The sequence below is a fragment of the Manis pentadactyla genome, chromosome X (assembly GCF_030020395.1).
Source record: "Manis pentadactyla isolate mManPen7 chromosome X, mManPen7.hap1, whole genome shotgun sequence".
Lineage (NCBI taxonomy): Eukaryota > Metazoa > Chordata > Mammalia > Pholidota > Manidae > Manis > Manis pentadactyla.
Genome location: NC_080038.1, coordinates 99,077,692 through 99,149,780, shown reverse-complemented (window position 1 = coordinate 99,149,780; position 72,089 = coordinate 99,077,692). Strand labels below are relative to the sequence as shown.

General features: G+C 39.1%; 1 protein-coding gene across 1 annotated transcript; it reads right to left on the bottom strand.

Annotated features, from left to right (window-relative positions):
- Window positions 1–40,394: 40,394 nt before the first annotated feature.
- On the bottom strand, window positions 40,395–43,393 carry LOC118909153 (melanoma antigen preferentially expressed in tumors-like). The gene is made up of 3 exons (XM_036879359.2): window positions 43,104–43,393; window positions 42,045–42,647; window positions 40,395–41,137 (listed from the first exon to the last, which is right to left on the bottom strand). The coding sequence occupies exons 1-3, from the start codon at window positions 43,391–43,393 to the stop codon at window positions 40,624–40,626; spliced, it is 1,407 nt and encodes a 468-aa protein (XP_036735254.1). The 3' UTR covers window positions 40,395–40,623.
- Between the last annotated feature and the right edge of the window lie 28,696 nt (window positions 43,394–72,089).

Here is a 72,089-nt window from a genome sequence, read left to right as displayed (position 1 = left end):
ATTCATGAAGAAGTCACTAATGTTCACATCCAAGAAATTTTTGCCTATGTTTTTTTCTAAGAGTTTTATGGTTTCATGACTTACATTCAGGTCTTTGATCCATTTCAAATTTACTTTTGTGTATGGGGTTAGACAGTGATCCAGTTTAATTCTCTTACATGTAGCTGTCCAGTTCTCCCAGTACCATCTGTTGAAGAGACTGTCATTTCGCCATTGTATGTCCATGGCTCCTTTATCAAATATTAATTGACCATATATGTTTGGGTTAATGTCTGGAGTCTCTAATCTATTCCACTGGTCTGTGGTTCTGTTCTTGTGCCAGTACCAAATTGTCTTGATTACTGTGGCTTTGTAGTAGAGCTTGAAGTTGGGGAGTGAAATCCCCGCCACTTTATTCTTCTTTCTCAGGATTGCTTTGGCTATTCAGGGTCTTTGGTGTTTCCATATGAATTTTTGAACTATTTGTTCCAGTTCATTGAAGAATGTTGCTGGTAATTTGATAGGGATTGCATCAAATCTGTATATTGCTTTGGGCAGGATGGCCATTATGACAATATTAATTCTTCCTAGCCAGGAGCATGGGATGAGTTTCCATTTGTTAGTGACCTCTTTAATTTCTCTTAAGAGTGTCTTATAGTTTTCAGGGTATAGGTCTTTAACTTCCTTGGTTAGGTTTATTCCCAGGTATTTTATTCTTTTGGATGCAATTGTGAATGGAATTGTTTTCCTGATTTCTCTTTCTATTAGTTCATTGTTAGTGTATAGGAAAGCCACAGATTTCTGTGTGTTAATTTTGTATCCTGCAACTTTGCTGAATTCTGATATTAGTTCTAGTAATTTTGGAGTGGAGTCTTTAGGGTTTTTTATATACAATATCATGTCATCAGCAAATAGTGACAGTTTAACTTCTTGTCTACCAATCTGGATTCCTTGTATTTCTTTGTTTTGTCTGATTGCCATGGCTAGGACCTCCATTACTATGTTATATAACAGTTGGGAGAGTGGGCATTCCTGTCTTGTTCCCGATCTCAGAGGAAAAGCTTCCAGCTTCTCGCTGTTCAGTATGATGTTATCTTTGTGGTTATCATATATGGCCTTTATTATGTTGAGGTACTTGCCCTCTATTCCCATTTTGCTGAGAGTTTTTAACATGAATGGATGTTGAACTTTGTCAAATGCTTTTTCAGCATCTATGGAGATGATCATGTGGTTTTTGTCTTTCTTTTTGTTGATGTGGTGGATGATGTTGATGGACTTTCGAATGTTGTACCATTATTGCATCCCTGGGATGAATCCCACTTGGTCGTGGTATATGATCCTTTTGATATATTTTTGAATTCGGTTTGCTAATATTTTGTTGAGTATTTTTGCATCTACGTTCATCAGGGATATTGGTCTGTAATTTTCTTTTTTGGTGGGGTCTTTGCCTGGTTTTGGTATTAGGGTGATGTTGTCTTCATAGAATGAGTTTGGGAGTATTCCCTCCTCTTCTATTTTTTGGAAAACTTTAAGGAGAATGGGTATTTGATATTCTCTGTATGTCTGATAAAATTCCGAGGTAAATTTTTCTGGCCCGGGGTTTTTTTTTCTTGCATAGTTTTTTTATTACTGCGTCAATTTCTTTGCTGGTAATTGGTTTGTTTAGATTCTGTGTTTCTTCCTTAGTGAGTCTGGGAAGGTTGTGTTTTTCTAGGAAGTTGTCCATTTCTTCTAGGTTTTTTAGCTTCTTAGCATATAGGTTTTCATAGTAGTCTCTAATAATTCTTTGTAGTTCTGTTGGGTCTGTCGTGATGTTTCCTTTCTCGTTTCTGATTCTGTTGATGTGTGTTGATTCTCTTTTTCTCTTAATAAGTCTAGCTGGAGGCTTATCTATTTTGTTTATTCTCTCAAAGAACCAGCTCTTGGTTTCATTGATTTTTTCTATTGTTTTATTCTTCTCAATTTTGTTTATTTCTTCTCTGATCTTTATTATGTCCCTCCTTCTGCTGACTTTAGGCCTCATTTGTTCTTCTTTTTCCAATTTTGATAATTGTGATGTTAGACTATTCATTTGGGTTTGTTCTTCCTTCTTTAAATATGCCTGGATTGCTATATACTTTCCTCTTATGACTGCTTTCACTGCCTCCCACAGAAGTTGGGGCTTTGTGTTGTTGTTGTCATTTGTTTCCATATATTGCTGGATCTCCATTTTAATTTGGTCATTGATCCATTGATTATTTAGCAGCCTGTTGTTAAGCCTCCATGTGTTTGTGAGCCTTTTTGCTTTCTTTGCACAATTTATTTCTAGTTTTATCCCTTTGTGGTCTGAAAAGTTGGTTGGTAGGATTTCAATCTTTTTGAATTTACTGAGGCTCTTTTTGTGGCCTAGTATGTGGTCTATTCTGGAGATTGTTCCATGTGCACTTGAGAAGAATGTGTATCCTGTTGCTTTTGGGTGTAGAGTTCTATAGATATCTATTAGGTCCATCTGTTCTAATGTGTTGTTCAGTGCCTCTGTGTCCTTACTTATTTTCTGTCTGGTGTATCTCTCCTTTGTAGTGAATGGTGTGTTGAAGTCTCCTAAAATGAATGCATTGCATTCTATTTCCTCCTTTAGTTCTGTTAGTATTAGTTTCACATATGCTGGTGCTACTGTGTTGGGTGCATATATATTTATAGTGGTTATATCCTCTTGTTGGACTGAGCCCTTTATAATTATGTAATGTCCTTCTTTATCTCTTGTTACTTTCTTTGTTTTGAAGTCTATTTTGTCTGATACTAGTATTGCAACACCTGCTTTTTTCTCCCTATAGTTTGCATGAAATATCTTTTTCCATCCCTTGACTTTTAGTCTGTGCATGTCTTTGGGTTTGAGGTGAGTCTCTTGTAGGCAGCATATAGATGGGTCTTACTTTTTTATCCATTCTATTACTCTGTGTCTTGATTGGTGTATTCAGTCCATTTACATTTAGGGTGATTATTGAAAGATATGTACTTATTGCCATTGCAGGCTTTAAGTTTGTGGTTACCAAAGGATCAAGATTAGCTTCTTTACTATCTTACTGTCTAATTTAACTCACTTATTGAGCTATTATAAACACGGTCTGATGATTCTTTATTTCTCTCCCTTCTTATTCCTCCTCCTCCAATCTTCATATGTTGGGTGTTTTTTTCTGTGCTCTTTTTAGGAGTGTTCCCATCTAGAGCAGTCCCTCTAAGATACCCTGTAGAGGTGGTTTGTGGGAGGCAAATTCCCTCAACTTTTGCTTGTCTGGGAATTGTTTAATCTCTCCTTCATATTTAAATGATAATCGTGCTGGATACAGTATTCTTGGTCCAAGGCCCTTCTCTTTCATTGCATTAAATATATCATGCCATTCTCTTCTGGCCTGTAAGGTTTCTGTTGAGAAATCTGATGATAGCTTGATGGGTTTTCCTTTGTAGGTGACCTTTTTTTTTTTCTCTCTGGCTGCCTTTAATACTCCGTCCTTGTCTTTGATCTTTGCCATTTTAATTATTATGTGTCTTGTTGTTGCCCTGCTTGCATCCCTTTTCATGGGAGTTCTGTGTGTTTCTGTGGTCTGAGAGGCCATTTCCTCCCCTAGTTTGGGGAAGTTTTCAGCAATCATTTCTTCAAAGACACTTTCTATCCCTTTTTCTCTCTCTTCTTCTGGTACTCCTATGATGTGAATATTGTTCCTTTTGGATTGGTCACACAGTTCTCTTAATATTCTTTCATCCCGGAGACCCTTTTTTTTTTCTTTCCTTCCTGGTTTCTTTTTTTTAAAATTTATTTATCTTTACTTTTTTTAAGAACATTATGTTTCCTAGGCTCTCCCCTACACCAAGTTCCCCCCAACAAACCCCATTACAGTCACTGTCCATCAGCATAGCAAGACACTGTAGAATCACTACTTGTCTTCTCTGTGTTGCAAAGCCCTCCCCTTTCTCCCACCCCCAACTTTATACATGCTAATGATAATACCGCCTTTTTTCTTCCCCACCCTTGTCCCTCCCTACCCTCCTATTCTCCCCAGTCTCTTTCCCTTTGGTAACTGTTAGTCCCTTCTTGGGTTCTGTGATTCTGCTGCTGTTTTGTTCCTTCAGTTTTCCTTTTGTTTTTATACTCCACAGATGAGTGAAATCATTTGGTATTCCTCTTTCTCTGCTTGGCTTATTTCACTGAGTATAATACCCTCTAGATCCATCCATGTTGTTGCAAATGGTAGGATTTGTTTTCTTCTTATGGCTGAATAATATTCCATTGTGTATATGTACCACATCTTCTGTATCCATTCATCTACTGATGGACACTTAGGTTGTTTCCATTTCTTGGCTATTGAAAATAGTGCTGCGATAAACATAGGTGTGCATCTGTCTTTTTCAAACTGGAGTGCTGCATCCTTAGGGTAAATTCCTAAAAGTGGAGTTCCTGGGTCAAATGGTATTTCTATTTTGAGCATTTTGAGGAACCTCCATATTGCTTTCCACAATGGTTAAACTAAATTACATTCCCACCAGCATCGTAGGAGGGTTCCCCTTTCTCGGCAACCTCGCCAACATTTGTTGTTGTTTGTCATTTGGATGGTGGCCATCCTTACTGGTGTGAGGTGATATCTCATTGTGGTTTTAATTTGCATTTCTCTGATAACTAGAGATGCGGATCATGTGTCTATTGGCCATCTGAATTTCTTCTTTCGAGAACTGTCTGTTCAGCTCCTCTGCCCATTTTTTAATTTTATTATTTGCTTTTTGTTTGTTGAGGTGTGTGAGCTCTTTATATATTTTGGATGTCAACCCTTTAGCAGATCTTTCATTTACGAATATATTCTCCCATACTGTAGGGTACCTTTTTGTTCTATTGATGGCATCCTTTACTGTACAGAAGCTTTTCAGCTTGATATAGTCCCACTTGTTCATTTTTGCTTTTGTTTTCCTTGCCCGGGGAGATATATTCATGAAGAAGTCACTAATGTTCACATCCAAGAAATTTTTGCCTATGTTTTTTTCTAAGAGTTTTATGGTTTCATGACTTACATTCAGGTCTTTGATCCATTTCAAATTTACTTTTGTGTATGGGGTTAGACAGTGATCCAGTTTAATTCTCTTACATGTAGCTGTCCAGTTCTCCCAGTACCATCTGTTGAAGAGACTGTCATTTCGCCATTGTATGTCCATGGCTCCTTTATCAAATATTAATTGACCATATATGTTTGGGTTAATGTCTGGAGTCTCTAATCTATTCCACTGGTCTGTGGTTCTGTTCTTGTGCCAGTACCAAATTGTCTTGATTACTGTGGCTTTGTAGTAGAGCTTGAAGTTGGGGAGTGAAATCCCCGCCACTTTATTCTTCTTTCTCAGGATTGCTTTGGCTATTCAGGGTCTTTGGTGTTTCCATATGAATTTTTGAACTATTTGTTCCAGTTCATTGAAGAATGTTGCTGGTAATTTGATAGGGATTGCATCAAATCTGTATATTGCTTTGGGCAGGATGGCCATTATGACAATATTAATTCTTCCTAGCCAGGAGCATGGGATGAGTTTCCATTTGTTAGTGACCTCTTTAATTTCTCTTAAGAGTGTCTTATAGTTTTCAGGGTATAGGTCTTTAACTTCCTTGGTTAGGTTTATTCCCAGGTATTTTATTCTTTTGGATGCAATTGTGAATGGAATTGTTTTCCTGATTTCTCTTTCTATTAGTTCATTGTTAGTGTATAGGAAAGCCACAGATTTCTGTGTGTTAATTTTGTATCCTGCAACTTTGCTGAATTCTGATATTAGTTCTAGTAATTTTGGAGTGGAGTCTTTAGGGTTTTTTATATACAATATCATGTCATCAGCAAATAGTGACAGTTTAACTTCTTGTCTACCAATCTGGATTCCTTGTATTTCTTTGTTTTGTCTGATTGCCATGGCTAGGACCTCCATTACTATGTTATATAACAGTTGGGAGAGTGGGCATTCCTGTCTTGTTCCCGATCTCAGAGGAAAAGCTTCCAGCTTCTCGCTGTTCAGTATGATGTTATCTTTGTGGTTATCATATATGGCCTTTATTATGTTGAGGTACTTGCCCTCTATTCCCATTTTGCTGAGAGTTTTTAACATGAATGGATGTTGAACTTTGTCAAATGCTTTTTCAGCATCTATGGAGATGATCATGTGGTTTTTGTCTTTCTTTTTGTTGATGTGGTGGATGATGTTGATGGACTTTCGAATGTTGTACCATTATTGCATCCCTGGGATGAATCCCACTTGGTCGTGGTATATGATCCTTTTGATATATTTTTGAATTCGGTTTGCTAATATTTTGTTGAGTATTTTTGCATCTACGTTCATCAGGGATATTGGTCTGTAATTTTCTTTTTTGGTGGGGTCTTTGCCTGGTTTTGGTATTAGGGTGATGTTGTCTTCATAGAATGAGTTTGGGAGTATTCCCTCCTCTTCTATTTTTTGGAAAACTTTAAGGAGAATGGGTATTTGATATTCTCTGTATGTCTGATAAAATTCCGAGGTAAATTTTTCTGGCCCGGGGTTTTTTTTCTTGCATAGTTTTTTTATTACTGCGTCAATTTCTTTGCTGGTAATTGGTTTGTTTAGATTCTGTGTTTCTTCCTTAGTGAGTCTGGGAAGGTTGTGTTTTTCTAGGAAGTTGTCCATTTCTTCTAGGTTTTTTAGCTTCTTAGCATATAGGTTTTCATAGTAGTCTCTAATAATTCTTTGTAGTTCTGTTGGGTCTGTCGTGATGTTTCCTTTCTCGTTTCTGATTCTGTTGATGTGTGTTGATTCTCTTTTTCTCTTAATAAGTCTAGCTGGAGGCTTATCTATTTTGTTTATTCTCTCAAAGAACCAGCTCTTGGTTTCATTGATTTTTTCTATTGTTTTATTCTTCTCAATTTTGTTTATTTCTTCTCTGATCTTTATTATGTCCCTCCTTCTGCTGACTTTAGGCCTCATTTGTTCTTCTTTTTCCAATTTTGATAATTGTGATGTTAGACTATTCATTTGGGTTTGTTCTTCCTTCTTTAAATATGCCTGGATTGCTATATACTTTCCTCTTATGACTGCTTTCACTGCCTCCCACAGAAGTTGGGGCTTTGTGTTGTTGTTGTCATTTGTTTCCATATATTGCTGGATCTCCATTTTAATTTGGTCATTGATCCATTGATTATTTAGCAGCCTGTTGTTAAGCCTCCATGTGTTTGTGAGCCTTTTTGCTTTCTTTGCACAATTTATTTCTAGTTTTATCCCTTTGTGGTCTGAAAAGTTGGTTGGTAGGATTTCAATCTTTTTGAATTTACTGAGGCTCTTTTTGTGGCCTAGTATGTGGTCTATTCTGGAGATTGTTCCATGTGCACTTGAGAAGAATGTGTATCCTGTTGCTTTTGGGTGTAGAGTTCTATAGATATCTATTAGGTCCATCTGTTCTAATGTGTTGTTCAGTGCCTCTGTGTCCTTACTTATTTTCTGTCTGGTGTATCTCTCCTTTGTAGTGAATGGTGTGTTGAAGTCTCCTAAAATGAATGCATTGCATTCTATTTCCTCCTTTAGTTCTGTTAGTATTAGTTTCACATATGCTGGTGCTACTGTGTTGGGTGCATATATATTTATAGTGGTTATATCCTCTTGTTGGACTGAGCCCTTTATAATTATGTAATGTCCTTCTTTATCTCTTGTTACTTTCTTTGTTTTGAAGTCTATTTTGTCTGATACTAGTATTGCAACACCTGCTTTTTTCTCCCTATAGTTTGCATGAAATATCTTTTTCCATCCCTTGACTTTTAGTCTGTGCATGTCTTTGGGTTTGAGGTGAGTCTCTTGTAGGCAGCATATAGATGGGTCTTACTTTTTTATCCATTCTATTACTCTGTGTCTTGATTGGTGTATTCAGTCCATTTACATTTAGGGTGATTATTGAAAGATATGTACTTATTGCCATTGCAGGCTTTAAGTTTGTGGTTACCAAAGGATCAAGATTAGCTTCTTTACTATCTTACTGTCTAATTTAACTCACTTATTGAGCTATTATAAACACGGTCTGATGATTCTTTATTTCTCTCCCTTCTTATTCCTCCTCCTCCAATCTTCATATGTTGGGTGTTTTTTTCTGTGCTCTTTTTAGGAGTGTTCCCATCTAGAGCAGTCCCTCTAAGATACCCTGTAGAGGTGGTTTGTGGGAGGCAAATTCCCTCAACTTTTGCTTGTCTGGGAATTGTTTAATCTCTCCTTCATATTTAAATGATAATCGTGCTGGATACAGTATTCTTGGTCCAAGGCCCTTCTCTTTCATTGCATTAAATATATCATGCCATTCTCTTCTGGCCTGTAAGGTTTCTGTTGAGAAATCTGATGATAGCTTGATGGGTTTTCCTTTGTAGGTGACCTTTTTTTTTTTCTCTCTGGCTGCCTTTAATACTCCGTCCTTGTCTTTGATCTTTGCCATTTTAATTATTATGTGTCTTGTTGTTGCCCTGCTTGCATCCCTTTTCATGGGAGTTCTGTGTGTTTCTGTGGTCTGAGAGGCCATTTCCTCCCCTAGTTTGGGGAAGTTTTCAGCAATCATTTCTTCAAAGACACTTTCTATCCCTTTTTCTCTCTCTTCTTCTGGTACTCCTATGATGTGAATATTGTTCCTTTTGGATTGGTCACACAGTTCTCTTAATATTCTTTCATCCCGGAGACCCTTTTTTTTTTCTTTCCTTCCTGGTTTCTTTTTTTTAAAATTTATTTATCTTTACTTTTTTTAAGAACATTATGTTTCCTAGGCTCTCCCCTACACCAAGTTCCCCCCAACAAACCCCATTACAGTCACTGTCCATCAGCATAGCAAGACACTGTAGAATCACTACTTGTCTTCTCTGTGTTGCAAAGCCCTCCCCTTTCTCCCACCCCCAACTTTATACATGCTAATGATAATACCGCCTTTTTTCTTCCCCACCCTTGTCCCTCCCTACCCTCCCATTCTCCCCAGTCTCTTTCCCTTTGGTAACTGTTAGTCCCTTCTTGGGTTCTGTGATTCTGCTGCTGTTTTGTTCCTTCAGTTTTCCTTTTGTTTTTATACTCCACAGATGAGTGAAATCATTTGGTATTCCTCTTTCTCTGCTTGGCTTATTTCACTGAGTATAATACCCTCTAGATCCATCCATGTTGTTGCAAATGGTAGGATTTGTTTTCTTCTTATGGCTGAATAATATTCCATTGTGTATATGTACCACATCTTCTGTATCCATTCATCTACTGATGGACACTTAGGTTGTTTCCATTTCTTGGCTATTGAAAATAGTGCTGCGATAAACATAGGTGTGCATCTGTCTTTTTCAAACTGGAGTGCTGCATCCTTAGGGTAAATTCCTAAAAGTGGAGTTCCTGGGTCAAATGGTATTTCTATTTTGAGCATTTTGAGGAACCTCCATATTGCTTTCCACAATGGTTAAACTAAATTACATTCCCACCAGCATCGTAGGAGGGTTCCCCTTTCTCGGCAACCTCGCCAACATTTGTTGTTGTTTGTCATTTGGATGGTGGCCATCCTTACTGGTGTGAGGTGATATCTCATTGTGGTTTTAATTTGCATTTCTCTGATAACTAGAGATGCGGATCATGTGTCTATTGGCCATCTGAATTTCTTCTTTCGAGAACTGTCTGTTCAGCTCCTCTGCCCATTTTTTAATTTTATTATTTGCTTTTTGTTTGTTGAGGTGTGTGAGCTCTTTATATATTTTGGATGTCAACCCTTTAGCAGATCTTTCATTTACGAATATATTCTCCCATACTGTAGGGTACCTTTTTGTTCTATTGATGGCATCCTTTACTGTACAGAAGCTTTTCAGCTTGATATAGTCCCACTTGTTCATTTTTGCTTTTGTTTTCCTTGCCCGGGGAGATATATTCATGAAGAAGTCACTAATGTTCACATCCAAGAAATTTTTGCCTATGTTTTTTTCTAAGAGTTTTATGGTTTCATGACTTACATTCAGGTCTTTGATCCATTTCAAATTTACTTTTGTGTATGGGGTTAGACAGTGATCCAGTTTAATTCTCTTACATGTAGCTGTCCAGTTCTCCCAGTACCATCTGTTGAAGAGACTGTCATTTCGCCATTGTATGTCCATGGCTCCTTTATCAAATATTAATTGACCATATATGTTTGGGTTAATGTCTGGAGTCTCTAATCTATTCCACTGGTCTGTGGTTCTGTTCTTGTGCCAGTACCAAATTGTCTTGATTACTGTGGCTTTGTAGTAGAGCTTGAAGTTGGGGAGTGAAATCCCCGCCACTTTATTCTTCTTTCTCAGGATTGCTTTGGCTATTCAGGGTCTTTGGTGTTTCCATATGAATTTTTGAACTATTTGTTCCAGTTCATTGAAGAATGTTGCTGGTAATTTGATAGGGATTGCATCAAATCTGTATATTGCTTTGGGCAGGATGGCCATTATGACAATATTAATTCTTCCTAGCCAGGAGCATGGGATGAGTTTCCATTTGTTAGTGACCTCTTTAATTTCTCTTAAGAGTGTCTTATAGTTTTCAGGGTATAGGTCTTTAACTTCCTTGGTTAGGTTTATTCCCAGGTATTTTATTCTTTTGGATGCAATTGTGAATGGAATTGTTTTCCTGATTTCTCTTTCTATTAGTTCATTGTTAGTGTATAGGAAAGCCACAGATTTCTGTGTGTTAATTTTGTATCCTGCAACTTTGCTGAATTCTGATATTAGTTCTAGTAATTTTGGAGTGGAGTCTTTAGGGTTTTTTATATACAATATCATGTCATCAGCAAATAGTGACAGTTTAACTTCTTGTCTACCAATCTGGATTCCTTGTATTTCTTTGTTTTGTCTGATTGCCATGGCTAGGACCTCCATTACTATGTTATATAACAGTTGGGAGAGTGGGCATTCCTGTCTTGTTCCCGATCTCAGAGGAAAAGCTTCCAGCTTCTCGCTGTTCAGTATGATGTTATCTTTGTGGTTATCATATATGGCCTTTATTATGTTGAGGTACTTGCCCTCTATTCCCATTTTGCTGAGAGTTTTTAACATGAATGGATGTTGAACTTTGTCAAATGCTTTTTCAGCATCTATGGAGATGATCATGTGGTTTTTGTCTTTCTTTTTGTTGATGTGGTGGATGATGTTGATGGACTTTTGAATGTTGTACCATTATTGCATCCCTGGGATGAATCCCACTTGGTCGTGGTATATGATCCTTTTGATATATTTTTGAATTCGGTTTGCTAATATTTTGTTGAGTATTTTTGCATCTACGTTCATCAGGGATATTGGTCTGTAATTTTCTTTTTTGGTGGGGTCTTTGCCTGGTTTTGGTATTAGGGTGATGTTGTCTTCATAGAATGAGTTTGGGAGTATTCCCTCCTCTTCTATTTTTTGGAAAACTTTAAGGAGAATGGGTATTTGATATTCTCTGTATGTCTGATAAAATTCCGAGGTAAATTTTTCTGGCCCGGGGTTTTTTTTCTTGCATAGTTTTTTTATTACTGCGTCAATTTCTTTGCTGGTAATTGGTTTGTTTAGATTCTGTGTTTCTTCCTTAGTGAGTCTGGGAAGGTTGTGTTTTTCTAGGAAGTTGTCCATTTCTTCTAGGTTTTTTAGCTTCTTAGCATATAGGTTTTCATAGTAGTCTCTAATAATTCTTTGTAGTTCTGTTGGGTCTGTCGTGATGTTTCCTTTCTCGTTTCTGATTCTGTTGATGTGTGTTGATTCTCTTTTTCTCTTAATAAGTCTAGCTGGAGGCTTATCTATTTTGTTTATTCTCTCAAAGAACCAGCTCTTGGTTTCATTGATTTTTTCTATTGTTTTATTCTTCTCAATTTTGTTTATTTCTTCTCTGATCTTTATTATGTCCCTCCTTCTGCTGACTTTAGGCCTCATTTGTTCTTCTTTTTCCAATTTTGATAATTGTGATGTTAGACTATTCATTTGGGTTTGTTCTTCCTTCTTTAAATATGCCTGGATTGCTATATACTTTCCTCTTATGACTGCTTTCACTGCCTCCCACAGAAGTTGGGGCTTTGTGTTGTTGTTGTCATTTGTTTCCATATATTGCTGGATCTCCATTTTAATTTGGTCATTGATCCATTGATTATTTAGCAGCCTGTTGTTAAGCCTCCATGTGTTTGTGAGCCTTTTTGCTTTCTTTGCACAATTTATTTCTAGTTTTATCCCTTTGTGGTCTGAAAAGTTGGTTGGTAGGATTTCAATCTTTTTGAATTTACTGAGGCTCTTTTTGTGGCCTAGTATGTGGTCTATTCTGGAGATTGTTCCATGTGCACTTGAGAAGAATGTGTATCCTGTTGCTTTTGGGTGTAGAGTTCTATAGATATCTATTAGGTCCATCTGTTCTAATGTGTTGTTCAGTGCCTCTGTGTCCTTACTTATTTTCTGTCTGGTGTATCTCTCCTTTGTAGTGAATGGTGTGTTGAAGTCTCCTAAAATGAATGCATTGCATTCTATTTCCTCCTTTAGTTCTGTTAGTATTAGTTTCACATATGCTGGTGCTACTGTGTTGGGTGCATATATATTTATAGTGGTTATATCCTCTTGTTGGACTGAGCCCTTTATAATTATGTAATGTCCTTCTTTATCTCTTGTTACTTTCTTTGTTTTGAAGTCTATTTTGTCTGATACTAGTATTGCAACACCTGCTTTTTTCTCCCTATAGTTTGCATGAAATATCTTTTTCCATCCCTTGACTTTTAGTCTGTGCATGTCTTTGGGTTTGAGGTGAGTCTCTTGTAGGCAGCATATAGATGGGTCTTACTTTTTTATCCATTCTATTACTCTGTGTCTTGATTGGTGTATTCAGTCCATTTACATTTAGGGTGATTATTGAAAGATATGTACTTATTGCCATTGCAGGCTTTAAGTTTGTGGTTACCAAAGGATCAAGATTAGCTTCTTTACTATCTTACTGTCTAATTTAACTCACTTATTGAGCTATTATAAACACGGTCTGATGATTCTTTATTTCTCTCCCTTCTTATTCCTCCTCCTCCAATCTTCATATGTTGGGTGTTTTTTTCTGTGCTCTTTTTAGGAGTGTTCCCATCTAGAGCAGTCCCTCTAAGATACCCTGTAGAGGTGGTTTGTGGGAGGCAAATTCCCTCAACTTTTGCTTGTCTGGGAATTGTTTAATCTCTCCTTCATATTTAAATGATAATCGTGCTGGATACAGTATTCTTGGTCCAAGGCCCTTCTCTTTCATTGCATTAAATATATCATGCCATTCTCTTCTGGCCTGTAAGGTTTCTGTTGAGAAATCTGATGATAGCTTGATGGGTTTTCCTTTGTAGGTGACCTTTTTTTTTTTCTCTCTGGCTGCCTTTAATACTCCGTCCTTGTCTTTGATCTTTGCCATTTTAATTATTATGTGTCTTGTTGTTGCCCTGCTTGCGTCCCTTTTCATGGGAGTTCTGTGTGTTTCTGTGGTCTGAGAGGCCATTTCCTCCCCTAGTTTGGGGAAGTTTTCAGCAATCATTTCTTCAAAGACACTTTCTATCCCTTTTTCTCTCTCTTCTTCTGGTACTCCTATGATGTGAATATTGTTCCTTTTGGATTGGTCACACAGTTCTCTTAATATTCTTTCATCCCGGAGACCCTTTTTTTTTTCTTTCCTTCCTGGTTTCTTTTTTTTAAAATTTATTTATCTTTACTTTTTTTAAGAACATTATGTTTCCTAGGCTCTCCCCTACACCAAGTTCCCCCCAACAAACCCCATTACAGTCACTGTCCATCAGCATAGCAAGACACTGTAGAATCACTACTTGTCTTCTCTGTGTTGCAAAGCCCTCCCCTTTCTCCCACCCCCAACTTTATACATGCTAATGATAATACCGCCTTTTTTCTTCCCCACCCTTGTCCCTCCCTACCCTCCCATTCTCCCCAGTCTCTTTCCCTTTGGTAACTGTTAGTCCCTTCTTGGGTTCTGTGATTCTGCTGCTGTTTTGTTCCTTCAGTTTTCCTTTTGTTTTTATACTCCACAGATGAGTGAAATCATTTGGTATTCCTCTTTCTCTGCTTGGCTTATTTCACTGAGTATAATACCCTCTAGATCCATCCATGTTGTTGCAAATGGTAGGATTTGTTTTCTTCTTATGGCTGAATAATATTCCATTGTGTATATGTACCACATCTTCTGTATCCATTCATCTACTGATGGACACTTAGGTTGTTTCCATTTCTTGGCTATTGAAAATAGTGCTGCGATAAACATAGGTGTGCATCTGTCTTTTTCAAACTGGAGTGCTGCATCCTTAGGGTAAATTCCTAAAAGTGGAGTTCCTGGGTCAAATGGTATTTCTATTTTGAGCATTTTGAGGAACCTCCATATTGCTTTCCACAATGGTTAAACTAAATTACATTCCCACCAGCATCGTAGGAGGGTTCCCCTTTCTCGGCAACCTCGCCAACATTTGTTGTTGTTTGTCATTTGGATGGTGGCCATCCTTACTGGTGTGAGGTGATATCTCATTGTGGTTTTAATTTGCATTTCTCTGATAACTAGAGATGCGGATCATGTGTCTATTGGCCATCTGAATTTCTTCTTTCGAGAACTGTCTGTTCAGCTCCTCTGCCCATTTTTTAATTTTATTATTTGCTTTTTGTTTGTTGAGGTGTGTGAGCTCTTTATATATTTTGGATGTCAACCCTTTAGCAGATCTTTCATTTACGAATATATTCTCCCATACTGTAGGGTACCTTTTTGTTCTATTGATGGCATCCTTTACTGTACAGAAGCTTTTCAGCTTGATATAGTCCCACTTGTTCATTTTTGCTTTTGTTTTCCTTGCCCGGGGAGATATATTCATGAAGAAGTCACTAATGTTCACATCCAAGAAATTTTTGCCTATGTTTTTTTCTAAGAGTTTTATGGTTTCATGACTTACATTCAGGTCTTTGATCCATTTCAAATTTACTTTTGTGTATGGGGTTAGACAGTGATCCAGTTTAATTCTCTTACATGTAGCTGTCCAGTTCTCCCAGTACCATCTGTTGAAGAGACTGTCATTTCGCCATTGTATGTCCATGGCTCCTTTATCAAATATTAATTGACCATATATGTTTGGGTTAATGTCTGGAGTCTCTAATCTATTCCACTGGTCTGTGGTTCTGTTCTTGTGCCAGTACCAAATTGTCTTGATTACTGTGGCTTTGTAGTAGAGCTTGAAGTTGGGGAGTGAAATCCCCGCCACTTTATTCTTCTTTCTCAGGATTGCTTTGGCTATTCAGGGTCTTTGGTGTTTCCATATGAATTTTTGAACTATTTGTTCCAGTTCATTGAAGAATGTTGCTGGTAATTTGATAGGGATTGCATCAAATCTGTATATTGCTTTGGGCAGGATGGCCATTATGACAATATTAATTCTTCCTAGCCAGGAGCATGGGATGAGTTTCCATTTGTTAGTGACCTCTTTAATTTCTCTTAAGAGTGTCTTATAGTTTTCAGGGTATAGGTCTTTAACTTCCTTGGTTAGGTTTATTCCCAGGTATTTTATTCTTTTGGATGCAATTGTGAATGGAATTGTTTTCCTGATTTCTCTTTCTATTAGTTCATTGTTAGTGTATAGGAAAGCCACAGATTTCTGTGTGTTAATTTTGTATCCTGCAACTTTGCTGAATTCTGATATTAGTTCTAGTAATTTTGGAGTGGAGTCTTTAGGGTTTTTTATATACAATATCATGTCATCAGCAAATAGTGACAGTTTAACTTCTTGTCTACCAATCTGGATTCCTTGTATTTCTTTGTTTTGTCTGATTGCCATGGCTAGGACCTCCATTACTATGTTATATAACAGTTGGGAGAGTGGGCATTCCTGTCTTGTTCCCGATCTCAGAGGAAAAGCTTCCAGCTTCTCGCTGTTCAGTATGATGTTATCTTTGTGGTTATCATATATGGCCTTTATTATGTTGAGGTACTTGCCCTCTATTCCCATTTTGCTGAGAGTTTTTAACATGAATGGATGTTGAACTTTGTCAAATGCTTTTTCAGCATCTATGGAGATGATCATGTGGTTTTTGTCTTTCTTTTTGTTGATGTGGTGGATGATGTTGATGGACTTTCGAATGTTGTACCATTATTGCATCCCTGGGATGAATCCCACTTGGTCGTGGTATATGATCCTTTTGATATATTTTTGAATTCGGTTTGCTAATATTTTGTTGAGTATTTTTGCATCTACGTTCATCAGGGATATTGGTCTGTAATTTTCTTTTTTGGTGGGGTCTTTGCCTGGTTTTGGTATTAGGGTGATGTTGTCTTCATAGAATGAGTTTGGGAGTATTCCCTCCTCTTCTATTTTTTGGAAAACTTTAAGGAGAATGGGTATTTGATATTCTCTGTATGTCTGATAAAATTCCGAGGTAAATTTTTCTGGCCCGGGGTTTTTTTTCTTGCATAGTTTTTTTATTACTGCGTCAATTTCTTTGCTGGTAATTGGTTTGTTTAGATTCTGTGTTTCTTCCTTAGTGAGTCTGGGAAGGTTGTGTTTTTCTAGGAAGTTGTCCATTTCTTCTAGGTTTTTTAGCTTCTTAGCATATAGGTTTTCATAGTAGTCTCTAATAATTCTTTGTAGTTCTGTTGGGTCTGTCGTGATGTTTCCTTTCTCGTTTCTGATTCTGTTGATGTGTGTTGATTCTCTTTTTCTCTTAATAAGTCTAGCTGGAGGCTTATCTATTTTGTTTATTCTCTCAAAGAACCAGCTCTTGGTTTCATTGATTTTTTCTATTGTTTTATTCTTCTCAATTTTGTTTATTTCTTCTCTGATCTTTATTATGTCCCTCCTTCTGCTGACTTTAGGCCTCATTTGTTCTTCTTTTTCCAATTTTGATAATTGTGATGTTAGACTATTCATTTGGGTTTGTTCTTCCTTCTTTAAATATGCCTGGATTGCTATATACTTTCCTCTTATGACTGCTTTCACTGCCTCCCACAGAAGTTGGGGCTTTGTGTTGTTGTTGTCATTTGTTTCCATATATTGCTGGATCTCCATTTTAATTTGGTCATTGATCCATTGATTATTTAGCAGCCTGTTGTTAAGCCTCCATGTGTTTGTGAGCCTTTTTGCTTTCTTTGCACAATTTATTTCTAGTTTTATCCCTTTGTGGTCTGAAAAGTTGGTTGGTAGGATTTCAATCTTTTTGAATTTACTGAGGCTCTTTTTGTGGCCTAGTATGTGGTCTATTCTGGAGATTGTTCCATGTGCACTTGAGAAGAATGTGTATCCTGTTGCTTTTGGGTGTAGAGTTCTATAGATATCTATTAGGTCCATCTGTTCTAATGTGTTGTTCAGTGCCTCTGTGTCCTTACTTATTTTCTGTCTGGTGTATCTCTCCTTTGTAGTGAATGGTGTGTTGAAGTCTCCTAAAATGAATGCATTGCATTCTATTTCCTCCTTTAGTTCTGTTAGTATTAGTTTCACATATGCTGGTGCTACTGTGTTGGGTGCATATATATTTATAGTGGTTATATCCTCTTGTTGGACTGAGCCCTTTATAATTATGTAATGTCCTTCTTTATCTCTTGTTACTTTCTTTGTTTTGAAGTCTATTTTGTCTGATACTAGTATTGCAACACCTGCTTTTTTCTCCCTATAGTTTGCATGAAATATCTTTTTCCATCCCTTGACTTTTAGTCTGTGCATGTCTTTGGGTTTGAGGTGAGTCTCTTGTAGGCAGCATATAGATGGGTCTTACTTTTTTATCCATTCTATTACTCTGTGTCTTGATTGGTGTATTCAGTCCATTTACATTTAGGGTGATTATTGAAAGATATGTACTTATTGCCATTGCAGGCTTTAAGTTTGTGGTTACCAAAGGATCAAGATTAGCTTCTTTACTATCTTACTGTCTAATTTAACTCACTTATTGAGCTATTATAAACACGGTCTGATGATTCTTTATTTCTCTCCCTTCTTATTCCTCCTCCTCCAATCTTCATATGTTGGGTGTTTTTTTCTGTGCTCTTTTTAGGAGTGTTCCCATCTAGAGCAGTCCCTCTAAGATACCCTGTAGAGGTGGTTTGTGGGAGGCAAATTCCCTCAACTTTTGCTTGTCTGGGAATTGTTTAATCTCTCCTTCATATTTAAATGATAATCGTGCTGGATACAGTATTCTTGGTCCAAGGCCCTTCTCTTTCATTGCATTAAATATATCATGCCATTCTCTTCTGGCCTGTAAGGTTTCTGTTGAGAAATCTGATGATAGCTTGATGGGTTTTCCTTTGTAGGTGACCTTTTTTTTTTTCTCTCTGGCTGCCTTTAATACTCCGTCCTTGTCTTTGATCTTTGCCATTTTAATTATTATGTGTCTTGTTGTTGCCCTGCTTGCGTCCCTTTTCATGGGAGTTCTGTGTGTTTCTGTGGTCTGAGAGGCCATTTCCTCCCCTAGTTTGGGGAAGTTTTCAGCAATCATTTCTTCAAAGACACTTTCTATCCCTTTTTCTCTCTCTTCTTCTGGTACTCCTATGATGTGAATATTGTTCCTTTTGGATTGGTCACACAGTTCTCTTAATATTCTTTCATCCCGGAGACCCTTTTTTTTTTCTTTCCTTCCTGGTTTCTTTTTTTTAAAATTTATTTATCTTTACTTTTTTTAAGAACATTATGTTTCCTAGGCTCTCCCCTACACCAAGTTCCCCCCAACAAACCCCATTACAGTCACTGTCCATCAGCATAGCAAGACACTGTAGAATCACTACTTGTCTTCTCTGTGTTGCAAAGCCCTCCCCTTTCTCCCACCCCCAACTTTATACATGCTAATGATAATACCGCCTTTTTTCTTCCCCACCCTTGTCCCTCCCTACCCTCCCATTCTCCCCAGTCTCTTTCCCTTTGGTAACTGTTAGTCCCTTCTTGGGTTCTGTGATTCTGCTGCTGTTTTGTTCCTTCAGTTTTCCTTTTGTTTTTATACTCCACAGATGAGTGAAATCATTTGGTATTCCTCTTTCTCTGCTTGGCTTATTTCACTGAGTATAATACCCTCTAGATCCATCCATGTTGTTGCAAATGGTAGGATTTGTTTTCTTCTTATGGCTGAATAATATTCCATTGTGTATATGTACCACATCTTCTGTATCCATTCATCTACTGATGGACACTTAGGTTGTTTCCAGTTCTTGGCTATTGAAAATAGTGCTGCGATAAACATAGGTGTGCATCTGTCTTTTTCAAACTGGAGTGCTGCATCCTTAGGGTAAATTCCTAAAAGTGGAGTTCCTGGGTCAAATGGTATTTCTATTTTGAGCATTTTGAGGAACCTCCATATTGCTTTCCACAATGGTTAAACTAAATTACATTCCCACCAGCATCGTAGGAGGGTTCCCCTTTCTCGGCAACCTCGCCAACATTTGTTGTTGTTTGTCATTTGGATGGTGGCCATCCTTACTGGTGTGAGGTGATATCTCATTGTGGTTTTAATTTGCATTTCTCTGATAACTAGAGATGCGGATCATGTGTCTATTGGCCATCTGAATTTCTTCTTTCGAGAACTGTCTGTTCAGCTCCTCTGCCCATTTTTTAATTTTATTATTTGCTTTTTGTTTGTTGAGGTGTGTGAGCTCTTTATATATTTTGGATGTCAACCCTTTAGCAGATCTTTCATTTACGAATATATTCTCCCATACTGTAGGGTACCTTTTTGTTCTATTGATGGCATCCTTTACTGTACAGAAGCTTTTCAGCTTGATATAGTCCCACTTGTTCATTTTTGCTTTTGTTTTCCTTGCCCGGGGAGATATATTCATGAAGAAGTCACTAATGTTCACATCCAAGAAATTTTTGCCTATGTTTTTTTCTAAGAGTTTTATGGTTTCATGACTTACATTCAGGTCTTTGATCCATTTCAAATTTACTTTTGTGTATGGGGTTAGACAGTGATCCAGTTTAATTCTCTTACATGTAGCTGTCCAGTTCTCCCAGTACCATCTGTTGAAGAGACTGTCATTTCGCCATTGTATGTCCATGGCTCCTTTATCAAATATTAATTGACCATATATGTTTGGGTTAATGTCTGGAGTCTCTAATCTATTCCACTGGTCTGTGGTTCTGTTCTTGTGCCAGTACCAAATTGTCTTGATTACTGTGGCTTTGTAGTAGAGCTTGAAGTTGGGGAGTGAAATCCCCGCCACTTTATTCTTCTTTCTCAGGATTGCTTTGGCTATTCAGGGTCTTTGGTGTTTCCATATGAATTTTTGAACTATTTGTTCCAGTTCATTGAAGAATGTTGCTGGTAATTTGATAGGGATTGCATCAAATCTGTATATTGCTTTGGGCAGGATGGCCATTATGACAATATTAATTCTTCCTAGCCAGGAGCATGGGATGAGTTTCCATTTGTTAGTGACCTCTTTAATTTCTCTTAAGAGTGTCTTATAGTTTTCAGGGTATAGGTCTTTAACTTCCTTGGTTAGGTTTATTCCCAGGTATTTTATTCTTTTGGATGCAATTGTGAATGGAATTGTTTTCCTGATTTCTCTTTCTATTAGTTCATTGTTAGTGTATAGGAAAGCCACAGATTTCTGTGTGTTAATTTTGTATCCTGCAACTTTGCTGAATTCTGATATTAGTTCTAGTAATTTTGGAGTGGAGTCTTTAGGGTTTTTTATATACAATATCATGTCATCAGCAAATAGTGACAGTTTAACTTCTTGTCTACCAATCTGGATTCCTTGTATTTCTTTGTTTTGTCTGATTGCCATGGCTAGGACCTCCATTACTATGTTATATAACAGTTGGGAGAGTGGGCATTCCTGTCTTGTTCCCGATCTCAGAGGAAAAGCTTCCAGCTTCTCGCTGTTCAGTATGATGTTATCTTTGTGGTTATCATATATGGCCTTTATTATGTTGAGGTACTTGCCCTCTATTCCCATTTTGCTGAGAGTTTTTAACATGAATGGATGTTGAACTTTGTCAAATGCTTTTTCAGCATCTATGGAGATGATCATGTGGTTTTTGTCTTTCTTTTTGTTGATGTGGTGGATGATGTTGATGGACTTTCGAATGTTGTACCATTATTGCATCCCTGGGATGAATCCCACTTGGTCGTGGTATATGATCCTTTTGATATATTTTTGAATTCGGTTTGCTAATATTTTGTTGAGTATTTTTGCATCTACGTTCATCAGGGATATTGGTCTGTAATTTTCTTTTTTGGTGGGGTCTTTGCCTGGTTTTGGTATTAGGGTGATGTTGTCTTCATAGAATGAGTTTGGGAGTATTCCCTCCTCTTCTATTTTTTGGAAAACTTTAAGGAGAATGGGTATTTGATATTCTCTGTATGTCTGATAAAATTCCGAGGTAAATTTTTCTGGCCCGGGGTTTTTTTTCTTGCATAGTTTTTTTATTACTGCGTCAATTTCTTTGCTGGTAATTGGTTTGTTTAGATTCTGTGTTTCTTCCTTAGTGAGTCTGGGAAGGTTGTGTTTTTCTAGGAAGTTGTCCATTTCTTCTAGGTTTTTTAGCTTCTTAGCATATAGGTTTTCATAGTAGTCTCTAATAATTCTTTGTAGTTCTGTTGGGTCTGTCGTGATGTTTCCTTTCTCGTTTCTGATTCTGTTGATGTGTGTTGATTCTCTTTTTCTCTTAATAAGTCTAGCTGGAGGCTTATCTATTTTGTTTATTCTCTCAAAGAACCAGCTCTTGGTTTCATTGATTTTTTCTATTGTTTTATTCTTCTCAATTTTGTTTATTTCTTCTCTGATCTTTATTATGTCCCTCCTTCTGCTGACTTTAGGCCTCATTTGTTCTTCTTTTTCCAATTTTGATAATTGTGATGTTAGACTATTCATTTGGGTTTGTTCTTCCTTCTTTAAATATGCCTGGATTGCTATATACTTTCCTCTTATGACTGCTTTCACTGCCTCCCACAGAAGTTGGGGCTTTGTGTTGTTGTTGTCATTTGTTTCCATATATTGCTGGATCTCCATTTTAATTTGGTCATTGATCCATTGATTATTTAGCAGCCTGTTGTTAAGCCTCCATGTGTTTGTGAGCCTTTTTGCTTTCTTTGCACAATTTATTTCTAGTTTTATCCCTTTGTGGTCTGAAAAGTTGGTTGGTAGGATTTCAATCTTTTTGAATTTACTGAGGCTCTTTTTGTGGCCTAGTATGTGGTCTATTCTGGAGATTGTTCCATGTGCACTTGAGAAGAATGTGTATCCTGTTGCTTTTGGGTGTAGAGTTCTATAGATATCTATTAGGTCCATCTGTTCTAATGTGTTGTTCAGTGCCTCTGTGTCCTTACTTATTTTCTGTCTGGTGTATCTCTCCTTTGTAGTGAATGGTGTGTTGAAGTCTCCTAAAATGAATGCATTGCATTCTATTTCCTCCTTTAGTTCTGTTAGTATTAGTTTCACATATGCTGGTGCTACTGTGTTGGGTGCATATATATTTATAGTGGTTATATCCTCTTGTTGGACTGAGCCCTTTATAATTATGTAATGTCCTTCTTTATCTCTTGTTACTTTCTTTGTTTTGAAGTCTATTTTGTCTGATACTAGTATTGCAACACCTGCTTTTTTCTCCCTATAGTTTGCATGAAATATCTTTTTCCATCCCTTGACTTTTAGTCTGTGCATGTCTTTGGGTTTGAGGTGAGTCTCTTGTAGGCAGCATATAGATGGGTCTTACTTTTTTATCCATTCTATTACTCTGTGTCTTGATTGGTGTATTCAGTCCATTTACATTTAGGGTGATTATTGAAAGATATGTACTTATTGCCATTGCAGGCTTTAAGTTTGTGGTTACCAAAGGATCAAGATTAGCTTCTTTACTATCTTACTGTCTAATTTAACTCACTTATTGAGCTATTATAAACACGGTCTGATGATTCTTTATTTCTCTCCCTTCTTATTCCTCCTCCTCCAATCTTCATATGTTGGGTGTTTTTTTCTGTGCTCTTTTTAGGAGTGTTCCCATCTAGAGCAGTCCCTCTAAGATACCCTGTAGAGGTGGTTTGTGGGAGGCAAATTCCCTCAACTTTTGCTTGTCTGGGAATTGTTTAATCTCTCCTTCATATTTAAATGATAATCGTGCTGGATACAGTATTCTTGGTCCAAGGCCCTTCTCTTTCATTGCATTAAATATATCATGCCATTCTCTTCTGGCCTGTAAGGTTTCTGTTGAGAAATCTGATGATAGCTTGATGGGTTTTCCTTTGTAGGTGACCTTTTTTTTTTTCTCTCTGGCTGCCTTTAATACTCCGTCCTTGTCTTTGATCTTTGCCATTTTAATTATTATGTGTCTTGTTGTTGCCCTGCTTGCGTCCCTTTTCATGGGAGTTCTGTGTGTTTCTGTGGTCTGAGAGGCCATTTCCTCCCCTAGTTTGGGGAAGTTTTCAGCAATCATTTCTTCAAAGACACTTTCTATCCCTTTTTCTCTCTCTTCTTCTGGTACTCCTATGATGTGAATATTGTTCCTTTTGGATTGGTCACACAGTTCTCTTAATATTCTTTCATCCCGGAGACCCTTTTTTTTTTCTTTCCTTCCTGGTTTCTTTTTTTTAAAATTTATTTATCTTTACTTTTTTTAAGAACATTATGTTTCCTAGGCTCTCCCCTACACCAAGTTCCCCCCAACAAACCCCATTACAGTCACTGTCCATCAGCATAGCAAGACACTGTAGAATCACTACTTGTCTTCTCTGTGTTGCAAAGCCCTCCCCTTTCTCCCACCCCCAACTTTATACATGCTAATGATAATACCGCCTTTTTTCTTCCCCACCCTTGTCCCTCCCTACCCTCCCATTCTCCCCAGTCTCTTTCCCTTTGGTAACTGTTAGTCCCTTCTTGGGTTCTGTGATTCTGCTGCTGTTTTGTTCCTTCAGTTTTCCTTTTGTTTTTATACTCCACAGATGAGTGAAATCATTTGGTATTCCTCTTTCTCTGCTTGGCTTATTTCACTGAGTATAATACCCTCTAGATCCATCCATGTTGTTGCAAATGGTAGGATTTGTTTTCTTCTTATGGCTGAATAATATTCCATTGTGTATATGTACCACATCTTCTGTATCCATTCATCTACTGATGGACACTTAGGTTGTTTCCAGTTCTTGGCTATTGAAAATAGTGCTGCGATAAACATAGGTGTGCATCTGTCTTTTTCAAACTGGAGTGCTGCATCCTTAGGGTAAATTCCTAAAAGTGGAGTTCCTGGGTCAAATGGTATTTCTATTTTGAGCATTTTGAGGAACCTCCATATTGCTTTCCACAATGGTTAAACTAAATTACATTCCCACCAGCATCGTAGGAGGGTTCCCCTTTCTCGGCAACCTCGCCAACATTTGTTGTTGTTTGTCATTTGGATGGTGGCCATCCTTACTGGTGTGAGGTGATATCTCATTGTGGTTTTAATTTGCATTTCTCTGATAACTAGAGATGCGGATCATGTGTCTATTGGCCATCTGAATTTCTTCTTTCGAGAACTGTCTGTTCAGCTCCTCTGCCCATTTTTTAATTTTATTATTTGCTTTTTGTTTGTTGAGGTGTGTGAGCTCTTTATATATTTTGGATGTCAACCCTTTAGCAGATCTTTCATTTACGAATATATTCTCCCATACTGTAGGGTACCTTTTTGTTCTATTGATGGCATCCTTTACTGTACAGAAGCTTTTCAGCTTGATATAGTCCCACTTGTTCATTTTTGCTTTTGTTTTCCTTGCCCGGGGAGATATATTCATGAAGAAGTCACTAATGTTCACATCCAAGAAATTTTTGCCTATGTTTTTTTCTAAGAGTTTTATGGTTTCATGACTTACATTCAGGTCTTTGATCCATTTCAAATTTACTTTTGTGTATGGGGTTAGACAGTGATCCAGTTTAATTCTCTTACATGTAGCTGTCCAGTTCTCCCAGTACCATCTGTTGAAGAGACTGTCATTTCGCCATTGTATGTCCATGGCTCCTTTATCAAATATTAATTGACCATATATGTTTGGGTTAATGTCTGGAGTCTCTAATCTATTCCACTGGTCTGTGGTTCTGTTCTTGTGCCAGTACCAAATTGTCTTGATTACTGTGGCTTTGTAGTAGAGCTTGAAGTTGGGGAGTGAAATCCCCGCCACTTTATTCTTCTTTCTCAGGATTGCTTTGGCTATTCAGGGTCTTTGGTGTTTCCATATGAATTTTTGAACTATTTGTTCCAGTTCATTGAAGAATGTTGCTGGTAATTTGATAGGGATTGCATCAAATCTGTATATTGCTTTGGGCAGGATGGCCATTATGACAATATTAATTCTTCCTAGCCAGGAGCATGGGATGAGTTTCCATTTGTTAGTGACCTCTTTAATTTCTCTTAAGAGTGTCTTATAGTTTTCAGGGTATAGGTCTTTAACTTCCTTGGTTAGGTTTATTCCCAGGTATTTTATTCTTTTGGATGCAATTGTGAATGGAATTGTTTTCCTGATTTCTCTTTCTATTAGTTCATTGTTAGTGTATAGGAAAGCCACAGATTTCTGTGTGTTAATTTTGTATCCTGCAACTTTGCTGAATTCTGATATTAGTTCTAGTAATTTTGGAGTGGAGTCTTTAGGGTTTTTTATATACAATATCATGTCATCAGCAAATAGTGACAGTTTAACTTCTTGTCTACCAATCTGGATTCCTTGTATTTCTTTGTTTTGTCTGATTGCCATGGCTAGGACCTCCATTACTATGTTATATAACAGTTGGGAGAGTGGGCATTCCTGTCTTGTTCCCGATCTCAGAGGAAAAGCTTCCAGCTTCTCGCTGTTCAGTATGATGTTATCTTTGTGGTTATCATATATGGCCTTTATTATGTTGAGGTACTTGCCCTCTATTCCCATTTTGCTGAGAGTTTTTAACATGAATGGATGTTGAACTTTGTCAAATGCTTTTTCAGCATCTATGGAGATGATCATGTGGTTTTTGTCTTTCTTTTTGTTGATGTGGTGGATGATGTTGATGGACTTTCGAATGTTGTACCATTATTGCATCCCTGGGATGAATCCCACTTGGTCGTGGTATATGATCCTTTTGATATATTTTTGAATTCGGTTTGCTAATATTTTGTTGAGTATTTTTGCATCTACGTTCATCAGGGATATTGGTCTGTAATTTTCTTTTTTGGTGGGGTCTTTGCCTGGTTTTGGTATTAGGGTGATGTTGTCTTCATAGAATGAGTTTGGGAGTATTCCCTCCTCTTCTATTTTTTGGAAAACTTTAAGGAGAATGGGTATTTGATATTCTCTGTATGTCTGATAAAATTCCGAGGTAAATTTTTCTGGCCCGGGGTTTTTTTTCTTGCATAGTTTTTTTATTACTGCGTCAATTTCTTTGCTGGTAATTGGTTTGTTTAGATTCTGTGTTTCTTCCTTAGTGAGTCTGGGAAGGTTGTGTTTTTCTAGGAAGTTGTCCATTTCTTCTAGGTTTTTTAGCTTCTTAGCATATAGGTTTTCATAGTAGTCTCTAATAATTCTTTGTAGTTCTGTTGGGTCTGTCGTGATGTTTCCTTTCTCGTTTCTGATTCTGTTGATGTGTGTTGATTCTCTTTTTCTCTTAATAAGTCTAGCTGGAGGCTTATCTATTTTGTTTATTCTCTCAAAGAACCAGCTCTTGGTTTCATTGATTTTTTCTATTGTTTTATTCTTCTCAATTTTGTTTATTTCTTCTCTGATCTTTATTATGTCCCTCCTTCTGCTGACTTTAGGCCTCATTTGTTCTTCTTTTTCCAATTTTGATAATTGTGATGTTAGACTATTCATTTGGGTTTGTTCTTCCTTCTTTAAATATGCCTGGATTGCTATATACTTTCCTCTTATGACTGCTTTCACTGCCTCCCACAGAAGTTGGGGCTTTGTGTTGTTGTTGTCATTTGTTTCCATATATTGCTGGATCTCCATTTTAATTTGGTCATTGATCCATTGATTATTTAGCAGCCTGTTGTTAAGCCTCCATGTGTTTGTGAGCCTTTTTGCTTTCTTTGCACAATTTATTTCTAGTTTTATCCCTTTGTGGTCTGAAAAGTTGGTTGGTAGGATTTCAATCTTTTTGAATTTACTGAGGCTCTTTTTGTGGCCTAGTATGTGGTCTATTCTGGAGATTGTTCCATGTGCACTTGAGAAGAATGTGTATCCTGTTGCTTTTGGGTGTAGAGTTCTATAGATATCTATTAGGTCCATCTGTTCTAATGTGTTGTTCAGTGCCTCTGTGTCCTTACTTATTTTCTGTCTGGTGTATCTCTCCTTTGTAGTGAATGGTGTGTTGAAGTCTCCTAAAATGAATGCATTGCATTCTATTTCCTCCTTTAGTTCTGTTAGTATTAGTTTCACATATGCTGGTGCTACTGTGTTGGGTGCATATATATTTATAGTGGTTATATCCTCTTGTTGGACTGAGCCCTTTATAATTATGTAATGTCCTTCTTTATCTCTTGTTACTTTCTTTGTTTTGAAGTCTATTTTGTCTGATACTAGTATTGCAACACCTGCTTTTTTCTCCCTATAGTTTGCATGAAATATCTTTTTCCATCCCTTGACTTTTAGTCTGTGCATGTCTTTGGGTTTGAGGTGAGTCTCTTGTAGGCAGCATATAGATGGGTCTTACTTTTTTATCCATTCTATTACTCTGTGTCTTGATTGGTGTATTCAGTCCATTTACATTTAGGGTGATTATTGAAAGATATGTACTTATTGCCATTGCAGGCTTTAAGTTTGTGGTTACCAAAGGATCAAGATTAGCTTCTTTACTATCTTACTGTCTAATTTAACTCACTTATTGAGCTATTATAAACACGGTCTGATGATTCTTTATTTCTCTCCCTTCTTATTCCTCCTCCTCCAATCTTCATATGTTGGGTGTTTTTTTCTGTGCTCTTTTTAGGAGTGTTCCCATCTAGAGCAGTCCCTCTAAGATACCCTGTAGAGGTGGTTTGTGGGAGGCAAATTCCCTCAACTTTTGCTTGTCTGGGAATTGTTTAATCTCTCCTTCATATTTAAATGATAATCGTGCTGGATACAGTATTCTTGGTCCAAGGCCCTTCTCTTTCATTGCATTAAATATATCATGCCATTCTCTTCTGGCCTGTAAGGTTTCTGTTGAGAAATCTGATGATAGCTTGATGGGTTTTCCTTTGTAGGTGACCTTTTTTTTTTTCTCTCTGGCTGCCTTTAATACTCCGTCCTTGTCTTTGATCTTTGCCATTTTAATTATTATGTGTCTTGTTGTTGCCCTGCTTGCGTCCCTTTTCATGGGAGTTCTGTGTGTTTCTGTGGTCTGAGAGGCCATTTCCTCCCCTAGTTTGGGGAAGTTTTCAGCAATCATTTCTTCAAAGACACTTTCTATCCCTTTTTCTCTCTCTTCTTCTGGTACTCCTATGATGTGAATATTGTTCCTTTTGGATTGGTCACACAGTTCTCTTAATATTCTTTCATCCCGGAGACCCTTTTTTTTTTCTTTCCTTCCTGGTTTCTTTTTTTTAAAATTTATTTATCTTTACTTTTTTTAAGAACATTATGTTTCCTAGGCTCTCCCCTACACCAAGTTCCCCCCAACAAACCCCATTACAGTCACTGTCCATCAGCATAGCAAGACACTGTAGAATCACTACTTGTCTTCTCTGTGTTGCAAAGCCCTCCCCTTTCTCCCACCCCCAACTTTATACATGCTAATGATAATACCGCCTTTTTTCTTCCCCACCCTTGTCCCTCCCTACCCTCCCATTCTCCCCAGTCTCTTTCCCTTTGGTAACTGTTAGTCCCTTCTTGGGTTCTGTGATTCTGCTGCTGTTTTGTTCCTTCAGTTTTCCTTTTGTTTTTATACTCCACAGATGAGTGAAATCATTTGGTATTCCTCTTTCTCTGCTTGGCTTATTTCACTGAGTATAATACCCTCTAGATCCATCCATGTTGTTGCAAATGGTAGGATTTGTTTTCTTCTTATGGCTGAATAATATTCCATTGTGTATATGTACCACATCTTCTGTATCCATTCATCTACTGATGGACACTTAGGTTGTTTCCATTTCTTGGCTATTGAAAATAGTGCTGCGATAAACATAGGTGTGCATCTGTCTTTTTCAAACTGGAGTGCTGCATCCTTAGGGTAAATTCCTAAAAGTGGAGTTCCTGGGTCAAATGGTATTTCTATTTTGAGCATTTTGAGGAACCTCCATATTGCTTTCCACAATGGTTAAACTAAATTACATTCCCACCAGCATCGTAGGAGGGTTCCCCTTTCTCGGCAACCTCGCCAACATTTGTTGTTGTTTGTCATTTGGATGGTGGCCATCCTTACTGGTGTGAGGTGATATCTCATTGTGGTTTTAATTTGCATTTCTCTGATAACTAGAGATGCGGATCATGTGTCTATTGGCCATCTGAATTTCTTCTTTCGAGAACTGTCTGTTCAGCTCCTCTGCCCATTTTTTAATTTTATTATTTGCTTTTTGTTTGTTGAGGTGTGTGAGCTCTTTATATATTTTGGATGTCAACCCTTTAGCAGATCTTTCATTTACGAATATATTCTCCCATACTGTAGGGTACCTTTTTGTTCTATTGATGGCATCCTTTACTGTACAGAAGCTTTTCAGCTTGATATAGTCCCACTTGTTCATTTTTGCTTTTGTTTTCCTTGCCCGGGGAGATATATTCATGAAGAAGTCACTAATGTTCACATCCAAGAAATTTTTGCCTATGTTTTTTTCTAAGAGTTTTATGGTTTCATGACTTACATTCAGGTCTTTGATCCATTTCAAATTTACTTTTGTGTATGGGGTTAGACAGTGATCCAGTTTAATTCTCTTACATGTAGCTGTCCAGTTCTCCCAGTACCATCTGTTGAAGAGACTGTCATTTCGCCATTGTATGTCCATGGCTCCTTTATCAAATATTAATTGACCATATATGTTTGGGTTAATGTCTGGAGTCTCTAATCTATTCCACTGGTCTGTGGTTCTGTTCTTGTGCCAGTACCAAATTGTCTTGATTACTGTGGCTTTGTAGTAGAGCTTGAAGTTGGGGAGTGAAATCCCCGCCACTTTATTCTTCTTTCTCAGGATTGCTTTGGCTATTCAGGGTCTTTGGTGTTTCCATATGAATTTTTGAACTATTTGTTCCAGTTCATTGAAGAATGTTGCTGGTAATTTGATAGGGATTGCATCAAATCTGTATATTGCTTTGGGCAGGATGGCCATTATGACAATATTAATTCTTCCTAGCCAGGAGCATGGGATGAGTTTCCATTTGTTAGTGACCTCTTTAATTTCTCTTAAGAGTGTCTTATAGTTTTCAGGGTATAGGTCTTTAACTTCCTTGGTTAGGTTTATTCCCAGGTATTTTATTCTTTTGGATGCAATTGTGAATGGAATTGTTTTCCTGATTTCTCTTTCTATTAGTTCATTGTTAGTGTATAGGAAAGCCACAGATTTCTGTGTGTTAATTTTGTATCCTGCAACTTTGCTGAATTCTGATATTAGTTCTAGTAATTTTGGAGTGGAGTCTTTAGGGTTTTTTATATACAATATCATGTCATCAGCAAATAGTGACAGTTTAACTTCTTGTCTACCAATCTGGATTCCTTGTATTTCTTTGTTTTGTCTGATTGCCATGGCTAGGACCTCCATTACTATGTTATATAACAGTTGGGAGAGTGGGCATTCCTGTCTTGTTCCCGATCTCAGAGGAAAAGCTTCCAGCTTCTCGCTGTTCAGTATGATGTTATCTTTGTGGTTATCATATATGGCCTTTATTATGTTGAGGTACTTGCCCTCTATTCCCATTTTGCTGAGAGTTTTTAACATGAATGGATGTTGAACTTTGTCAAATGCTTTTTCAGCATCTATGGAGATGATCATGTGGTTTTTGTCTTTCTTTTTGTTGATGTGGTGGATGATGTTGATGGACTTTCGAATGTTGTACCATTATTGCATCCCTGGGATGAATCCCACTTGGTCGTGGTATATGATCCTTTTGATATATTTTTGAATTCGGTTTGCTAATATTTTGTTGAGTATTTTTGCATCTACGTTCATCAGGGATATTGGTCTGTAATTTTCTTTTTTGGTGGGGTCTTTGCCTGGTTTTGGTATTAGGGTGATGTTGTCTTCATAGAATGAGTTTGGGAGTATTCCCTCCTCTTCTATTTTTTGGAAAACTTTAAGGAGAATGGGTATTTGATATTCTCTGTATGTCTGATAAAATTCCGAGGTAAATTTTTCTGGCCCGGGGTTTTTTTTCTTGCATAGTTTTTTTATTACTGCGTCAATTTCTTTGCTGGTAATTGGTTTGTTTAGATTCTGTGTTTCTTCCTTAGTGAGTCTGGGAAGGTTGTGTTTTTCTAGGAAGTTGTCCATTTCTTCTAGGTTTTTTAGCTTCTTAGCATATAGGTTTTCATAGTAGTCTCTAATAATTCTTTGTAGTTCTGTTGGGTCTGTCGTGATGTTTCCTTTCTCGTTTCTGATTCTGTTGATGTGTGTTGATTCTCTTTTTCTCTTAATAAGTCTAGCTGGAGGCTTATCTATTTTGTTTATTCTCTCAAAGAACCAGCTCTTGGTTTCATTGATTTTTTCTATTGTTTTATTCTTCTCAATTTTGTTTATTTCTTCTCTGATCTTTATTATGTCCCTCCTTCTGCTGACTTTAGGCCTCATTTGTTCTTCTTTTTCCAATTTTGATAATTGTGATGTTAGACTATTCATTTGGGTTTGTTCTTCCTTCTTTAAATATGCCTGGATTGCTATATACTTTCCTCTTATGACTGCTTTCACTGCCTCCCACAGAAGTTGGGGCTTTGTGTTGTTGTTGTCATTTGTTTCCATATATTGCTGGATCTCCATTTTAATTTGGTCATTGATCCATTGATTATTTAGCAGCCTGTTGTTAAGCCTCCATGTGTTTGTGAGCCTTTTTGCTTTCTTTGCACAATTTATTTCTAGTTTTATCCCTTTGTGGTCTGAAAAGTTGGTTGGTAGGATTTCAATCTTTTTGAATTTACTGAGGCTCTTTTTGTGGCCTAGTATGTGGTCTATTCTGGAGATTGTTCCATGTGCACTTGAGAAGAATGTGTATCCTGTTGCTTTTGGGTGTAGAGTTCTATAGATATCTATTAGGTCCATCTGTTCTAATGTGTTGTTCAGTGCCTCTGTGTCCTTACTTATTTTCTGTCTGGTGTATCTCTCCTTTGTAGTGAATGGTGTGTTGAAGTCTCCTAAAATGAATGCATTGCATTCTATTTCCTCCTTTAGTTCTGTTAGTATTAGTTTCACATATGCTGGTGCTACTGTGTTGGGTGCATATATATTTATAGTGGTTATATCCTCTTGTTGGACTGAGCCCTTCATCATTATGTAATGTCCTTCTTTATCTTTGGTTACTTTCTTTGTTTTGAAGTCTATTTTGTCTGATACTAGTATTGCAACACCTGCTTTTTTCTCCCTATAGTTTGCATGAAATAACTTTTTCCATCCCTTGACTTTTAGTCTGTGCATGTCTTTGGGTTTGAGGTGAGTCTCTTGTAGGCAGCATATAGATGGGTCTTGTTTTTTAATCCATTCAGTGACTCCATGTCTTTTGATTGGTACATTCATTCCATTTACATTTAGGGTGATTATCGATAGGTATGTACTTATTGCCATTTCAGGCTTTAGATTCATGGTTACCAAAGGTTCCAGGTTACTTTCCTTACTGTCTAAGACTCTAACTTAACTCACTTAGTATGCTGTTAAAAACACAATCTAAACGTTCTTTTCTATTTCTCCTTCTTTTTCTTCCTCCTTCATTCTTTATATATTAGGTATCAGATTCTATACTTTTTCTCTATCCCTTGATTGGCTTTGGGGATAGTCATTTTAATTTTGCATTTGCCTCACAATCAGCAGGTCCACCCTCCCTACCATAATTTTCCTACCTCTGGTGACAGCTATCCACCCCTAGGAACTTCAATCTATAGCAGTCCCTCCAAAATAGACTGCAGAGATGGTTTGTGGGAGGTAAACTCTCTCAGCTTTTGCTTATCTGGAAATTGTTTAATCCCTCCTTCAAATTTAAATGATAATCTCACCGGCTAAAGTAATCTTGGTTCCAGGCCCTTCTGCTTCATGGCATTAAATACATCATGCCACACTCCCTTCTGGCCTGTAATGTTTCTGCTGAGAAGTCTGTTGTTAGTCTGATGGGCTTTCATTTGTATGTGATCTTATTTCTGCCTCTGGCTGCATTTAACAGTCTGTCCTTATCATTGATCTTTCCCATTTTAATTACTATGTGTCTTGGTGTTGTCTTCCTTGGGTCCCTTGTGTAGGGGGATCTGTGGATCTCCATGGCCTGAGAGACTATCTCCTTCCCCAGATTGGGGAAGTTTTCAGCAACTACCTCCTCAAAGACACTTTCTATCCCTTTTTCTCTCTCTTCTTCTTCTGGTATCCCTATAATGCGAATATTGTTCCCTTTGAATTGGTCACACAGTTCTCTCAATATTCTTTCATTTTTAGAGATCCTTTTTTCTCTCTGTGCCTCAGCTTCTTTGTATTCCTCTTCTCTAGCATCTATTTCATTTATTTTCTCCTCCACCGTATCCAACCTGCTTTTAGTACCCTCCATTGTGTTCTTTAACAATTGGATCTCTGACCTGAATTCATTCCTGAGTTCTTGGATGTCTTTCCGTACCTCCATTAGGATGTTGATTATTTTTATTTTGAACTCCCTTTCAGGAAGAGTCATGAGGTCCATATCATTTAAATCTTTCTCAGGAGTTGTATTAACAATTTTACTCTGGACAAGGTTCCTTTGGCGTTTCATGTTTGTATATGGCGCCCTCTAGTGTCCAGAAGCTCTATTCCGGAGCTGCTGAGCTCCTGAAGCAATGTTGGGGGTCACAGCAGAGCGGTAATGGTGCCTTGTGGTAGGAAAGAGCTGTTCCCCGCCTCCTGGCTCCTGTGCCTGTCTCCACTGCCTGAGCCAGTGGGCCGGGCACACAGGTATAAGTTTTTGTCCCAGAGCAGCCAGAAATAGCTCCCTGCTTTCCACAAGCAGCCGGAATCCCAGTCTCCCCAGGAACTCTGCCTGTATTAACTTTCTTACCCGGTAGTCATGCGAGTCTCATGAAAGCACCATGAGGTGTAGGTTTGTACTCCCAGCGCAGATCTCCAGACATAGGTATTCAGTAGTCCCAAGCCTTCCACTCCCTCCCTGCTCCATTTCTCTTCCTCCCACTGGTGAGCTGGGGTGGGGGAGGGGTTCGGGTCCCGGGAACCACAGCTCTGGTACATTACCCCATTCGCTGAGGTCTGCTCTTTTCTCCAGGTGTGTGCAGTTTGACGCCATCCTCTTTCCTGTTGCTCTCAGGATTAGTTGCACCAATTAAATTTTCTAATTGTATCCAGTTTTAGGAGGAAGCCTCTGTCTCTCCTCTCACGCCGCCATCTTTAATCCTGGAGATCCTTTTATCTCTCTCTGCATCAGCTTCTTTATGTTTCTGTTCTCTGTTTTCTAGTCCATTAATGGTCTCTTGCATCTCGTCCATTCTGTTTGAAGTCCTTCCAGAGATTGTTTTATTTCTGTATTCTCCCTCCTTAGTTCTTGCATATTTCTCTGCAAGTTCATCAGCATGGTTATGACTTTTGTTTTGAATTCTCTTTCAGGAAGATTGGTTAAATCTTCCTCCCCAGATTCCTTCTCAGGAGAGGATGTCGAAGATGTCTGGGTTAGTCTTGTCTGGATCAAACTTTTTTGCCTTTTCATGTTGATTGATGCAGTGGTATGCTATTGACTCATCTGTCAGCTGGGAGTGCCAAGACCTTTTCCACTTGCTCCTGGCCTTTCTTTACTGGGACAACAGTGACCCAGTTGGGAAATTGCGCATAGACTGGGTCTTTCTTGCCCAGCCGCTATGGAGGAATCTCCCTTGCTGTGGGCGTGGCCAGCCTCAGACTGCTGCTCTGCTATGGTGGGACACCGGAGTGGGAACAGATGGGGGGGCTGTTTATCACCGTGAGGGGTCTCAGAGCTGCTGCCCAGGGGGTTAGGGTGCCTGGAGTTTCCCAGGATTCCCAGCTGCTGGGCTAAGTGTCCCAGGATGCTTCCGTCCCGCTGTGGGGTACCTGTCCCTTTAAGACTTTCAAAAAGCACTCGCTTTTCTTTGTCCCAGGGGTACTGGCTGCGAGGACCCGCTCACAGGTCTTACTGTCCTGTTTCCCTAGTTTCCAGCACCCCACGCATGCACTGTGTGTCTGCGCTCTGGTGAGGATGGCTAGGTCTGGGTGTTTAGCAGTCCTGGACTCCCTTTCCCTCCCGCTCTGACTCCTCTCCTCCTGCTGGGAGCTGGGGTGAGGGGCGCTTGGGTCCTGCTGGGCTGGGGCTTGTATCTTACCCCCTTCGCCAGGCGCTGGGTTCTCACGGGTGTGGATGTGGTGTGGCTGTTGTCCTGTGTCTTCTGGTCTCTCTTTTACGGATAGTTGTATTTGTTGTATTTTCAAAAATATATATGTTTTTGGGAGGAGATTCCCACTGTCCTACTCACGCTGCCATCTTGGCTCTGCCCCTGCAACATCTTTCTATGTTGACAGATAGTAACTACACTAGTTGAGGTGAGGGTTAATAATGTATATAGCTATCAAATCACTATGTTGTATACTTGAAACTGATATAAACTTGTGTATCAACTATACTTCAATAAAAATAATCAATTTCTTTTCAAAATAGAGACTTTGTATTCATTTTTAATGTTTATTACAAAATTTCTAGGCCCAACAATAGAATTTTTGTTCACGTGATTAATCTTAAATACGGTTTTACATGACATTTTTGAAGCAGTTAGAATTCAGACATCTATGTCTATTGCCTTTCTATTCTTAAATGGTAAAATAAATTTGTGCTCTGAAATATTAGATATATTCTACACTAATGTTCTCAGTAATATTCGATGCAAAAAAAATCCACATTTTGAGAGAAACTTAAGCATGAAAAAAGGCACATTTGAGTTAGGGAAGCCTGTAAAAAAGGTAAAGAATCTGTTACCCAGATGTGCAGTCTTTAAGCCACCTGGATGTTTTCAAAAACTGTATGTTGCTTCTGTGTAATTATAAATGAACTATAAATAAATGACCATGAAATGTTAAGAGCAATTAGAAATAAAAAAACATAAACATGATTCAGAAATCATGAAGCTCTAGCATATTTGTAGAAGATTTTTTCCTCTAACCAAAACTTAAAGTACCATATTTAAGAATATACATAATCATTAATTAATGTGATGTATGGCTATTACATATAGACAGGAAGTATATAAACATATAAATAACTATGATTAACATCATTTTATTCAACAGTCAAACCATTTTTATTTTTATTATCCTTTTGTCAGTCATCTTTTGCCTGTAGTCAGCTCTGATGATAGTGCTTTTCTGATACTAAGTACTCTTTGGTAATCACAAATTATTAACATCCACTTACTTGCTCTTTTACACTCAAAGGTTTGAGCTCTGAATGACTAACACTAAGAAGTTCAACTACTATGTGGGAAGAATGTAGAGTTAGGGGATGCATTCTTGTTACTAACTCTATCTCTAGGCCATTATGGTAAGTTTGTGCCAGAGAAAATAGTCTCATTTGTATCCAGTTTTGTCCACTGTGTTCTTTGTTGCTTCTAATGCATCACAAGAAAGGTATCTGGTGGAAATTAGTGTGGTCGTGTGTGCATGGGTAAGTGATATTGTGAGCTATAAAATTGTAGGTGGTTACTCAGAAAAGACATGAAAGGATGTAAATAGCATGAATTTTCTTATCACTGACCTAGGTTTGGTGCATTATAATCAAATATCCATATACCAAAGGAGAGTCAGAAGTTAAATTGCAAATACATAAGAAAATACAGGTAGGAAAGTTTGGTGTCCCAAATAAAGGTTGTATTTTAAGTGCTTTCCTATGAACACTTTCACCTGAGAAAGTCTTTAACCTAGTTTGCAACCTAATTAATCTGACTCTCAGAGAACGTTTATCCCCTTCAGCGGGAATACCAAGTCCGACCCTGACTTGGGGGAACTCTGTGAGAGCGTGTGGGCCTCTATGGGGTTTTGTTGTTTACTGCCTTTGAAGTGGAAGGAACATCTCAGGACTCAAATCCAGGTCAGTCTGAGTCCAAATCCCAGGCACTGCCTTTTGCCATCTTCTCTCTGAGACTCGGGTGATGGCATGGACCTCTGAAACGTGGATGCCCACACAGTCTGATGTGAGCCTCCTTTAGTAAGCCCTTCAATAGTTTAATCTTTCTTGAAAGGCTTTATGATCAGCTCAAAGGGTAAAAGCAAAAGTCTCAAGTGGGCCTTCCTGCAAAGGCATACAATAAACCCAATTTTCTTGGGCAACTACCGGAGAAGGGCTCTCAAGCAGCAGTTAGCAAGTTCACCACTTCCCGTGCTCAATTCTACACTGCAGTAGCTGTCCCAAGCATGTGCAAAACCGTTCCATGTTCCGTAATTGTGTCCAGTTTGCCATGCTGCAAATTGGTGGGAGAAAGGTAAGAAGAAGAGAGGGGGAGAAGACTTCATGTTGGGATAAAATAGCCATTACTTGGTGACCCGCATTCAGCTCTCTACACCATAAACATTGCTGCATAAACCCAAATGCTGTCCTCACACATAGAATATGCAGTTATAGATCCAAGGAATTGGTGATCCCGTCAATCAGTGTCCTTGCCTCTAATTAGTTACCACACAGTTACATCAGTATCCTTTCCTCGCTCTTTATAGATGCTTCCTCACCATTTCATATTACTGGGGAGAACAAAATGTTCAGTGCCACAGCAAAGCTGGGGGCTTTGTTATGGTTATTATTCCTGAAAATAACAGTTTCTTGAACATTGGCGGTCTATGCAGCGTCTATAACCAGAAGATCGAATGAACCAGAACTGACTCTACCTCTAACCTTGCCAGCTGATTGCACGTCCTTTCCTCACCACCCTTATAACGGACACTGCTTTGTCAGTCAGTGTTGCTTAAATCAGGCATTGCTAAAGTACTAAGAGTCCCCAATGACTGAACAGCAACTGTGCCAGTCACTGTGCCAAGCACTTCATGGGAGGAACTCGGTTACTCTTCATGCCATGCCTGGGAAGTAAACAGTGTCATTTCACTTTTTATTTATGAAGAAACTGAACCACAAAAGAGAGTCATGTGCCCAAGGTCATACAGATAGGAAACTGGGGAGCCAACAATCAAATATGTCTTGACTAAATTACCAGACTAGGGGCGAGGTTCTCCTACATCTTGCCACTCAGTTTCCAGGCGTTCATCAAAAAGCAGCATAGGCGGGGACTTTCAACCACTTTCACTCACTACTTTGAATGAGGACATTCAATACAAGGTATCAGGGAGCCACCCCATATCCTCCAGAACAGGACAAAGGCCCCTGGCATTTCCTCTTCAGGTAAACCATGTCTTTGTCAGCATCCCATCTTTGTCATCCAAACTCTCAAGAACCATGGAAGGTGTGTTATTTTTCTCTCCTTGTGAGTTAAGTTAGCCTGCCACAGTTTCATAGATTCTGGAGAACACAAGAGACTTCTGGGTCAGAGGGGAAGGAACGTGCTACCCACAGAGCAGCTTGATGTTTGTGCTGTTGCCCTTGCTTTCTTCTCCCCCAGTTCCCACACAGGTGCCATGCTGTCAAAAAGAAATGCAGTATAAGCCTTACCAAAATAAAAGTGAAAACCTCTTAAAGTTAAAAGAAACAAGTGAGTTTAATTTTAGTGACTTTTATTTAACACAAAAGTGAACAAAAATGACAATTTCAACATGGAAACCAAGACACCATTAGTTTTTACATTTCTTAGTATGCCTTTGAAGGGCAGTATGTACACTTTCAACACATAAGCAATATGGACAAATTACTGATTGTCAATTCTCTTTTTCCTACAAAGTCTTTGAAATGCCATCTGTTGCCATTTCAACAAAGAAACAGTAGACGCAACTTATTTACTAGCTCTTTTAACAGGTTCGTCTAAATCCAATGCTGTGTATTGTTGCCAAACACATAGATGAAAAATGTTAACTATTTTCTTCATTATAAATTTTTACATTCTTTTCTCTCAGTCTTTGAAATGCAATTTGTTATTGCCTGTGTAAGCAACAAGAAAGTATAACTCTAAATTACTTTTTACTGAGCCTTTGAAATGCATGTGTTGTCATTTCAACATGGAAACAATATAAGTATTCCATCAATTACCTTTCCATTCTTTTGTCTTACCAAGTGTGTTCTCATTTCAACAAAAGAACAGTAGGCACAAACTACTATTTATTTTTCATTCTGTTTTTGTTATGAAGTCATTAAAGTTCAATGTATTATCATTTCAACATGTAAGCAAGAGGAACAAGCAATTTTACATTCTTTTTTTCTCAATGTCTTTGAAATACAGCATTTTGTCGTTCTGACATGTAAGCATAAACAAATCATTCATTAATAATTTTCACTCTTTTCATACTAAATCTTTGAAATACAGTGCTACCATTTCAACAGGTAAATATAAACAATTTACATTCTTTTTTCCCTATCTCTGACATGCAGTGTGTTATCCTTTCAACATGTAAGCAATATAAATAAATGATCAATTAGTTATTCTACATCCTGTTTCTTACTAACTGTTGGATATGTGGTGTGCATTTAACACCTGGAGTACATCACATTTCGGAGTAGCCAGATTTCTAGCGCTCAGTGGCCACGTGTGGTTAGTGTGTACCATCGAGAGCAGTGCAAACCTAGTGGAAGATCACAGGAAGCAAACATATGAAATAGCACATACCATGAAGGAATATTCATGCACATGGCACACTGAGACCAACAGCAAGTAAAAACCTACTTAAATAAGGACATAAGAGAAAACCTAGCTGAGGAGGTAACATAGTAGCCATGACCTGAGGGTTGAGCAGCTATATGTAAGGGAAAGAGTGAACAAATATCTAGGACATGGAGGCATAATTTTCCCAAATGCCCTAAGGAAGGGTGGAGAAACAGACAAAACATAGGAGCAGGTGTTACTCTGAGCAGTTTGGGATCAGGGACTTGATCTTTCTTATCACCTGTAACAGTACCTAAAGCACAATAGACACGGGGTGAGTGCATGTGAAGTAAAAGTAACTGAGCCAGCGGTCTGAGACTTGCAGAGGAAGCTAGCAGCATGAAGACACCAGCAGGCAGTGGGAGTAGTTTGTTTATTTCCTTTCCCTTGCATAGGGTTTCTAATAAGCAACCTAAAGCTATCATACATACAAGAAGTATTCAGGGCCCTCGAGGGTGAACTTATTGGCTTCAACAACTACCACAGCCAGGGAGAGTTTCAGTTCCTGGGACTCGTGCCAAGGGCCTATAAGACGATAAATGGACCCACCCATGTGCACAGGGAAGTGATGGAACATGACTGGGATAGCTTCCATCACGTAACCAACACTGTACTTATTAAGCAGAAGAGGATGTAGAGGGCAATGGGCAACAGATCCACAGGAGCTTCCAAATTCCTCTCCTCCCTTCTTAGGGTTTCTCTTTCACAGAGGTCAAGGACACAGCCAATCTCCCTGAGCCTCCTTTTCCCAAACAGTACAATTTTACATGTGTCTCTACAAAGTAGGGCTTCAAGAAAAACACTGAGCGCTTTTGTGGCCACACATCAGTGCTGACACGACTCCTTGTACTACAGGAATCACGCAGAATGGGTAGTCCAAATCATGTCGTCCCGCTGTACTGCCTGCAGCATTGCCTTCAATCGGTCCTGCACTTCAGCCAACTGCCGTCGGTTCAAACTGCCAGGAACATCCCATTGTCTGTAGCAATGGACAGGCATGGGATAAATCACATGCTTCAGCTCAATCAAGGACGTTAGGTGCTGCAGAAGGTTTGTGAGCACAGGCATTGTAATGCGGTTGAAGGCAAAGCTAAGGACACGGAGGCGCGAACAGTGGCTCAGAGCTGTCAGGAGAGCAGAGAGAGTAGAATCAGTTAATAGGCAATTATTTATTTCCAGATGCTGCAGGGTACCTGAGGCCCTCTCCAGCAGAGTCTGGAAGGGCTCATGAGCCTCTGAGAATATCTGGTTGTGACTGAGATCCAACTGCCTTAGGTGGGTGGCCTGAGAGCTCTGAGAAAGGACAGTGACATCTTCGATAGACAGGCCACAGAAAGACAGATTCAGTGTCTTCAGCTGAGGTGGCAGCACTCTGCAGAGAGAAAAAAGAAAGGTTATTTCAGAAGAATGAGTGTTGGACCAGGGCAGTGAGCCGTAAATAATACATACCTAAGGTCTAGAATAAACTAATCTGGACATATCTTATTCTGTTTGGTTTGGTTTAGTCCCACCCCAGCCCCTCCCCCGTGGTCACTTCTGTACCTATTTTGCAAGTCCTTAGTCAAGTGTGGTTTGGAATCAGACTAAATATATTTGTGACCATGACAAAGTAACTTTCCCACTCTAAGACACATGTTCTTAATCTTTAAAATGTGCACACCAGTAATTATCATTACAGAGTGTGCCACAGATTAAGTGAAAAAAAATTATATGCACGTAGTATATACAACATCAATGGCCACTCCTGGTCACTTATATGGCGAGGACAGGTCTAGGAAAGCAGCCAACTGAAGGCTCCCTTTAACTGGTTCCCAGATGACAGCTTCTCCATTCTGTGTCTAAGCCTTGGGGAAAACACAGGAGCAAGAGGATCTGGCAGTGTTAACTACTGTGGCCAGTCCAGGGGGATGTGCATCAGTGTTACAGCATAAGACTTTTTTCCATATGAACGCCTCCTCTTGCTCACTAGAGAGCTGTAGACACCACTACGACTGAGACTTTTACTAATATACTTACAGATTCATCATAGAGTCTACACACGGTTGGCTGAATGAATGAATGCACGAATGAGCACAGCTTGCTTGCTTTTCTAAACTTGTCTTTCTCCTCACCATGAAGTACCTCTCTCTAGCCTGGCCAAATGCTAATTCCCAGCAGTTCCCATGCTGAGGTGGAAGGAGAAATACTTTACAAGGAGCTTAGGAATATCTAAGCATGATCGCTTCTCTTCTCTTACTCATGGGGTGTGCAGGGAACCCCGGTTCCTCCCACCCACTCACCTGAGAAGTCTGTGCAATTGATCTCTGAGGTACTGGGTAGACAAGTCGAGCTCTTGGAGGCTGTCCAGCTTCCCAAAACAGTGGAGGAAAGTTTGGAAGTGTATCCCCAGAAAGCATCTAAAGCGGATGTTAGACAGACGAAGGCTGTACAGGTGGGCCGTCTGAGCCAGAAGAGTGTTGACATCCCTCAAATGAGCCTGATCCACCTGCAGGTGATCAATGCATCGTGGATCCAGAAACTGCAGCATACTTCTGTGGGAAGACATGTCAACAATTTCCAAATCTCTGCAGCAGAGGTGCAAAGACCCAAAGCTCTGCCTGAGTTTACTCTGAAGAAAGGAAACAAATTGCTGTGTTCTCAAGGTTCCATCGAAGGAGAGGTCCACCAGTAATTCCACAGTTTCTGAGGCTGAGTGAGGCTCTGACTCTGAATTATCAAATCCGTGGCACCTGACACTGTGCTGGGCTTCTTCTGTTCTAAGAGTAGAGTTCTGAGAGTAAGCACAAGACCGAAAGCAGGAAGGGAATGTGGTTCTGATCTCAGAGCATATTATCTTACAGTCCAGGTCCTGCCTTAAATCTAAGAGCCTCAGTTTTGGGGGCCTGTAAGGAGAGGAGACAGAACACATGAGAGGTAGCCGATTGTAATGTAATCTCCCAAGAACAGTGTTAAGAAGAAGGAACCCTTTATCCCTGGTTTTTCACAGCATATGTCATTCACCAAGAATTCCTTTCCTAAGAATTCAGTACCTTTTGTTCTTTTCCCCCTACTTTTTTCACCTCTGGTCTGTTCCCATATCAATGCCCATGTCCTTCTTCTTTGTAATTACACTCAGAAGGTAATTCCACCCATAGTATCCTCAGTCACCTCTATTCTGTAATCAAGTCTGTGAGATGTTAGAGTAGTTAAGGTGACCCCAAGTGTTGGACCAGTAGCCCCAAAGAGATCCTCATAAGTCACTACTGGCTACTTCTGGAAGACTGCTATGTAATCCCTTGTCCCAGGCTCTGGCACACTCTCCTGCTGACTTACTCTATAGGTACTGGATATAGTCTTACCAGGAAGAAGAGTTCTGGGCAGAGTGGAGCTGCAGACCATCAATCATGGCTTCCAAGATGTCACAGTCTGACCCTTGTAAACTCAGTGTACCGATATGGAGACAGCGAAAGGGCCAAACCCTCACCATTGCCTTTAGTATCTCCTTATGCCTGCCCACGAAGGCAGAAATGAACAGTGGAACAAAGAGGGCTCTTGGGAGCTCATCCAGGGCATGGATAGCAGCCTGCTCATTACTCAGCAGACTCTTTGCAGCAAGCTCTAGCAGAGTGCTTGTGGGCTTCTGGTCCATCTGGAACCTGCTTCAGGGTAAACAATATTTAGAAATCCTAAGAGGACATCCAGAGCCTCCAATGTCAGTTACAGAAAAAATATTTATTGAATAAATATATGGTGACCTCTAGTGACCTCTACTACAAGGATAGAATACAAATAGGCTTGTGTGTTTAAGTATGTGTGTGTGTGCACACACACCCACTATAAAATGCCCCTAGAAATCACAGGTAAGTTAGCAGAATGTGATGTTGACTATGGAGCTGTCTTGTTCCCAATATATTTCCTCCCAAAAGGATACTGACCAATCAGAAGGAAAATGTAAATCTACACAAAAGCCACACTCTGATCATTACTTTAACATAGAAATTGTGCAAAGTTCAATGTAATTGGGAGTAATGAAAATCGTGAAATTCCAGCCACAGGCTTTCACACTCCCATCACTAGGCTTTGTGGCATGCAAAGACAGACCTAGTAAAGCTGCAAGACATACAGAAGGAGGAAAATGGTAAGGGGCTTAAAGTTGATACAACACTGCAGCAGAATAAGTCTGAAAATACCAAAACGGTGTCCTGGAAGGTGAGATTGGGACCTACAGGGAAAGGAATCTGTAATACGCGCATTTAAAGGGGTAGGGAAGGCATAAAGGTGAAGTCGTTGAAAGACATAACTTCTAGGGAATAATAAAGTCAAGGAGGAAAGGAGAAGCATCCCGGGCACTTGGGTAATGGGGAAATGAAGGATCTTCCAAGACATAAGAGAACCACAAATCAGAGCAATCACAGCTTCTCCCTCCCTTACCAAAACAAAATAAATTAAGGATCTGGACTTTGCTATTCTGACACAAAAATGACATCAGTAAAGTAGGAGTCTTGGCAAAAAAAACCAAGATCATACACATGAGCAAAAGGAAGGGGAATCCCATATGCAACCATTTCAAAAAAAAAAAAATTTCACACATATGAAACAACCATGAAGCAGGAGACTGTAAGCCAACACTCCAAACAGAATTTCACTCAAGCAAGCATTTGAGGATATGAAACCTGCTTGAATCAAAATCCTTTTAAAACTATAAAAACAGAAGTGACCCAAAAACAAGTCTGAAGTTGAGACTTTCCATCCCAGCTAGAATGTCCTTCAAATATCACAGCTTATAGAGAAAAGTTTTCAACACTTAGGAACTTGGGAATTTGGCACCCCTCACCGCTTTCTGAGGTATCTACTAGAGCAGGGCTTTGCAAACTGCAGCCCATTGTGCCAAATCTAGCCCACCGCTTGATTTTGTAAATAAAGTTTTATTGGAACAAAGCCACAACCGTTTATGTATTGTCTATAGATGCTTTTGCACTGCAATGGCAAGGCTGAGTAGCTTTGACAGAGACACTGTGGCCCACACACTTAAAAGCATTTACTATATGCCTCTTCACAGGCTAATTGCCAAGAATCTTCTAAAAGATGAATTGGGATTTTGATCCCCTATGTGATGTTGGAAAACGTCACCAAAATATCTGACGGTGAGCATGTTACAGCTAATACTAAAATCCAGGTGGTGGAAAAGGGGGGAAGACTAATAAATGCTTCAATATTGTGAAAACACAGAAGTTGTGCACTTAAACATGAGAGAAAGCAGAAGAATAGAACAAAAGACAGTTAAACTTTTTGTCATAACATAGTAGGTGAGTTTAAATAATACTGGGCAGTGCAGAAGAATGGACCAGATAGGAAAGTGTTCAGAAAACAGGGTAGTTCAGGATGAGCTTTTTCAAAGCATTTAACATGACACAGAACACATCTTGATGATAAAAGCCAAGATTCACAGTGAAGATGTAACACTTAGGAATATTTATACACTAAATAACACAGCAAACATTTTCATGAAGCAAAAAGACAAAGAGACATAGATAAAAATATGGTAAAAATGGGTGATTTAATACACCAGTCTTAGTATAAGACAGATCAACTAGTATAAAAAATTGGGACAGGATGTAGAAAATCTAAACAACATAATAAAGTAAACTAAATGTGTATATATATATATATATATATATACAGTATCTATGTACATATGTGTGTGTACATGCTATGAAAATAGAAAATTTATTTTCTTGTCAAAATTGATACAAATTAAACAGGGACGGCACCATTTACTTCCATAAATTAGAAATAGACCAAATAGTCCTCTCTAATCACAAAGCAGCTAAAGTTAAAATTACTAAAACAAACTGAAAACACAAAGGTTTTTTTCTACCAGGAAAGGTTTCTGGTTTAAAACTTTTTTTGAGTTAAAGAGGAGAATCAAATTAAAGTTACACAAACTATGTATCAGGATCTATGGGATACACATAAAGTAGTGATCAGAGGCAAATTCGGAGCGCTAAAGACTTTTACAAGAAAAAGTGGAAGAATGAAAATAAATATTGAAACAGAAAAAAGAAATTCCTGTGCAACCTCTTTGCAAATAACTTTGAAAATCCACATGAAGCAGATATTGTCCTAGAGAAATTCAGACAAACAAAATACTAACTCTAGTGTTAAAAAGCTGAAATTTGCCAATTTTTATAGAAGAAATAAAGTTATTATGCAATTACCCCCAAGTAGCATTTTGCTCAGGTGGTCTTACAGATGAATTCTAGTAAAGTATCAAGGATGCCACAGGACCAATGGTCTCTCTATAAATTATTCAATAACATTAGAAAGGAAGGAAAGGTCCCTAACTCCTCCTATGAAGCAAGTATGACATTGATAGGAAAAATGTAGATATGAAAATCCTAAATAGAGGCGGAGCCAACATGGCGGCGTGAGTAGGACAGTGGGAATCTCCTCCCAAAAACATATATACTTTTGAAAATACAACAAACACAACTAGCCCTAAAAGAGAGACCAGAAGACGCAGGACAGTGGCCAGACTGCAGCTACACCAGCGAGAACCCAGCGACTGGTGAAAGGGGTAAGATACAAGCCCCGGCCCGGCGGGACCCGAGCGCCCCTCCCCCCAGCTCCCGGCGGGAGAACAATAGGCAGAGCGGGAGGGAGACGGAGCCCAGGACTGCCGAACACCCAGCCCCAGCCATCCGGGCCAGAGCGCAGACACAGTACATGCCCAGGGGGCCCTGGATACTGGGGGAACAGGGAGTAAGACCTCTGAGCGGGTGCTGAAGCTGATGCCCCTGTGACAAAGAAAAGCGGGGGTTTTTGAAAGTCTTAAAGGGACAGGGACTTAACAGCTTGACGGAAACAACCCAGGTCACAGTACAGCAGCTGGAAATTACAGGGAAAACCGGGTGCACTAACCCCCTGGGCAACAGCTCTGAGACCCCTCACGGAGGCAAACAGTCAAGCAGCCCCCCCATCCATCACCCCACCGGGCGCTGCAAAAGCAGAGAAGCAGCCTGAGACAAATTCCGCCCACAGAAAGGGAAATTTCTCCCTTCCGGCCAGGCAAGACACAAAGACCCACTCTACACGCAATTACCCAACACAAGCCACTAGGGGTCGCAGTTGCCCAAGTAAAGAAAGGCCAGTAGCAAGTGAAAATTTTGGCCCTCCCAGCTGACAGTCAATAGCACCTGTCAACATGAAAAGGCAAAAAAATATGATCCAGACAAGACTAACCCAGACAGCTTCAGCATCTGCTACATCTTCCCCTGAGAAGGAATCTGGGGAGATAGATTTAGCCAGTCTACCTGAAAAAGAATTCAAAACAAAAGTCATAACCATGCTGATGGACTTGCAGAGAAATATGCAAGAACTAAGGAAGGAGAATTCAGAAATAAAACAAGCTCTGGAAGGACTTCAAAACAGAATGGACGAGATGCAAGAGACCATTAATGGACTAGAAAACAGAGAACAGGAACGCAGAGAAGCTGATGCAGAGAGAGATAAAAGGATCTCCAGGAATGAAAGAATTTTAAGAGAGCTGAGTGATCAATCTAAAAGGAATAATATAAGAATCATAGGCATTCCAGAAGAAGTAGAGAGAGAAAAGGGGATAGAAAATGTCTTTGAAGAAATAATTGCTGAAAATTTCCCCAAACCAGGGGAAGAAATGGCCTCTCAGACCACAGAGGTACACAGAACTCCCATGACAAGGGATCCAAGGAGGGCAACACCAAGACACATAATAATTAAAATGGCAAAGATCAAAGACAAGGACAAAGTATTACAGGCAGCCAGAGAGAAAAAAAAGGTTACCTACAAAGGAAAACCCATCAGGCTATCATCAGACTTCTCAACAGAAACCCTACAGGCCAGAAGAGAATGGCATGATATACTTAATGCAATGAAACAGAAGGGCCTCGAACCAAGACTACTGTATCCAGCACGAATATCATTTAAATATGAAGGAGGGATTAAACAATTCCCAGACAAGCAAAAGTTGAGGGAATTTGCCTCCCACAAACCACCTCTACAGGGCATCCTACAGGGACTGCTCTAGATGGGAGCACTCCTAAAAAGAGCACACAACAAAACACCCAACATATGAAGAAGGGAGGAGGAGGAATAAGAAGGGAGAGAAATAAAGAATCATCAGATTGTGTTTATAATAGCTCAACAAGCGAGTTAAGTTAGACAGTAAGACAGTAAAGAAGCTAACCCTAAACCTTTGGTAACCACAAACTTAAAGCCTGCAATGGCAATAAATTCATACCTTTCAATAATCACCCTAAATGTAAATGGACTGAATGCACCAATCAAAAGACACAGAGTAATAGAATGGATAAAAAAGCAAGATCCATCCATATGCTGCTTACAAGAGACTCACCTCAAACCCAAAGACGCTCACAGACTTAAAGTCAAGGGATGGAAAAAGATATTTCAAGCAAACAACAGAGAGAAGAAAGCAGGTGTTGCAATTCTGGTATCAGACAAAACAGACTTCAAAATAAAGAAAGTAACAAAAGACAAAGAAGGACATTACATAATGATAAAGGGCTCAGTCCATCAAGAGGATATAACCATTATAAATATATATGCACCCAATACAGGAGCACCAACATACCTGAAACAAATATTAACAGAACTAAAGGAGGAAATAGAATGCAATGCATTCATTCTAGGAGACTTCAACACACCACTCACTCCAAAGGACAGATCCACCAGACAGAAAATAAGTAAGGACACAGAGGCACTGAACAACACACTAGAACAGATGGACCTAATAGACATCTACAGAACTCTACATCCAAAAGCAACAGGATACACGTTCTTCTCAAGTGCACATGGAACATTCTCCAGAATAGACCACATACTAGGACACAAAAAGAGCCTCAGTAAATTCCAAAAGATTGAAATCCTACCAACCAACTTTTCAGACCACAAAGGCATTAAACTAGAAATAAACTGTTCAAAGAAAGCAAAAAGGCTCACAAACACATGGAGGCTAAACAACACGCTCCTAAATAATCAATGGATCAATGACCAAATCAAAATGGAGATCCAGCAATATATGGAAACAAATGACAACAACAACACTAAGCCCCAACTTCTGTGGGACGCAGCAAAAGCAGTCTTAAGAGGAAAGTATATAGCACTCCAAGCATATTTAAAAAAGGAAGAGCAATCCCAAATGAACGGTCTAATGTCACAACTATCAAAATTGGAAAAAGAAGAACAAATGAGGCCTAAGGTCAGCAGAAGGAGGGACATAATAAAGATCAGAGAAGAAATAAATAAAATTGAGAAGAATAAAACAATAGCAAAAATCAATGAAACCAAGAGCTGGTTCTTTGAGAAAATAAACAAAATAGATAAGCCTCTAGCCAGACTTATTAAGAGGAAAAGAGAGTCAACACAAATCAACAGTATCAGAAATGAGAAAGGAAAAATCACAACAGATCCCACAGAAATACAAAGAATTATTGGAGAATACTATGAAAATCTATATGCTAACAAGCTGGGAAACCTAGGAGAAATGGACAACTTCCTAGAAAAATACAACCTTCCAAGACTGACCCAAAAAGAAACAGAAAATCTAAACAGACCAATTACCAGCAACGAAATTGAAGCGGTAATCAAAAAACTACCAAAGAACAAAACCCCCGGGCCAGATGGATTTACCTCGGAATTTTATCAGACATACAGGGAAGACATAATACCCATTCTCCTTAAAGTTTTCCAAGAAATAGAAGAGGAGGGGATACTCCCAAACTCATTCTATGAAGCTAACATCACCCTAATACCAAAACCAGGCAAAGACCCCACCAAAAAAGAAAACTACAGACCAATATCCCTGATGAACGTAGACGCAAAAATACTCAACAAAATTTTAGCAAACCGAATTCAAAAATACATCAAAACCATCGTACACCATGACCAAGTGGGATTCATCCCAGGGATGCAAGGATGGCACAACATTCGAAAGTCCATCAATATCATCCACCACATCAACAAAAAGAAAGACAAAAACCACATGGTCATCTCCATAGATGCTAAAAAAGCATTTGACAAAGTTCAACATCCATTCATGATAAAAACTCTCAGCAAAATGGGAATAGAGGGCAAGTACCTCAACATAATAAAGGCCATCTATGAAAAACCCACAGCCAACATTATATTGAATAGCGAGAAGCTGAAAGCATTTCCGCTGAGATCGGGAACTAGACAGGGATGCCCACTCTCCCCACTGTTATTTAACATAGTACTGGAGGTCCTAGCCATGGCAATCAGACAAAACAAAAAAATACAAGGAATCCAGATTGGCAAAGAAGAAGTCAAACTGTCACTATTTGCAGATGACATGATACTGTACATAAAAAACCCTAAAGACTCCACCCCAGAACTACTAGAACTGATATCGGAATACAGCAAAGTTGCAGGATACAAAATCAACACACAGAAATCTGTGGCTTTCCTATATACCAACAATGAACCAACAGAAAGAGAAATCAGGAAAACAACTCCATTCACAATTGCATCAAAAAAAATAAAATACCTAGGAATAAACCTAACCAAAGAAGTGAAAGACTTATATTCTGAAAACTACAAGTCACTCTTAAAAGAAATTAAAAGGGACACTAACAGATGGAAACGCATCCCATGCTCATGGCTAGGAAGAATTAATATCGCCAAAATGGCCATCCTGCCCAAAGCAATATACAGATTTGATGCAATCCCTATGAAACTACCAGCAACATTCTTCAATGAACTGGAACAAATAATTCAAAAATTCATATGGAACCACCAAAGACCCCGAATAGCCAAAGCAATCCTGAGAAAGAAGAATAAAGTAGGGGGGATCTCACTCCCCAACTTCAAGCTCTATTATAAAGCCATAGTAATCAAGACAATTTGGTACTGGCACAAGAACAGACCCACAGACCAGTGGAACAGAATAGAGACTCCAAACATTAACTCAGACATATATGGTCAATTAATATTTGATAAAGGAGCCATGGACATACAATGGCAAAATGACAGTCTCTTCAACAGATGGTGCTGGCAAAACTGGACAGCTACATGTAGGAGAATGAAACTGGACCATCGTCTAACCCCATATATAAAAGTAAACTCAAAATGGATCAAAGACCTGAATGTAAGTCATGAAACCATTAAACTCTTGGAAGAAAACATAGGCACAAACCTCTTAGACATAAACATGAGTGACCTCTTCTTGAACATATCTCCCCGGGCAAGGAAAACAACAGCAAAAATGAACAAGTGGGACTATATTAAGCTGAAAAGCTTCTGTACAGCAAAAGACACCATCAATAGAACAAAAAGGAACCCTACAGTATGGGAGAATATCTTTGAAAATGACACATCCGATAAAGGCTTGACGTCCAGAATATATAAAGAGCTCACACGCCTCAACAAACAAAAAACAAATAACCCAATTAAAAAATGGGCAAAGGAACTGAACAGACGGTTCTCCAAAAAAGAAATACAGATGGCCAACAGACACATGAAAAGATGCTCCACATCGCTAATTATCAGAGAAATGCAAATTAAAACTACAATGAGGTATCACCTCACACCAGTAAGGATGGCTGCCATCCAAAAGACAAACAACAACAAATGTTGGCGAGGCTGTGGAGAAAGGGGAACCCTCCTACACTGCTGGTGGGAATGTAAACTTGTTCAACCATTGTGGAAAGCAGTATGGAGGTACATCAAAATGCTCAAAACAGACTTACCATTTGACCCAGGAATTGCACTCCTAGGAATTTACCCTAAGAATGCAGCAATCAAGTATGAGAAATATCAGTGCACCCCTATGTTCATCGCAGCACTATTTACAATAGCCAAGAATTGGAAGCAACCTAAATATCCATCGATAGATGAATGGATAAAGAAGATGTGGTACATATACACAATGGAATACTACTCAGCCATAAGAAAAGGGCAAATCCAACCATTTGCAACAACATGGATGGAGCTGGAGGGTATTTTGCTCAGTGAAACAAGCCAAGCAGAGAAAGAGAAATACCAAATGATTTCACTCATCTGTGGAATATAAGAACAAAGGAAAAACTGAAGGAACAAAACAGCAGCAGAATCACAGAACTCAAGAATGGACTAACAGGTACCAAAGGGAAAGGGACTGGGGAGGATGGGTGGGTAGGGAGGGATAAGGGGGGGAGAAGTAGGGGGGTATTAAGATTAGCATCCATAGCGGGGTGGGAGAAAGGGGAGGGCTGTACAACACAGAGAAGACAAGTAGTGATTCTACAACAGGTTGCTACGCTGATGGACAGTGACTGTAAAGGAGTATATAGGGGGGACCTGGTATAGGGGAAAGCCTAGTAAACAAAGTATTCGTCATGTAAGTGTAGATTAATGATTAAAAAAAAATGCAGTTCCTATGTGGTGACCTCTAATGAGTTCTACACAATGATATAAAGGACATATAAAAGTGTAGGCAAAGGATCTGTTTGTGTTTATACAGAGGATCAAAGCCTAATTTGGCTACCCCGAAAATGAACTAAGATACGATATGAAAAAGAACTTCCAACATCAGCACTCTCGGGAAGACTCATGACAGAAGATGATCAGAAAAAAAAAAAAAAAAAAAAACTTCAACAAAGATCCACGCACTATCACAGGTGTAGATGCACTCATCCCACCAGTTCCTAGACTTGCCATGGGAAAGATGAAGGAGATATCTAAGCTGGCCTGTGCATGCAGTAAAACAAAAATTGGACTGGATCTATAATGTTGGAACTCAACCAAGAATTAGGAGAAGTGCAAATTGTAGCACTCCAAAATCTTACAACCACAGACTATTTATCGTTAAAAGAACATATGGGATATGAACAGTCCCCAGGAATGGGGTGTTCTAGTTTATCTGAATTCTCTCAGACTGTTTAAGTTCAGTCGGACAATATCCACCATATCATAGATAAGTTTTCACAAATGCCTAAGGTGCCTAACTGGTTTTCTTGGTTTCACTGGAGATGGCTGGTAATTACAGGTATGCTTTGGTTAGGTAACTATATTCCTATTATGTTAATGTGTCGGCACAATTTAATTAGTCGTTTAAAACCTATCCATGCTGAAGTTACTCTACAAGAAGATATGTCAAAGAAATAATCAATCTTCCCAGGTTTTCTTCTGCCTGCTACTTCTATAGCTTTTCTTCTTCCTACCTAATCACAACCTTTAAATAGAACTCGTGCCACATGTCGAATTTACCGAGTATCATAATTCTTCCAAGTGGTAAAGATACCTCAAGACAAAAGCTGGGCATAGAAGCCACAGGGCATAAATATGCAAAGAAGTAAAAAGCTAACCTTTTCAAACGATAAGGCTTCTCTCTCACTTACCAACTTAACATTTCCCTGTATGGCCCCGGAAGATGACTGGTTAGCCAGAGACGGGTAAGATTCCTCAAGGGAGGAACAACCTAAGACAGGCACAGTCGCAGGGGGGCCATCAGGTGAGAAATCGGGGATCAACAGAGGTGAGGCTTAGAACCTCACCCCCCCATTCTGAGAGAAATCTTCTGCATACGTGGATGTTTTATTGCCCTTGTCTAGCTTGGATTAACACATAGTCTACAGGCACACACCTGATCATCTACATTTGCTCTCTTACAACACTAAACTCTGTTTTCTACCTTTATCTCGTATCTACCTACCACTTCAGCATTTTATTAAAAATAATAATAATAGAGAAATGCGGTATCCACATATAAATCAAGTTTAAAAATCAAATGAATATTCATATTTGAACTGACTGTGTATAGTTCATAATGCATTAACAAAACCGAAAGCTTCTGTGATGACTGCCCTTGCAATGTTCACCATGTAACTTATTCACTATGTAAGAATTTGTACTCCATGTAAGAATTTGTTCATTATGCATCAGAAGATTGGAGACTGACGAAAATTAGGCTTGGGGTGGATTAATGATTGTGCATTGAGTATTGACTCCCCTATACAGAAATTTATTGTGGTTAACAACTATTTGATCAATAAATATGAGAGATGCCCTCACAATATATATATGTGTATGTGTGTATATATATATATATATATATATATATATATATAAACACACTTCCAATTGTAAAATAAATAAGTAACCGGGATGTAATGTATAGCATAAGGAATATAGTCAAAATATTGTAACAACTTGGTATGGTGATACCTGGTACCTAGAAATATCATGTATATAAATGTTGAGTCGCTGTGTTGTACACCTGAAACTAATGTAATGCAATGCTGTTGTCAACTACCCTTCAATAAAAAATAAAAATAAAAAAAAAAAAGAAAATCCTAAATAAAACATTAGCAAACATCGAACAATAATACATTAAGAAGCTAATACACTGTGGCCAAGTGGGATTTATTCCATTAATACAAAGTTGGCTCTATATTAGGAATTCCATTTATATCACTCACCATAGTAACATAGTTAAGGATAACCATAGATGCTGACCAAGCCTTTGGGAAAATTCAACAACAGTACATGTTAAGAAAAGAAAAACCTCTAGAAAACAGGCGTCAGGGGATGTTTTCTAAACATGAAAGAAGATACATAATTAGTTCTTAATGCCAGTATTTTATTAAATGAAGGACCACTAAAGGTAAGGAACAGATGCCCACTCCTTTATTCCTACTCAGTCTTGTACTATAAGTATTCGTCAGTTGACAAGAGAAAGCTATCAGATTTATAAGAATGGAGAACAAGAGGTAAAGCCATCTCTGTGTGCCAATGATATTACAGTATACCTGCACATCCAACAGAACAATGACACATTAACTGAAATAATAAAAATCAGTACGGGAGCAGCATATAAAGCTAACATAAAAGAATCAATAGTCTTTGTATATAACCACACAAAAACCCAATGTGGAGAGCACATTGGGAGAGAAGATCCCATATATGACAGCAACACGTAATATTAAATGTATAGGTATAAACTTAGCAAGAACATTGATACAAGGAAAGGTTTTTCTGAACGACAAGGAGTTGTCATTGCATCTATACAAGGAAAACTTTTTCCTTTGTGACAGTGAGTAAATGGAAAGACAGTCACTGTCCATGGACAGAATAATTCAACATTAAAAACATGTCAATTCTCCCTAAGTTAACTTATAGATTGAATAAAATCTCAAAAATAGCAGCAAACATTGTTATGGAGTTAGACAAGTTGATAATAAAGTTCATATTTTAAAAAATCCAAGAATAACTAGGATATAAATGAAAAAGAAAACCTACGAGAGGGGAGGAATGATACCAAACATTTAAGCACGGTGTAAAGCCTCTGCAATTACAACATCATGGCACTGGTACCTGGACAGATACATAGCCCAACGGAACAGAAGAGAAAACACAGAGATGCACCCAAGTACATATGGAAATTCTAGTATTAAAAAAAAAGAGGGGCATGTAACATCACTGGGGCAAAGATGGACATTTCATAAATGGTGCTGGATCAACTGAGACATTTGGAGAAAAATAACAGTAGATTCATATCACACACCTTCCAGAAAACAAACTGCAATGGTGTTAGGGATTTAAACATAAAAAAATGAAACCACAACAAGTTCTTGAAGAAAATATGGCAGAAATTTCTTTAACCTCAGTGTAGGGAAAGGATTTCTGACTGTGACTCAAATTAGGAGGCCATGAAAGACAAGAATGACCAATTTGACTGCACAAAATTTTTAAATGTTTGACAAACACATCCTAAACAAATCAAAAGGAACCTGAGAAACTGAATAGAGGACTTGCAGCATACACCATGGACAAATGGGTAATGGCCTAAATATATACAGAACTTTTAAATATTGAAGGACAAAGGGCTAAAAGTTTTGTCAAAAAATGGGAAAATGGTATGAACAGATTATTCACAAAAATACATTATCACGGTCCTCAAACACATGATGATTCAAACTTGCAATCAGACAAATGAATACTAAAACAAAAAAGTGACCCTTCACTGGGAAGACATTTCTGACTCTGAATCGTGGTAATGATTCGCATACCCAACAGTTAAATGAACAATTAAAATCAATGAGGGTGGAGGCAGGTCCCAAACTCAAATACAAAGAGCAACAAATGAATCTAACCATATTGTAAATGACTATCTTTATCACACTGAGAGGTGAGGAAGAAAACAGCTAAGCTAAGAAACTTGGGAAAAAAGTATTTTGATTGCATCCTCTGAGGCTAAAGACAAAAAGAACTGTACAACTTAGTAGATCTGTTTCTAACAGGGGTATAAGGTTAGCATTTCTGCAACTACTTTATTTGTATACGTCATGAATGAACAAACCATTAAGGAGTGTAGACAAAGGGAGCAAGATCAGAGAAATTACAGATAAGACTAGAATGGATTGAAATTAGATATTTCAGTACGAGCTCCTGGCTTTTAATATGTATACATATAGATAGGTACAGAAATAAACGTAGATATGTCTGGAAGCATGGGTACATACATGCAATATACTGCCTACTTTGTTTTGACGGAGAGGGCCGAGCAGCAATGAAACCCCACTAGCAATGGATGCACACTCAGATATTGGTTTCTAAATGTCAGTCTCCAAGAAAAGGACCCAAGGATCCTGGCAGACGTGATTCAATGCCAGGGCTGCAGTGGGAAAAAAACACAAAATGAACATGAACATCTTATGGTGCCGGTGTGATGAAGGATAGGGTCTGTCAGAAGAACAGAACCAACTAAAAGGGGCTCCGGATGACCAGAGCTGGAACAATTCAAGGAACAAAATAAACAGTGACCTAATTTGACTATAACTGATACTGTATCATGGTTGTTTGGGAGTCCAGAATGATAAAAATAATTTGAATAAGTTATCTGAATCAGTAATTTGAGATAAATTTTGTAAAAAAACTTGAAAATGTATAAATAAATGGGGGATAAAGGATGGCTCTTCAGAATTCCAATAAGGATATGTGAAGGAATGAGGACAATAGGAAGTCAGCATTAGGTCATAACTATTGTAGGCAAATCCCCAGATGGATTCTAAAAGCAGTGAGTAAACATCTGAGAAGAAACAGGTATTTTCATAGCCTCAAAGTGTTTCCTACACAAGTTGATAAAGTATTTGTCATTAACAATGGGAAAACAGCAGCATTAGCTGGAGAACATAAATGCCACCACCTCAGTCAAGTGATCAAGATGAACACCAGCAGTAGTAAGCACAACATACAGACATCATGTGCCCTGACATGATGCACATAGAAAGGGAGCAAAATCACTTTTTCAGTATCGTGGTATAAGCCCTAAAATTAAGGCCCAATGATATACATGCCTTGACATCTGGGGAAAACCCAGAAGACCTCGAATTGCCTAACCATAAGTTCCCCTTCGTATTGTTTTCCCACAAAGAAGGTTCCCTGGCCAAAGAACCTTTCTTATCATGGGAACTAGGCACAGTGCCTGCTTACCCATGAGTAGTCAGTTTCCATTCCCAACCAGCCCACACAATCATTCAAACAAGCCGATTGCATCCTCCCACGGGAACCAAGCATCACTTCATCCTGTCGTTACTATTAAGACTGCCCCCAACAGCCCCTGGTTTTCACTCTCTTCCAGAGCATGACACCTGCGAGGCACTACCTGGCATGTAGTGTCCTCCCCACCCAGGGACTCAGTAAATGTTACTAATAAACTACTACGGATGTCACCTGCTCAGTGTCGGGTGTCATGTGTTCGGCCACCCTGATAACACTAGGATGGAAAGTCCCCCATCACCAATGGAGGTAAGCAGCAATTCTTGCCCAAATGAGTAACTTAAATCTAATACTAAGAAAATATCAGGCAAACCCAAATTGGCAGACATTCTATAAAATACCTGAGCAGTATAGGATCTTTAAAAGTGTCAGTGCTGTGAAAGACCCAGAAAGATTGAGGAATCGTCAGCCTGCAGGAGACTAAGGAGAAATGATGGCCAAATGCCCTGGCGGTATCCTGAATGAGATCCTGGAATAGGAAAGGGACATTAGTGGGACAACTGGTGAAATTAAAATAAAGTATGTCGTTTGTTAATAGTATTACATCAATGTTAATTTCCTGGTTTTGCTCATCCTTCCTTGGTGTTGTAAACTGTTAACATTAGGGAAATCTGGATAAAGACACTCTGTGCCATTTTCTGCGACCTTAACATGCGTCTAAAATTATTCAAAATAAGGGATTAAAAAATACAATGTCAGTGGTTAAAGACATGGTTAGTCTATAAATCACATGGTTTAATAATAATTGGCCTGCTGAATCACAGCAAGGAAGACAGTAGGATAAATGCTCACAGCACCTCACCCATTAAAAAAATGAATTGAAACTGCTTTGTGAGCCCATTTTAAGGAATGAAGCTGCATTCATGCCCAGGATGTACCTGAATACTTACTTATTTGAGCTCCACAGGAGAAAAGCATTTTAAGTATAAAAGAAATGAAATACAATAAAAAGAGAAGTATATATATACAATTTAATATTTACAATCTAAGCTCTGGGACAGCAACAGTAATCTAAACAAAACTAAGATGCAAAGGAGAAATATACTTTGTTTTAAGAAGAGAAAGGCTGTTAGATTCTGAGGAGGGAGTATAACTTTAGTAGCCATACAATTGAAGTGAATCACATGTAAGAATAGGGGGATGCAGAGAGAGCGGAGAGGAAAGTGGTTCCAATCCGAATGGATTTCCTGTCTTTTAAATCTCCAAACCTCGACCGTGGGTAATTTAGACCGATATAGGTATCATTTATCAAGAGAACACTGGTGTAACTTACCTACTTGCTAGAAGAGTTGGAGAAAACTTGGGAACCATCCAAGACCTCAGCAGCAGGAGCCCCTTGCTTCCTCTGAGGAGGCTGCCACAAAAGGACACCTGCCTCGGCGGTGCACAGAATCTCAGTGGTTTCTTCTAGAAGTTAAACTGGTCAGGAGAGGAATTCTATTGGTGGAGCTTAGGTCAGGTGACCCCCCCTTAGTCAAACAGCTCTGTGCTGGGAGGAGGGGCCAGACTCGTGACTCATCCCCAGGAACCCTGATCTACGGAGGACGCAAGGGTGAAAAGTTGCGTGTCCACGCGGCCCGCCATCCTGGATTTCTTGGGTAGAAAGCGAAGAGCGGAGTATCCACCTCAGGACAAGTCCCTTGAAGATCGGAGGGAATAAAAAAAAAAAAGAAAGAAAGAAAGTCAAGCACGCTGGCCACAGTTTCTACCAGGCCAGGTCTCAAACGCAGAGAACCAATGTCCAAATGTATCAGCTATTCAGCAAGGGGCGTTAATTTGAAACTGAGTGACCAGTTGATGGCAAAAACCTTAAGATTAGCTCCTTGTTGATAGGGCTTTATTTACCACGTGGAAGATAGGTGATCTCGGCCAGTACACTGACCCTTCAAAGACTCCATTATCATGTTTAAAATGCGACTGGCATTTGAGGTGTCCTCATCAGGTTGCTGGGGTTTCAAGCCCAGTCAATACTACTTACCATATGTGGTGTAAGGACAGTATAAATCTTTGACTCTTCACAGTAGGTGATGGACAGCTGAAGTGCTTAAGGGGTCCAGAAAAAGTCCTAACAACCCGAGGCAGGAATCATTAGAAAACCTGTTCTCCCTCCCTCCAAGGAAAAGACATGAGCCCAGCCTAACGTCTAGTACTGCCCCAGAGACTCCTCAACAGGAAACAGCCAAGAGGCCAGATTGGAGTCCCACTTGTCCTGAGGGGAAACGCAGTCTGGGATGGTAAAGCACTTAACAGCTTTCTTTAGGCAGAGTATTGCTTGGTGCAGATCACAACAGCAGAGAGTTTTCCAAAGCAGAATCTTAAGGTGATGTTTTCTTCCCCCACCCCCTTATATATCCTAACAGAATTTTGGAAACAGCCCTCTCACATGTGTAATTGGCAAAGGATTCAGTCCCTGGTATATTCTACATTTTGTATGTGCTTTGAGTATCCTTTTTCTAAATCTTGGCGCCACAGTCTTACTTCACTCAGTTAATGGGAAACGTCAGCATGTTCCTTAACTGGAAAGCTAGTCCTCGCTGAAAAACAAATTCAAATGTGATCAAAATTACCTTTCATTATTGAAAGTCTGATTTCATTTTTCAATTTCAGTAATTGCACAAATGGCTCTCTGTTCTATCTTCCTTCTGAATCCTAACATTCATAGGTGGATGTTAAGAAAGTTAGATAGAAGCAACCCCTTTTGCTGCCTCAAGACTATGCCTCAGGAATCTGTGCCATGTCAATAAAAGATGCACTAGGTGTTTCTTCCCTTGGAGGAATGCAGCATAGATTCAGGATGGGGATGAACATTTTTCTTTTGTAAAAAAAAATAAAGATATTTTAACTGTGTTTGGAGGTAATTGTACATTCACATGCAGTTGTAAGAAATAACACATAGAGGCCCTATGGACGCTTTGTCCACTTTCCCCAATGATGACACATTACAAAATGGTATTAGAGCCAGGATATTGACCCTGATAGTACCCACTGATCTTATTTAGATTTTGCTTTATTCCAGTGTATATCTGTGTGTGTGTACTTAGTTTTGTGTAGTTTTATCACATGTGGGTCCATGTATCCATCACAATAGACAAGATGCCAAAGAATTCCATCAGCACGTTGATCTCTCTTATTTTACCATTTTGTGTTTCTATTTCTTCATTTACACTGTTCTGTTCTATAACCACACCTATCTCCCTTCTAGAATTCTTCCCAATACCTAACCTATGGAAACTCTTAAACTGTCTCCATTTATAAAATTTTGCCATTTCAAAACTATGGAACTGGAATCATATGTTAGTAACTTTGGGGATTGGCTCTTGTTCACGGAACACAATTCCCTGAATATGCACCAGAGTTTTTGGATTTGTCAAGAATGTGTAACTTTTTATTGTTGAGTAGAATTCCATGATGTGAATATACCACCCTTTCTTTAACCATTCACCCATTCGGGGACACTTGGAGTTTTCCGTTTGGTGAGTATTACAAATAATGGTGCTGTGAAAAGCTGTACAAGTTTCTCTGTGAAATTAAGCCTTTAATTTAAATCCCACAGTGAGAGTTCTGCCATACATGTTAAGTTCATGTTTAACTTTCAGAGAAATTGCCGAACCTTTTTAAAAAGTGCCTGAACCATTTGACATTCCAGCCATTAATGCATGAGTGATCTAGTTTCCCCACACATTCTTGCCAGTATTTGATGTTATTCCCTTTTAAAAAATTTATTAGCTATTTTAATAGGTGTATAGTGATATCTCCCTTTCTGATGCCTAATGATGTGGATGATATTTTGATATTCTTATTTGCCATCTGTCTGCCCTCTTCGCCAAAGTTTTGCTCATGTCTTTTGCCCATTTTCTACGTGCTTTCTTTCACGGTTGAGAGTTGACATGAGAGTTGATTTTATTTTCTAGGTGCCAGTGTTTTGAAGGATATGTGCTTTCCAAATTTTTCTGTAGCTAACATTTACATCAATTCCACAGCTTTTCAAAGAGAAAAGTTTCCAATTTAGATGAGGTCCCATTTATTAATTTTTTAATGGATTGTGCTTTTGTTGCCACCTCTAAGAACTCTGCTTAGCTCTGGATCCAAATGTTTTTCTCCTGTGATATTTTCTTAAATTATTATAGTTTTGCATTTAAATCTGTGACTCATGTTGAGTTAGTTGTTCATGTAAGGTGCAGTTTAGGTCAAAGATCATTTTGTTTTTTCTTTTTTGTCTGTGGATGTCCCATTACGACACCAGCACGCTTGCAGAAAAGTAGATCCTTTCTCCATTAAATTCCTTCTGCACTTTTTTCAAAAATCACTTGAACATAGTGTGGTTCTATTTCTTGGGTCTGTATTCTGTTCCATTCACACATCTGTCCATACTTCTTCTGATGTCACATTATCTTGCTTGCCGTAACTGTATAGTAAGAATAACATTACATGAAGTGATTCCATCTACTTTATTATTCTTTATCAAGCGTGTTTTAGCTACTGTGGGGTTTGTGTCGTCCCACGTACATTTTAGAATAAGCTTCTCTACATGTCCAAAAAGCCTGGTGAGGTTTTGGTAGGAATTGCACTAAACTTGTAGAACAATTTGGGGAAAATTGACATCTTTACTGTGTTAACTCTTCCAATCTGTGAATGTGGTATGTCTCTGTATTTATTTAGGTCTCTGATTTCCTTCCTCAGCATTTTGAGATGTGGATCATACAGACCTTGTACAGGTTTTATTAGATTTATTCATAAGAATATCTTTTCTTTAGGACATTTGTAAATGATATTATATTTTTTGTCACCATGTTCACAGTTTTGTTGCTATATACAAGTGTGACTGATTTTTGTGCATTGATCTTATAGCCCACCAACTTGCTAAAACCATGCATTAGATATAGGAGTTCTGTTTTGCATGCTGCTTGGAATATTTTATGTAGACTGTCATGGCATTTGCAAATAGAGACAGTTTTTAGTTTTTTTTTTCACAATCTGAATGCCTTTGGGAAGTTTTCAGCCATTATTTCTTCAAATACTTTTTTATTACCTCCACCATTTCCATAGAATTGAGAAAAGAGATAAGATTATCTGGGAGGATCTGTGAAAGATCTCCTGGTAAAGTGGAGTGATTCCTACACACACACACACACACACAAAACCCAGAAGGGTTCTGAGAATGTTGTGTCAGCAGAAACGCTGCCATCTCGAACTGAATGGGTCAGAGAGAGGACTGAAAGAAGGAAACCTCTTGGACTCTCAAAATTCTACAGGCAGGGAACAGGCTGATAAAAGCACTCACCTGCAAACACATACTATCCTTCAAGAAAAATGGAAGGATGGCTCTGAGGACAGAGCGTTGGATATAATAGGTGGAGCCTCAGGCACAGAGGGCAGAGCTTCCAGCCACAGAGGAATATTCCCAGGCTTTGAAGCCTCATGAAGTTGGCCTGGTTGGATCTCAGGATTGCTTGGAGCTGATAACTCTTTTCTTTGTTTCCCCTCACTTGAAGAGGGAATGTCTGCAAGTATTTTCCTATGGCTACCCAGCGCTGTAATTTGGAAGTCCATTTCTTACTAGCACCCATGCCCATTGATGGAGAGAAGTTCTGTCTCAGGGAGGACAATACCCAATTTCTCATATGTCTGATTAAATGATTTACAAACAAAGTTTTGGACTTGATATGTAGTGTGTAGAGACTTTGGGAGACTTTGGGAGGAGGTGAATGTGTTTTGCACGTAGGATGGATATGAACCTGTGGGGTCCAGAAGGCAGACTGTAGTAGTAAGCTGAATAATGGCCCCCAAGGATACCCGTGTCTTAAGCCCTGGAACCTGTGAATGTTATCTCATGTGGCAAAAGGGACTTTGTATATGTGATGAGGCTCAGAATCTTGAGATGGACAGAGATTGTCCTGAGGGGCCCTAATAGTAACACAGTGTGTCCTTATTAAAAGGAAGAGAGAGGGAAATTTGACACAGAGGAAGGGGGCAATGTGTTGACTGAAGCAAGATTCTATGCTACCAGTTTGGATGATGGGGGAGTGGGTCACAAGGGAAGGAAGACGAGAATGCAGCTCTACAAGTAGAAAAGGCAAGTCCACAAATTCTCCCCTAGAGCTACCAGGGAGAGGGTGGCCCTGCTGATACCCTGGTTTTGACCCTGTAAAGCTGGTTTTAGACTTGAACTCTGGGACTATGAGAGAGTGATGCATGTCTTAAGCCACCAAGTTCATGGGAATTTGTCAGAGCAGACATAAGAAAATAATACAGGAACCTTTAGACATCATCTAGGCCAGTGGTTTTCAAACCACCCTCAAAACTACTTCTTCCAGCTGTTCTTCAACTCAGGCTGCCTACTTTTTTTCTGTTTCATGGCCACCTGGGAATATTTCATTTTTTTGTGTTTTGAATGACTGTAAGGGATTAAACAATAAGATCATCAATACAATCCAATACACAATTTTACAGATGAAGAAAAAGCCCAGAAAAACTGAAAGATTTTACCTTACTCAGCCAGAGAAGACAGCAAGTTCTGACTCCCAATTGCAGCTTCTTGAGACACACTGCACTAGAAATGGAGGGACAGACTGGAGATAAACTGTGGAGGAATAAATGAAATCATTTATGTAGAGAGCTTAAAACAGTGCCAGGCAAATATGTGCTCATAAACATTATCTGTTATCATAATATGCACTCACACTTGTGTAGACCATCACTGGAAGGATACATGAAAATATGGTAACAGTGGTTTCCTGTGGATAGGGAAAATGAGAAACGGGGTGGGAGAGCAACTGACTTTTCTCCGCATGTCTTTTTTAACCACGTGCACGTGCCACATACATATGTAGGTCCCTCTGTGATGAGCAGGATCCGGTGGACTGTCTTTGTTTTCGATGAGGATTCCTACCTCCTCCATGTGAGGATACAGAACCAACTCAGAATCCCTAAGAAATCAGTCATGCCAAATTTTAATTATAAAATAACAAGCAAAGTTGCATTCCAGTCCAACGTCTGTAGCTGCCAACTACTCAAGTCACCTCCACAGGGATCCCTTAAGAGCACACCTTTCTATTAAGATAATCAGGCTTCCAAAGCTAAGATTTCTGTTTTAAACTTTCCTCATGGCAAATCAGATTCAGAAAATCCAATTAGAAACAGTTTACTGCCTGTTTATTAAGTACACCATAGTAACCACCCTTGGTTTCTTTCCTGAGTCTTAAGTCACAAAATTAGAAACCCCGAATGGTCTCTTTCCCAGCTTCTCTAAATCCAACCAAAGTAAAAGGTTCACTCTGTTCACCCGGCTGTATCACCCATCTGGGATCCACCCTCCAGAGAAATCACCCTGGGGTTCACAGAACTAAAATTCTACCTGTTATTTCCTTGGGCGTGGGGGTGGGGGTGGGGGTGGGGGTGGGACTAGTAAGATACACAGCTCTTTCCATTCTGAAATAGTAAAGACATTTTCCCACCCAGTTACAATATCCCATAAGTGAGTTTCTATTTTCTCTTGTCCAGTCCAACCAAGTCCAAATCTAAACTGACTTTTCCCCGTAACTTTGTAGATTGCTGTTGGCCTGCTTCAACTGGCCTGAGAATGAGAGGATGAATCTCTACAGCCTCAGAAAACAAGCCCAGGTACCTGCAAAGCAAGACCGCCGGTCATTTGTGATGCCAACCAAGCTGACGATCGTAACCGGCAGTTAACACTGTTCCCAGACCGCAAGTGGGAAGAGGCGTGGTGGCCGCTCCCAGCCCTGAATACCCACATCACTTCTGTCAAAGAGAAGGGTGTGTTCTGGAGGTGTGGAAACAGGAGATTCCTTCAGCTACAGATGGGACCAGGGATGGACGTGACACAGATAAGTCACTGACCTAACTGCTTGGCTCCGCTGTCACTATCAGAGACTCCAACTCTGACCCTGAGGATCCCTTGGGAGACAGAGGCTGGGACCTGTCCCCAACTGAGTGCTTGCAAGCAGATAGTGTTAGCTTTAATCCAGACCCTAGTTTTCATACTGCTTCATGTCACACAGGGAGGTGGGGGCTCTTACTACTGCTGCATCCTTGAAAACTGTAGGGAAATCTGGTACTAGAAATGGGGTTCTATGTCCTCTCTTGATCTGTAGCACAGTGAATTTCTGACTTCCAGAAGCCCTTATACTCACTCTGGACAATTTCACAGAGGTCTCATGGTGCTCAAGACAACAATTTCTCACTAGAGAAAATAATGCTAGCAGTTGGTGATACCCTGGTGCCTGCTCAAGCCAGCATATTGAAGAAAGATCAGTCACTGAAAGGAAAACTGTGCGCCCACTGGCTTCTTCTCAACTAGTTAGGGGATAAGGGCACACGACCAGGGTCCAGTTGCAACACAGAAGGAACCAAGGTTTTCCTGCAGCCCAGAATTTTTCTGATGAAGGGAGCTGGGCCACTCAGTGTTTACATTCCTGGACCCCGCGGTCCTGCATCCTGGATGTAGTGAGGAAGACTGTCTGCTCTGCCAGCCACAGGCAACCGCATCCCAACAACATGTTGAGCCCTCTCTTCTGGATCCCTGTTGTCAAGGCCAGGGGTCAGCACTACCAGATCGACTCCACTTGTGTTCCCTGTGCCTGAGCTGACAGGATGTTATTTTTTTAGGATTTCAGCATAGCAGGGGCTAAACACCTGCTGAGTGGGATGCATCAGATTGGGAAACTTCCAGCCCAGTTTTGCCAGCTCCCCTTCAGTGACAGTAATGCCTCCAGGGAAGTCTAGCCGAGATTCCTGTCTGCCACGAACCAAATAGCACTGGAGAAGCACATGGGTCTGCTGACCTGTGAGCTAGTGAAAACTATGGAAAGGAGATCAAAGAGGTTTGAGAAGAAATGCACAATGCCTTTGTACTCTCTGCTCCCCAATGTTTAAGTTACCTGAGGTATTTCACTGACCTACATACTCATTTGGGTAAACCAATTAAGTGAGATCTGTTTGGTTTATTCTGGGGGAGGGAATGCCATCAAGCTCCCAAACAGAGTGCATGATCAAAATATGTTAAGCTCATAAATTTCTGGCTGTTAATGAGACTACGTGGCTGTAAGTGAGCTCCTGGCATGCATCTGACCTACTAGGAGGCTCCCAGATATTGTAAGTGAGATCCTAAGGTCCACACATTGCTGCCAATGCACCAAATTCAGTCCCACACACCCAAAGCAGACTATGTAAAGATAGGAAAGTTAGAAGCTAGCTGGTCAAGTTCAGTGCTTCCATTCCAGCATGGAATATGTCCTGCAGCCTAAGTCAGCATCAGTTTCTAGGAGGGAAGTAGAGCCTGCTTGGTAGCTTAAAGCATGAGATACACAAAGGGTTTCCTACCATAGGCCTTGGGCTGCAGTCAGACAATGACCAGGGATGAATTAGTAGGGTTGGTGGGACAGTATCTCACACACCTCAAAGTCACATATCCTAGCTGCAGATACACCTCAGAATTATGCATTCACTTCAAACTGCAAGAGGTCAACTGCAACCCTGCATATTGTAGATGAGGAAACTAAGGCCAAAAGAATTTCCCAGTGATCATGCTTTTCCATTTCTATATGGTTTGGGAACTGACTTGCAGGGCTGAGTCCACCAGCTCATCCTCCCCATTCTTGCCAACCCTTGCCACCACAACCTGAGGGGTACTCTTACCGATGATGCTACGAATGCAGTTATCCTTCTTAACGATGTTCTGGAGTTGGCCTGTAAGAGATGCTGCATTTTCACTGCTCAGGACAGTGAAGCCCCTGTCTCTGAGGCCTTGATGGATTTCCTGAGACACTTGTTCACTCACACTCAGCAGCACATCTTCAGACCTAGTGTTAAAGGACAGAAAACAGAGTGGCCCTGGCATTGCAGCAAAGCACAGAGAGCACCATTCCAGAAGCCAGGCCCACTCAAAGGAGAATTCCAGCCCCCCACCACTAGTAGACAGAAGGACACCATGTGCAGGTGAAATACCTTCACCGTTACCCTCAAGGTGCCAACAAATTCAGACACATCACATTACATTCCACTTCAAAGAAAAGATAAATTGGACAAGATCTATCCTTGCACCCACTCACTATTCTTTAGTCCCATACACTTTATTTAAATACTGTTTTAAGACATTTTTGTGTATTTTCCATGGTTGCTTTTCCTGTTTCATCAATAAAATGGTAACTGTGTTAAGAGACCTGCACTTGTGGTTTTCCTCTTTCCACTTTGGCTTTAGTTCTTTGTAGGCCATGAATGATCAATGAATATTATTGACCAACTGATCAGCTTCTGGACATACACAAAACAAGTGTCACCTTTTCAAGTACAGAGTGACTCATTTTTATCAAACTGGCTCCCATATTCTCCTCTTCAGAAAGAAGGTCTGCCCCCCAACCCCCCGTCCCAAGCCTCAATATGACTTATCAAAGGACACCAACAATCTTTACAGGTGGTTCCCAAGGTCCCCTGTGTGGCTTGTGAAGAAGAATGAGCAATACCACAGTTACCTGAACCTTCCTTTTATATCCACAAAAGCCCATGGTGTTTTCAAGGCTAAGCTTAATCTATGAAGTTTACCTGCAGTTAAATTCTTTCAAGAAGACTGAAATGGTATCAATCAGCTTCCCAGATCACAAAGGTATAAAACTAGAAATAAACTACACAAAGAAAATGAAAAAGCCCACAAACACATGGAAGCTTAATAACATGCTTCTAAATAATCAGTGGATCAATGACCAAATAAAAACAGAGATCAAGAATATATGGAGACAAATGACAACAATAATTCAACACCACAAAATCTGTGGGGCACAGCAAAGACTGTGCTAAGAGGAAAGTATACTGCAATAGAGGCCTACCTCAGGAAAGAAGAAAAATCCCATACAAGCAGTCTAAACTTACAATTGATGAAACTAGAAAAAGAAGAACAAATGAGGCCTAAAGTCAGTAGAAGGAGGGACATAATAAAGATTAGAGCATAAATAAATAAAATTGAGAAGAATAAAGCAGTAGAAAGAATCAATGAAAGCAGGAGCGGGTTCTCTGAGAAAATATACAAAATAGACAAACCCCTAGCTAGACTTTATCAAGAAAAATGAGAGTATACACAGAAAGAGAAGTTAAAAAGGAAAAATCACAAAAGACATCATGGAAATACAAAGAAATATTAGAAAATACAATGAAAAATCATATGTTAACAAGCTGGATGACCTAGAAGAAATGGACAACTTTCTAGAAAAATACAACCTTCCAAGGCTGACACAGGAAGAAATAGAAAATCTTTAGAGACCAATTACCAGCAAAGAAATTGAACTGGTAATCAAAAGCCTACCTAAGTGCAAACCCCCTGGATGAGATGGCTTCACCACTGAATTTTATCAAACATTTAGCGAAGATGTAATACCCATGGTCCTTAAAGTTTTCGAAAGAGTAGAAGAAGAGGGAATACTTACAAACTCATTCTACGAAGCCAGCATCACTCTAATGCCAAAACCAGGCAAAGACACCACAAAAAAAGAAAATTACAGACCAATATCCCTGATGAACATAGATGCAAAAATGCTCAATAAACTATTAGCAAACTGAATTAAAAATTACATCAACAAGATCATCCATCATGATCAAGTAGGATTTATTCCAGGGATGCAAGGATGGTACAACAATTGAAAATCCATCAACATTATCCACCACATCAACAACAAGAAGGACAAAAAGCACATGATCATCTTCATGGATGCTGAAAAAGCATTCAACAAAATTCAACAACCATTCATGATAAAAACTATCAACAAAATGGGTATAGGGGGCAAGTACCTCAACATAATAAAGGCCATATATGACAAACCCACAGCCAACATTATACTTAACAGTGAAAAGCTGAAAGCTTTTCCTTTAAGATCAGGAGCAAGACAGGGATGCCCACTCTCTCCACTTCTAGTCAACTTAGTACTGGAAGTCCCAGCCACTGCAATCAGACAACATAAAGAAATAAAAGACATCCAGATTGGTAAGGAAGAAGTCGAACTATCCCTGTTTGCAGATGACATGATATTATACATAAAAAACCCTAAAGAATCCACTCCAAAGTTACAAGATCTAATATCTGAATTCAGCAAATTTGCCGGATACAAAATTAATACACAGAAATCTGTGGCATTCCTATACACTAACAATGAACTAGCAGAAAGAGAACTCAGGAAAATGATTCCATTCACAGTTGCATCAAAAAGAATAAAATACCTAGGAATAAACGTAACCAAGGAAGTGAAAGACCTATACTCTTGAAAACTACAAGAAACTCATGAGAAAAATTTAAAAAGATACCAATAAATGGAAACACACCTCGTGCTCATGGATAGGAAGTATTAATATTGTCAAAATGGCCATCCTGCCTAAAGCAATCTACAGATTCAATGCAATTCCTATTAAAATACCAGCAGCATTCTTCAAAGAACTAGAGAAAATCATTCTAAAATTCATATGGAACAACAAAAGACCCCAAATAGCCTAAGCAATCCTTAGAAGGAAGAATAAAGCTAGGGGGATTATGCTCTCCAACTTCAAGCTCTACTACAAAGTCATAGTAATCAAGACAATTTGGTAATGGCACAAGAACAGACCCATAGACCAATGGAAAAGACTAGAGAGCCCTCATATAAAGTCAAGCACATAAGGTCAATTAATATATGATAAAGGAGCCATGGACATACAATGGGGAAATGACAGCCTCTTCAACAGCTGGCGTTGACAAAACTGGACAGCAACATGCAAGAGAATGAAACCAGATTATTGTTTAACCCCATACACCAAAGTAAACTTGAAATGGATCAAAGACCTGAATTTAAGTCATGAAACCATAAAACTTTTAGAAGTTAACATAGGCAAAAATCTCCTGAATATAAGCATGAGTAACTTCTTCCTGAACACATCTCCTCGAGCAAGGGAAACAAAAGCAAAAATGAACACGTGGGACTACATCAAACCAAAAAGTTTCTGTACAGCAAAGGACACCATCAACAGAACAAAAAGGGATCCTACAGCATGGGAGAATACATTTGTAAATGACATATCTGACAAGGGGTTAACATCCAAAATATATAAAGAACTTACACACCTCAACACCCAAAAAGTAAATAACCCGATTAACAAATGGGCAGAGGATATGAAGACACAGTTCTCCAGAGAAAAATTCAGATGGCCAACAGACACATGAAGAGATCCTCCACATTACTAATCATCAGGGAAATGCAAATTAAAACCACAATGAGATATCAACTCACACCAGTAAGGATGGCCAGCATCGAAAAGACTAAGAACAACAAATGCTGGTGAGGATGCAGAGAAAGGGGAACCCTCCTACACTGTTGGTGGGAATGGAAGCTAGTTCAACCATTGTGGAAAGCAATATGGAGGTTCCTCAAAAAACTAAAAATAGAAATACCATTTGACCTGGGAATCCCACTCCTTGGAATTTACCCAAAGAGTACAACTTCTCAGATTCAAAAAGACATATGCACCCCTATGTTTATCGCAGCTCTTTTTACAATAGCCAAGATATGGAAGAAACCTAAGTGTCCATCAGTAGATGAATGGATAAAGAAGAGGTGGAACATATACACAATGGAATACTATTTAGCCATAAGAAAGAAACAAAGCCTACCATTTGCAACAACATGGATGGAGCTGGAGGACATTAGGCTCAGTGAAATAAGCCAGGCGGTGAAAGACAAGTGCCAAATGATTTCCCTAATTTCTGGAGTATACCAATGAAGCAAAACTGAAGGAGCAAAACAGCGGCAGACTCACAGACTCCAAGAAGGGACTAGCAGTTACCAAAGGGGAGGGGTGTGGGAGGGTGGGTGGGGAGAGAGGGAGATGGGGATTGATGGATCTTATGTTTAGTACAAATGGTGTGTGGGATCACGGGGAAAACAGTGTAGCACAGAGATGCAAATAGTAAATCTGTGGCATCTTATTACATTGATGGACAATGACTGCATTGGAGCATGGGTGGGGACTTGATAATATGGGTAAATGTAGTAACCACATTGTTTTTTCATGTGAAACATTCATAAGAGTATATATCAATAATACCTTCATTAAAAAAAAAGAACCTGAGCATGCTGTTACCCCTGAGCATGCTCTTTCCTCCAACCCCTTTAGCATACTGTACTTTAGGGAAAGAATTCATGACACTCAGCTACACTTTAAGGTGTAGGAATTTATGTTCCCCTTCTTTTAGGGCAAAGTATCTATATAAATTATTGAGAATTCTTATGCAAGAGAAAGTGGTCTCTTTTCCCCAATTTATTTATTTATTTAATATTTATTATATCAGTATGGAACATGGGTATGAATTTTGTACTTTGGGTTATAATTCACTACTAATTAATTTATTGTTATTCAAATTGCTCCAGCTTTGATGATAGGGGCGCGTTTGGTTGGCTCCTGTACCCCCTTGATACATACCAGTCTATATAGGGATTCTTTTTTAGCACTTCCTTATTTTCTAGAACTGCAAGACAGTCCAGACTCAGGTATTGTATCTCTTTTCCCATTTCCTGAATGAGCTATTTCTTCAAGGAGCTCTGATTGTTTTTATTAGAGAATTGTTCAAACAAGATCTGGACATTAGGTGTTCTCATCGCTACTGTGGTATCATTTCTTCTAGGACCTCACAGATGAAAAAGTAATGCAATGTATGTGTGTCATCAAACCCTTGAATACACACATAGTGATAAATGTTTCTGTATTTAAACATCTGTATCTGTATGTGTATTGTGTTTTTTTATTATTTTTCTCCAGATATCTTCTAA

Coding starts and splice junctions, on each gene's coding strand:
- LOC118909153 (XM_036879359.2), bottom strand. CDS start 43,393: ATGGACCAGAAGCCCACAAGCACTCTGCTAGAGCTTGCTGCAAAGAGT. Junction 42,648..43,103: donor GCCCAGAACTCTTCTTCCTG/GTAAGACTATAT, acceptor CTCTCCTTACAG/GCCCCCAAAACTGAGGCTCT. Junction 41,138..42,044: donor CAATTGCACAGACTTCTCAG/GTGAGTGGGTGG, acceptor TTCTCTCTGCAG/AGTGCTGCCACCTCAGCTGA.